This window comes from Chiloscyllium plagiosum, unplaced genomic scaffold (genome assembly GCF_037043375.1).
Source record: "Chiloscyllium plagiosum isolate Xiang-an unplaced genomic scaffold, Cpla_swu_hap1 HiC_scaffold_7, whole genome shotgun sequence".
NCBI classification, from domain to species: Eukaryota; Metazoa; Chordata; class Chondrichthyes; order Orectolobiformes; family Hemiscylliidae; genus Chiloscyllium; species Chiloscyllium plagiosum.
The window spans coordinates 74,331,639-74,403,727 of record NW_028270145.1 but is presented as its reverse complement, the minus strand read 5'-3'; positions in this window follow the sequence as shown (position 1 = coordinate 74,403,727).

The following is a 72,089-nucleotide window of genomic DNA, read 5'->3' as shown; positions in this document are numbered from 1 at the left end:
ATAGACTGTCTTGTCTTGTAATGTGAAAAAAGAGGGAAATAAGTGAGGGTGTAGTGGGTGACACTGATGTCAGTGCTGTTGGATGTGAGGGAAATGTGGTGAGGTATAACTGACAGACTGAGGTGACAGCACGGGGTGTGGGAAGTTGTTGGGAGGAGTAAATGAGGGAGAGCAGTGAGGGATATTGTTTCATGCAATCGTGAGAGTGGCAGAGCATGAGCCTTGGTGAGAGTTGAGACCGTACCTTCTTTCTGCATTGCTGAAAACTTCTTCACAACCTGGAGAAGTTTTCAACCCTCCAAAGCGGCAACCTCAGACCTCTCTTTCTCCAACATATTCAGACTTTGTCCCTGACTGGGCAAGACTACTTCAGAATGCTTGTGCAGGCCTGTGTCGCTAAAGATGCCACAGGCACAGGGCTGCTGGTGTTTCAACAAATATCTACTGAGCTACAGATAGCGGATTCAATTTTAATGGGAATAGATAAGTGTTTCTGAAGCTGCAAATGAAAGTCCAGGATGGTGTTTTGCGTCCCTGGTGCAAGGGTTAAGGATGTCTCCGAAGGGCTGCAGGGCATCAGGGTGTTAGAAGTTAAACTAAGAAGTAGGACCTCAAAAGTAATAATCTCCAGAAGATGATTAGTCTGAGTAGGAATTGCAGGATAGCTAAGATGAATATATGGCTTAAAGGATGGTGCAAGGAGGGATTCAAATTTCTGGGACATTGAACATTGAACATAGAACAGTACAGTACAATAGAGGCCTTTCATCCCTTGATGTTGTGCCAACCTTTTATTCTACTATAAGATTAAACTAACCTACATCTCCTTCATTTCACTATCATCCATGTGCTTATCAAAGAGTCGCTTAAGTGTCCCTAAAGTATCTGACACTACTACCACAGTTGGCATTGCATTCCACACACGCACCACTCTCTGTATAAAGAACCAACCTCTGATATCTCCTTTAAGCCTTCGTCCAATCACCTTAAAATTTTGCCCCATTTTAATAACCACTTCCGCCTGGGAAAAAGTCTCTGAATATACACTCTATCCATGCCTCTCATCATCTTGTACAGCTCTGTCAAGTCACCTCTCACCCTGCTTCGCACCGATGAGACATTCCCTCCAGTCTAGGCAGCATCCTGTTAAATCTCCTCTACACCCTCTCTAAAGCTTTCACAGCCTTCCTATAATGAGGCAACCAGAGCTGAACACAATATTCTAAATGTGGTCTAACTAGGACTCTATAGGGCTGCTGCATAATCTCGCGGCTCTTAAATTCAATCCCCCGTTAATAAAAGCCAACACACTATACGCCTTCTTAACAACCTGATCAGCTTAGGTGGCAACTTTGAAGGATCTATGGACATGACCCCAAGATCCCTCTGTTCCTTCACATTGCCAAGAATCCTGCCTTTAACCCTGTATTCTACATTCAAATTCCAAAATGAATCACTTTACACTTTTTCAGGTTGAACTCCATCTGTTACTTATCAGCCCAGTTCTGCATCCTACCAATGTCCTGTCACAACCTACAACAGCCCTCCACACTATTCACACTCTTCCAATCTTTGTGTCATTCGCTAACTTACTAACCACCTTTCCACTTCCTCATCCAAGTCATTTGAAAAACGCAGAGCAGAAGTCCCAGATCCCTTTGGAACACCACTGGTCACTGAGCTCCAGGCTGAATGCTTTCCATCTAGTTCCACCTTCTGTCTGCTCATGGGCTACCCAATTCTGTGCCCAGAGAGCCAGATTTCCCTGTATTTCAAGCCTCCTTACTTTCTGACCTGCATGTTCTTGGCCTCCTCCATTGCCACTCCTTTACCACCCGACGCCTGGAGGAAGAACACCTCAGCTTCTGCCTCGGGACCCTCCAACTCCAGGGCATCAATGTAGATATCACCAGTTTCCTCATTTCCCCTCATCCCACCTTATCCCACTTCCAAACTTCCAGCTCAGCACCATCCTCATGACTGTCCCACCTGTCAATCTTCCTGCCTACCTATCTGCTCCACCATCTTCTCTGACCTAACACCTTCACCCCACCTCCATCCACCTATTGTACTCTCAGCTACCTTCCCCCCAGCCCCACCCCCTCCTATTTATCTCTCCACTCCCGAGGCTCCCAGCCTCATTCTTGATGAAGGGCTTTGGCCCGAAACATCACTTTTCCTGCTCCGAACTTGCAGTGCTTAGATGATGCCTAACTTGCTGTGCTTTTCCAGCACCACACTCTTTACTTTAGTCTCCAGCATCTGCAGTACTCACTTTCGCCCTGATTACATACTGTGTCAGGAAACCCTCCTGCACACAATGAACAAAAAAATGACCCACCTGAAGAACTTGAACTATAGTATTCCCAGTCTATACTTGGAAAATGAAAGACCCCCCATAACAACTATCCTGTCACTCTCGCTCCGATCAAGGATCATCTTTGCTATCCTATCATCCACATCTCTGGAACTATTTAGAGGCCTATCGAAAACTCCCAACAGGGTGACCTCAGTAGACGAGTCCTCAAACATTATTCCTGCAACCACAATACTGTCATAGAGTCATAGAGATGTACAGCATGGAAACAGACCCTTCGGTCCAACCCGTCCATGCTGACCCAATATCCAAACCCGATCCAGTCTCACCTGCTAGCACCTGGTCCATATCCCTCCAAACCCTTCCTATTCATATACCCATCCAAATGCCTTTTAAATGTTGCAATTGTACTAGCCTCCACCACTTCCTCTGGCAGCTCATTCTATACACGTACCACCCTCTGCGTGAAAACGTTGCCCCATAGGTCTCTTTTATATTTTTCTCCTCTCACCCTAAACCTATGCCCTCTAGTTCTGGACTCCCCCACTTTGTCTATTTATCCTATCCATGCCCCTCATGATTTTATAAACCTCTATAAGGTCCCCCCTCAGCCTCCAACGCTCCAGGGAAAACAGCCTGTTCAGCCTCTCCCTGTAGCTCAAATCCTCCTACCCTGGCAACATCCTTGTAAATCTTTTCTGAACCTTTTCAAGTTTCACAACATCTTTCCGATAGGAAGGAGACCAGAATTGCACGCAATATTCCAACAGTGGCCTAACCAATGTCCTGTACATCAACAACATGACCTCCCAACTCCTGTACTCAATACTCCTTGACTAACAATGCCACACCACAGCTCCCCACCCCCCACCCTTAACATTTTCTCTGTTCTTACTGTACCATCTAAATCCTAGAACATACAATGACTTTTCCTGTCCCTGCTCTATCCATGCCTCTGAAATGGCTACATTATTGAAATCCCATGTACCAACCCATGCAGCAAGTTCACCCATCTTATTCTGATGCTCCTGGCACTTCAAAGCAACTTCGTCTGTGCCAGTGCCTTCTTGTGATCTTGAAACCTTAGCTCGCCCTCCCTACTCTCAACTTCCTGGACATTGGAAACTACAATTTTGGTTCCCCTTCCCCTGCTGAATTAGTTTAAACCCACGTGAAGAGCATTAGCAAATTTCCTCCCAGGAAATTGGTATCACTCTGGTTCAGGTGACGACCGACTCAACACGGACATCTACTACAAACCGACCGACTCCCACAACTACCTGGACTACACCTCCTCCCACCCCGCCCCCTGTAAAAACGCCATCCCATTCTCCCAATTCCTTCGTCTCCGCCGCATCTGCTCCCAGGAGGACCAGTTCAAAATACGCACAACACAGACGGCCTCCTTCTTCAAGGACCGCAATTTCCCCCCCGACGTGGTCGACGGTGCCCTCCACCGCATCTCCTCCACTTCCCGCTCCTCCGCCCTTGAGCCCCGCCCCTCCAACCGCCACCAGGACAGAACCCCACTGGTCCTCACCTACCACCCCACCAATCTCCATGTACAGCGCATCATCCGCCGTCACTTCCGCCACCTCCAAACGGACCCCACCACCAAGGATATATTTCCCTCCCCTCCTCTATCAGCTTTCCATAGAGACCACTCGCTCCGCGACTCCCTTGTCAGATCCATACCCCCCACCAACCCAACCTCCACTCCCGGCACCTTCCCTTGCAACCGCAGGAGGTGCAACACTTGCGCCCGCACCTCCCCCCTCACTTCTCTCCAAGGCCCCAAAGGAAACTTCCATATCCGCCACAGATTCACCTGCACCTCCACCCACATTATCTACTGCATCCGCTGCAGCCGGTGTGGCCTCCTCTATATTGGGGAGACAGGCCGCCTACTTGCGGAGCGATTCAGAGAGCACCTCTGGGCCACCCGGACGAACCAACCCAATCACCCTGTAGCACAGCATTTCAACTCCCCCTCCCACTCCACCGAGGATATGCAGGTCATTGGACTCATCCACCGCCAAACCACAACAACCCGACGGTCGGAGGAGGAGCGTCTTATCTTCCGACTGGGAACCCTCCAACCACAGGGGATGAACTTGGACTTCACCAGTTTCTTCATCCCCCCTCCCCCCACCTTGTCTCAGCCGAATCCCTCCAGCCCGGCACCGCCTTCCTGACCTGCAGTCTTCTTCTTGACCTCTCCGCCTCCACCCTACTCCGACCTATCACCCTCACCTTGACCTCTTTCCACCTATCACATTTCCAACGCCCCTCCTCCAAGTCCCTCCTCCCTACCTTTTATCTTCTCCTGCTGAACACTCTCTGCTCATTCCTGAAGAAGGGCATGTGCCCCAAACGTCGAATCTTCTGTTCCCTAGATGCTGCCTGACCTGCTGTGCTGTTCCAGCAATAAAGTTTCAGCTTTGATCTCCAGCGTCTGCAGACCTCACTTTCTCCTTCAGGTGACGACCATCCTGTTTGTAGAGGATATCCCACCTACCCCAGTAAGACCCCCGATTTCCAGGAATTCACCACCTCTGTCCTGCACATCCCTGTAGCTACGTGTTCAACTCCTCTCTTTCCCTATTCCCCACCTTGCTAGAATGCAGCACAGGCAACAAACCAGCAATCACAACTCTATTTGTTCTAGCTCTAAGCTTCCACCTTAGCTCCCTGAATTTCTGCCTTAAATCCACATCTTTCTTCCTACCTATGTTGTTGCTGCCTATGTGGACCATGACTTGGGGTTGCTCCCCCTCCCCCTTAAGGATCCTGAGAACACGATCATAGACATTGTGATCCCTGTCACCTGGCAGGCAATAGACCAATCTCTCTGGATCAGTGGTGCTGGAAGAGCACAGCAATTCAGGCAGCATCCGAGGACAGGCAAAATCGACGTTTCGGGCAAAAGCCCTTCATCAGGAATAAAGGCAGAGAGCCTGAAGCATGGAGAGATAAGCTAGAGGAGGGTGGGGGTGGGAGAGAGTGGCATAGAGTACAATAGGTCAGTGGGGAAGGAGATGAAGGTGATAGGTCAGGGAGGAGAGGGTGGAGTGGATAGGTGGAAAAGGAGCTGGGCAGGTCGGACAAGTCCGGACAGGTCAGGGGATCGAGTTTCTGGAGGTTAGAAGCTAGGATGAGGTGGGGGAAGGGGAAATGAGGAAACTGTTAAAATCCACATTGATGCCCTGGGGTTGAAGTGTTCCGAGGCGGAAGATGAGGCGTTCTTCCTCCAGGCGTCTGGTGGTGAGGGAGCGGCGGTGGAGGAGGCCCAGCACCTCCATATCCTCGGCAGAGTGGGAGGGGGAGTTGAAATGTTGAGCCACTGGGCGATGTGGTTGATTGGTGCGGGTGTCTCGGAGATGTTCCCTTAAGCGCTCTGCTAGGAGGCGTCCAGTCTCCCCAATGTAGAGGAGACCGCATCGGGAGCAACGGATACAATAGATGATATTAGTGGATGTGCAGGTAAAACTTTGATGGATGTGGAAAGCTCCTTTGGGGCCTTGGATGGAGGTGAGGGAGGAGGTGTGGGCGCAGGTTTTACAGTTCCTGCGGTGGCAGGGGAAAGTGCCAGGATGGGAGGGTGGGTCGTAGGGGGGCGTGGACCTGACCAGGTAGTCACGGAGGGAACGGTCTTTGCGGAAGGCGGAGAGGGGTGGGGAGGGAAATATATCCCTGGTGGTGGGGTCTGTTTGGAGGTGGCGGAAATGTCGGCGGATGATTTGGTTTATGCGAAGGTTGGTAGGGTGGAAGGTGAGCACCAGGGGCGTTCTGTCCTTGTTGCGGTTGGAGGGGTTGGGTCTGAGGGCGGAGGTGCGGGATGTGGATGAGATGCGTTGGAGGGCATCTTTAACCACGTGGGAAGGGAAATTGCGGTCTCTAAAGAAGGAGGCCATCTGGTGTGTTCTATGGTGGAACCGCTCCTCCTGGGAGCAGATACGGCGGAGGCGGAGGAATTGGGAATACGGGATGGCATTTTTGCAAGAGGTAGGGTGGGAAGAGGTGTAATCCAGGTAGCTGTGGGAGTCAGTGGGTTTGTAGAAGATGTCAGTGTCAAGTCGGTCGTCACTGATGGAGATGGAGAGGTCCAGGAAGGGGAGGGAGGTGTCAGAGATGGTCCAGGTAAATTTAAGGTCAGGGTGGAATGTGTTGGTGAAGTTGATGAATTGCTCAACCTCCTCGCGGGAGCACGAGGTGGCGCCAATGCAGTCATCAATGTAGCGGAGGAAGAGGTGGGGAGTGGTGCCGGTGTAATTACGGAAGATCAACTGCTCTACGTAGCCAACAAAGAGACAGGCATAGCTGGGGCCCATACGTGTGCCCATGGCTACCCCTTTGGTCTGGAGGAAGTGGGAGGATTCAAAGGAGAAATTGTTAAGGGTGAGGACCAGTTCTGCCAAACGAATGAGAGTGTCGGTGGAGGGGTACTGTTGGGAACGTCTGGAGAGGAAAAAACGGAGGGCTTGGAGGCCCTGGTCATGGCGGATGGAGGTGTAGAGGGATTGGATATCCATGGTGAAGATGAGGTGTTGGGGGCCAGGGAAACGGAAGTCTTGGAGGAGGTGGAGGGCGTGGGTGGTGTCTCAAACGTATCCATGGGAGACCAATCTCTCTCGTTCCCACAGAACCTCCTATCTGTCCTTCTAACTCTGGAGCCCCAGTGGCTAATGCTCTGCTCCTCTTCCTCCTTCCCCTCTGTGCCAGAGAACTGTGTCCCATTGATTACCCCTAGTAAGTTGTCCCCCTCCCCATCAATATCCAAAACTGTATACTTGTTATTGAGGGAAACAACCACTGGGGATCTCTGCACTGCCTGCCAATTCTCTTTCCATCCCCGATAGTAACCCATCTACTTTCTTCTTTTACCTGAAGTGTGACTACCTCTCTCTAATTCCTCTCAATAAACCCCTCTGCCTCCCGAATGATCCAAAGTTCATCCAGCTCCAGCTCCAGTTCCCTAACGCAATTTTTGAGGAGATGGAGTAAGGAGCACTTCCCACAGATGCAGTCAGCAGGGACACTAGTAGTAACCCTTACCTCCCACATTCTGTCAGAGGAACATTCAACTGCCCTAACCTCCATTCTCACTATTCTAAATTCCCAACAAGACTCCTGAAAAATTTTTAAAAATAAAGAAACTAGTCACCTTACCAATTCGGCGCACAGAAATGTTTTCTTTGGTTAGAGGAGGAGGATGGGGTACCAGAGTAAGGATGTCTTGCTGCAGTTATACAGGGCCTTGATGAGGCCACACCTTGAGTATTGTGTGTAATTCTGGTCTCCTAGTCGGAGGAAAGACATTCTTGGTATTGAGGGATTCCAGCAAAGGTTCACCAGACTGATTCCTGGGATGGCAGAACTAATGTATGATAAAAGACTGGATCAGTTGAGCTTGAACTGGATCAACTGGAATCTAGAACAATGATGGGGGATCTTATAAAACATGTTTGGGTCCTGTTGGGTCAAGATAGACTAGATGTGGGAAGAATGCTCCCAATGTTGGGAAACTCCAGAACTAGGGTCACAGTCTAAGAATAAGGGATAAGCCATTCAGGACTGAGATAAGGAAGAATTTTTTTTTCACTCAGAGAGTTATGAACCTGTGGAATTCTCTCCCACAGGAAGCTGTTTCTGCCAGTCATTAGATATATTCAGGAGGAAACTGGATATGGCCCTTGTGGCTAAAGGGATCAAGGGGTATGGAGAGAAAGCGGGTGTGGGACTCTGAAGTTGCATGATCAGCCATGATCATATTGAATGGTGGTGCAGGCTTGAAGGATGAAAAGGCTTACTCTTGCATTTATTTTCTATGTTTCCATGAGTGGTGAATTGATCAGGAAATGACGCATGGCGAAATGAAGCAGAAATTGGACATGACAGATACCATAAGAGAATGATAGATAATTAATGAGGTGAACTTGGTAAGATAGGACAAGAAATCGCATTAGGCCTTGGCAGAAAGCCCTCCAAAAAAATCAACACAACTTGCATATGGCCAAAAATAATAAGATTCAAACTTTTCATTCTGTCATGTATTTTGTCAAAGCATTCACATAGATAAGTTGCTCCCCAGAACTTACATTATGACACAAATTTAACAGTAAAATATTATTCCCTTTAGTATTATCATTGACTGTCAAGTTCATCATGTACCATGTTTGTTAATGTTGTGTAATTGTTAGTGGCATATTATATTATGTAAATATGGTATACACTGAGATATCTGCATGCACATTAGCCTGTAATCACCTTTTTTAAAGTTTTGTTAATGAAACTCCGCAGTGCACATGCCACCACAGTTAGGTTTAACTGACAATTTAGGAGGTGTTAACAGTTCCTCTGCTGTGTAATGATTGCCATTATGTCCCCCACAGTTTACATTTCCTGCTGCATTAATCAGTCATATTGCATGTAAAATGCAGCTGTCACAAAAATCATTCCAAAATGCCAAGTGCTGGACAAAAAGGGCTGTGCAACATGGATTCTGTCCCTAAATTATGGACTAATTATTTTTGGCTGATTCAATACATTTCTCAATATAGTAATAAGCAGAGGTCATATATCCAGAGCAAAGAATTTGAAATTCATTTGGCATTTCAATGAATTGTGTTTGTGCCAGTGAAGGTCGCCACAACACTCACTGCCTATGCAACAGTCTTTTCATATTCCTGCCAGTGCCTCTAACACCTGTTCTTTCTGAAAGAGAAAGCATTTCCGATTGTGAATGTATAGGTGTGATGTGCTGTCAGGAAACTGATTCTCAACTTATATGCCAGGGTCTTCAGATGCAGCCAAATTGTTTCATTGCTTAGGGATATATTAGAAGTTTGAAAATGCAGAGCTGTTTGGTGGATTGTTGCTTGGTAACTGTTCTCTCTACCACGTATGCATTGTGTCTACTGTGTTTGCTTCAAACCATTATTGTATTCACAGGTGACAAAAGCTACAGCTAGAACCACTGACTTAAATGTTGCAATTCAAACAAAAGGGCAATTTGTAAAATAAACATCTTTGATATCAATAAATATTTTAATCCACAAGTTTTATTTTCAAATTCTACCTTTCAATAACAGTATAATTCTGAAGACTATCATTCCTTTAAGAACCACTCCAGTTTGCAAATTCTATACCACTTATGAAATTGTAATTGAGGGAAACAGTAACCCTTCCTGAAGCCCTTCCTGAAGAAGGGCTTATGCCCGAAACGTCGATTCTCCTGCTCCTTTGATGCTGCCTGACCTGCTGTGCTTTTCCAGCAACACATTTTTAAACAGTAACATATGTTCAGCAAAAGACTCATCAAGGGCCCAGAAACTGACTACTTGACTTTGTAAAGCATAGATAGGTTTATCATGCATTGTCAATTATAAATTTCACAGTAGGTGTTAAGATTCAAAATATTGTGCACATTATGCAAATAAATAAACTGTTGTTACTCACAGTAGATCTTTTTGTGTATGTATCACTGTGCTTTCATTTTCATGAAAAATATTTTACTGTGGCATTCTGACAGCACCTTGGCTTATATCAGAGGGAAAAAAAGTCCAAGTATTATAGCGAATGAATTGAACAGCAAACATATGAGTCAGGTTTGCTTGGATGGAATGAGCCAACACAATAGGATGAGAGGAATGCAAAATACAGGAAAAGGTTTAATTATAGATTAAATAATGTGGCAAGGACTATCATATTTGTTATAAATTAAATAAATGTTTCCAACACATGAATAAAGGAACCAGTGAGTCTGATTTACTATTAATCAAACTCAGACAATAGAAAAACCAAATGCATAAAATGAAATCAGAAAATATGAACTTTGTTTTGTTATATGTTTAGGGTCAAACGTTGTTTAGTCTCCCAAAATAATACAGCTGGAGTCCAAGGAACCTTCTGCAAAACTCTTTATTGACCATTTTATGTTTACACATATACTCTTCACATTAGGTTAAAGCTTCTTCAAGCATCCAGTTTGCTCTCAGCATAATCAGGAGACACTGACAACATTAATGTATCATTGCCATTATATTAGTCCCGTCATTTTATATCTTCTTCCAAGTATTCAACACCACTATATTTATATTTTTAACATCTACACCCAAAGTCTCAGTCTCCATAACATTAGTCTCTGAGAGCTTTGACCATTCTTCCTGACCAGGCTGTCATCTCATTTTATTGTCTAGGGTGTTCTACACTCTTCATTAAGTCAGTCTGAGTGTTCCTCTCCTGCATGACTGTGCAGTGTTTGCCCTCTTCTTTTGAAAAATGGTTCAAAGTTTTTTTTATTGGTTTCATTTGGAATAAAATCACCACTTTATGATTTCTCTACATAATCCCATTATCCATCTCAACTATATAAGATCTTTCTTGTCATGTTTTTGCTACGATCATCCTTTTCTTTGTTAAGTTCTTACAAGACCATGGAGTGCAGGTTCATAGCTCCTTGAAAGTGAAGTCACAGGTAGATAGAATAGTGAAGAAGGCCTTTGGTATGCTTTCCTTTATTGGTCAGAGTATTAAGTACAGGAGTTGGGAGGTCATGTTACGGCTATACAGGACATTGATTAGGCCACTGTTGGAATATTGCATGCAATTCTGGTCTCCTTCCTATCGGAAAGATGTGAAACTTGAAAGGGTTCAGAAAAGATTTACAAAGATGCTGCCAGGGTTGGACAATGTGAGCTACAGGGAGAGGCTGAACAGGCTGGGGCTGTTTTCCCTTGAGCATCAGACGTTTGGGGTGACCTTATAGAGGTTTACAAAATTATGAGGGCATGGATAGGATGAATAGACAAAGTATTTTCCCTGGGGTCGGGGAATCCAGAACTAGAGGGTATAGGTTTAGGGTGAGAGGGGAAAGATATAAAAGAGACCTAAGGGGCAATCTTTTCACGCAGAGGGTTGTACATGTATGAAATGAGCTGCCAGAGGATGTGGTGGAGGCTGGTACAATTGCAAAATTTAAGACGCATTTGGATGGGTATATGAATAGGAAGGGTTTGGAGGGATATGGGCCGGGTGCTGGCAGGTGGGACTAGATTGGGTTGGGATATCTGGTCAGCATGGACTGGTTGGACCGAAGGGTCTGTTTCCATGCTGTACATCTCTATGACATACTGTCACTCCAGGCTACAATTCTGATAACTCTACTAATTATAGTCAGTAGATGCACATCATAATATACTAGGATTTCTGAATCAATCAACAATTGCTTGATTTGATCAAATGCTTTTTCAAAGAGTTGGATAATTTTTCCAGCACTAATGTTGGCCATCTCAAAGAATCATTAACCCACAAGGGTGGCACAGTGGCACAGCAGCTAGCACTGCAGCTTCACAGCACCAGGGACTGGGTTCAAATCCAGCCTTGGGTGACTGTCTGCGTGGAGTTTGCACATTCTCCCCATGTCTGCGTTGGTTTCCTCCCACAGTCCAAAGATGTGCAGGTTAGGTAAATTGCCCATAGTGTTAGATGCATTAGTCAGGGGTAAATGTAGGGGAATGGGTCTGGGTGGGTTACTCCTTGATTTATGATCTCAAGAAATATTTGAAGATCTGTGATTTTGGTTCTGTTGTACCTGAGCTTCAATATGAGTTGGTCTTTTACTTTTAATGAGTTCCTTGAAGACTTCATGCAGAATGCTTATAATTTAATTTGTTTAAATCATTAGGTTGACCCAACAATACAAAAATACTACTCCAGTGTTGAAGTTTGAACTCTGCGAAGTATCTATTTATTTTCAGTTTGACACTCCAGTTATTGCTTACAGAATCACCTACATTTCTCCAAAAAAGGTTTTTTTTTCCTGGTCTTGTGACTTTTTGGCACCTTGAATCTGCCATTGCTTAAGAATGTGCGTTTTGTTTCCAGTTGTTTATATGTTAAACTGACTAACTGCTCTAAAATGATTTTTTTACAGTTGGAATGTGATGCTTCTTCCTGCTGAGCATTCTTGCTAATTGTGTGCCTCATTCCTGCCAAATTGAAAACACTTCAAAACGATAGTCGATGAGTTCTTTTTCTATTTTGGTGGAATGTAGTTTTTGAACACTTTCACCATCACAGCCAATAAAACTGAATTACTTCACTCAATTTTTTTTCCATGGCATGCCAGTTTATATGAAATCAAACACTGTTCTGTTTCCAATGTTCCATTTGCTTAATGGTCTGTACCACTTTCACAAACATTCATTCTTCTCTAGCTTGTAAAAATACTGCCACACTAATTGTTAATCCAATTGCAAAACAATCCTGCCTTCAACCCTTCAAAACGTTATTCTCTTCCAATTTATGAAGATAATTAAGAAACAAATCCATGCTTTCTCCTGGCCTCTATTTCTTTCTATTCAACTTCCTGTATTCAATAACAATATTTTGACGGACATTAAAATAAGCTTTTAATGCCGATTATACCTATTCAAATTATGCTACATTCTCATCAATGTCTTGTCTTGCTAATATGTCATCAACAAAGTTTCCACAGCATAAAGTTATGTATTGACCTAGTCCTTCTGAACTCACTTATCTAGTCTCTACTTGGTGCAATCTTTTCTTTCAATATTCCTATTTCTGAGCCACATACAGTCCCTTGGTTGCCTGGAATACTTATGGGTAGGAGGTTGGCTTCCACACTTCTTCTGAGCTTTAGAGATTTTACTGCATCTGTTGCATCTCTGTTTTACAATTCAGTCCTTCAGGTGATGGATTACTGCTGTTCAATCTTCATGTCTATTTTCCAGACTTTTTCTGCACCCATAATGTTCCCAACATCCTGGCGAAACTTCAGAAAATATTTTCTCTCCTTCTTGACCATGAGGTTCACTTCAGTTGCTGACTTTAATACTTTTTAGTTTTCTTTTCCATCATGTTTTGTTGACGATAATGTCAAGAATTTAAGCCATGTGCTCTGAATTCACTGCCTTATCTGACTCTTCACATTTTCCATTTCCTATATAGCCCTCTATAAAACCAATCTGTTTAGAGAAAAGTTTTGGCCACCTGTCCAAACTTTTTCTTCTTTGGCTTGATGTCATTTTATTTCTGAGTACATTCCAGTTCAAAACGCTGCTAAAATAATGTAAGTGCTATATGTCTATAATAACTCTGTATTGCAAGAGGCTGCAAGCAAATATAAGGTGACTTTCCATAAAAGTTCTCCCATTTGCCTGTTATAACTTCAACAGAGGAGCCATGGTGGCAGACAGATTTCTGAGTCATTCTGAGATATGAGTCAGCAACAATTTTGAAATATAGAAACTTCCGTTAGTGAGAAAATGTTTATTGTTTTTAATATTTTTCTTGACCTTAAAGGGAAACCGTATCCAAAAGTCTTTGACTGGAGTGGGAATAACAATCAAATCTGCAAGATAAGGATTATTTCACTGTTAGTCTGCAGTGTATGGCCTGCTTCCAGAGTTTTTTTGTTTAGTAGAGAATTCCAACAGAGAATTGAGTCACCCACTGCTGAATCAAAATGACTATTTTGTTAATTTCCAGCCAGCATGTGACCACTGGCACAAAACACAAAATCATAGAAAATTAATTCAAGTTTCCTAATAAATTACATGGTATTTTATCCTTAGATGATGTCTCATTGCATTATGTTTGAATAAGGATGCAAATATAAGGGTTGTCTAGCAATAGATGCTTAGTTCTGCAATGCTGTTATGGATTCGAATACCATGATAATGGAACTTGGATCAAATAAGCTAACCATTAAGAATAATTTTGAAATTCTGCAAACAACATACTGATGCCTGGATATTTCATACAGATATTTTTACTTACTAATTTTGGAGATGTGAGCATCATTAGCAAAACAACTGTTTATTTTCCATCATCAATTGCCGTTGAGATGGTGGTGGTGAATTGCCTTCTTAAATTGATTTCCAACTTGAGTGAGCTGACCTGTTAACTATTTTTCTCCCAGATGTTGCCAGATCTGTTGAATATTTCTTGCATTTTTCTGTTTGTATTTTAATATTGCATAGAATACATAATGGGATATATATAAAAAAACATGATTCTTATTCTATCCATGGACCCCAAGTGATTTGTTAAGAATTTAATTGAACCAAACTAAAAAATATTGAGAAAAAAACTGCAGTATGTAGTTCAGAATAAGGTTGGCAGGGAACACTGTGATCAATTAACTAAATCAAAGATTCATTCATGCATACTATACATAGAAGATTGATGAACAGGTGTTTTGTTTTGCCTGTTTACAAAGGATTGGTTAATGTTTCAACCAATTACAACTTAATTAGCATTTAAGACAAATCCCCTTTATACTGACAAACATATAAATCAGACAACCTGGCCTGTCTCTAAAGAGAATTGGGCTCTGTCTCTATTTTGAAATTTGCTCAGGGATTTTTTTTAAAAAAATTTGGTTATATTTAAAACATACTTACCCTGTCTATCTGCAGACTTACAAAAAAAGGCCACAATCCAGAAATTCCCCTGTTTTGCCAAAGTTCTAATTAAATGGAAGCATATCTTTTTATTCATGAAATAAAGCAGTCAGACATTTAAATGAATAAAATTCTAGTGAAGAAAGAGCCAACAAATTGTCCTTACACTGTATAATTGAATCATAAAGCACGAAAATAGACCCTTTGGTCCAACTAATCTATGCTGACAATGTTCCCAAACTAAAACTAGTCCCACTTGCCTGCATTTGGCCCATATCCCTCCAACCCTTTCCTATTTATGTACTTATCCAAATATCCTTTAAATGTTGTAACTGTAGCTGCATCCATCACTTCCTCTAGCAGTTCATTTCCAGACATGAATCACTCTCTATGTAAGAAAATTACCCCTCATGAGCTTTTTAAATCTTTCTCCACTCATTTTAAAAATATGCCCCTTAGTTTTGAACCTCCCCACCCAAGGAAAAAGACCCTTGCTTTTCATCTTGTCTATGATCCTCATGATTTTATAAACCTCTATGAGGACACCCCTCAACCTTCTACACTCCAGTGAAAAAACATCCAGCCTAATTTTATTGCTCAAACCCTCCATTTCTGGCATTTTTTTTTAATGCTCTTCAATTTAATAATATTCTTCCTACAGCAGGGTGACCAGAACTGGACACAATACTCCAGAAGAGGCCTCACCAATGTCCTGTGCAAAATGAGCTCCTATACTCCAATAATTGTTTTTCTTAATTTTGTATTTAAAGAAGTCTTATCCAAGTTAGTTTTTCCTTTTTATTTTATCGTCTTTTCATATTTCCGTCTCCATTGAACAATAGTGTAAGGTTTCAGTTGTTTATTTATGTATCCATGTGTACTTTATTTCATTGACATCTTTAAAAATCTTTTAGTCATAAGTATATCCAGTCAAACTATTTAGGCCAGAAAATCAATATGAGGAGATGTTGCTAAACAAAGAAACATGCTCTGCAGATATTGGGAGAACTTAATGTTTGCAGGTAAAATTCATTTAAGTCCCCTGGAGGAATTAAAGAAGAAAATTAGTGATACTCCACTTGATATTTTTCAGAGCTTCATAAGTGCTGGAGTATTGGAGTGAAAAGTAACTAATCCAGTATCAAAATATTCAAGACAGGAATGTCAGGAATAGGATTACCTGATAATTACAGGCTTAACATGTTTAGTAGGCAAACGCTCAAGGAAATATTATAAGAATGCTAATAGTGAATGTTGAAACTTCACAGGCATGACAAGTAGTCATTACAATCACACACTACAAATCTGTTGATATTTTCTAAAAACTAATCTAGTGACTAGAATAATTGTATAAACATTGTTTATTTTGACTTTAAACAAGTTTCTGACAATATTTTTCAAGTGAAACAAATTTTGAAATTTATGGTTTATTAAATAATTGTTAAGTTGGTTACAAACGTGTCTTTACAAGAGCAGACAGGTAGGCCTAGACCTACCACACCAGCACATTGGGAGACATTTTTTTGGAGTGATAAAGGGAATGGGAAGTTAAAATTATTGATATTACAGAGAGGTGCCCTTTAACCTGGGTAACACAATGTCCAGATTGCAGAAAGCGACCCTCATTTCTTCAAATTGTAGGTCCTCATCTTTGGCCTGAGCTAGACTATGCTTTTTCAGTGATGGCATGGGCCCTGATGCAAATGACCATCAAGATCCCTTTCACTATCAGGAGAATGGTGGTCACCCATTTCAAACAACGTTAGATCTTCATATGGCTTTTCTCACAGTACATGGAGCTATCATATTGCTGCTTGATCACTTTCATATCAAGCTTTACTTTTACATATGGTCAGTGATTTCAGAGCAAGATGCTGCAGCTGCAACTCTACATTTATCCAGGTTAAATATAGGCACGGATAAGTGCTTGCATCCCTGCAACAAAGGCTGGATTCTCTCATAGCCAGGAAATTCAAGAATGAAATTTGACCAGCAGCCTTCCTGCTCAGAAGCAGGACAACGACTCACTCACTGAGTCCTACTCCATCAATAATCAGCCACTGCAACCAATATTAAAAACTGAAAAACTTGTATCCCTCTTTAGTGAGAATTGTCAAGTGGATAGTCTATTTCAGCCTTCTCTTGAGGTCACCAGCATCATCGACACGAGTCTTCAGTGAATTCAATTCACTCCACATGACATCAAGAAATGGCTGACTGTGCTGGATACTGCAAAAACTATAGTTCCTGACAATTCCAGCAATAATACTGAAGACTCCTGCTCTGAAAATTGCTGCACTCCTAGGCAAACTGTTCTAGTAAATGACAATGCAGAAAATTGCTCAGGTATGTCTTACTCATTATAAGTGGTCATATCCCGCACAGCCAGTTGAGAAAATAGCATAGTATCATTACTGGTGAAATAGTAAGCCAACCAACCAGTGAATGCTCTTGGGAACAAGGTTCAATACAAATAGTGAAGTTAGAATTCATCAGAATTTGGAATTAATAGAATCAGGCCATTCAGCCCATTTAGACCACACTGACCTTCGGAAGAGCATCCCACCCAGAACCAGTCCATTATCCCTGTAGCACTTCATTTCTCATGACTAATCCATCTAATCACCACAATCCTGGTTAATATGGACAATTTAGCTTGCCCAATCCACTTAATCTACACACCTTTACACTGAGGGAGGAAACCGGAACACCTGGATGAAACCAGTGCAGAAACAGGGAGGATATACAAATGCCATACAGACAGTTGACTGAGGATGGAATTGAACCAATAATAGTCATGAAACTATTGTTGATTCTGATTAAAATGTGCCTGGTTCACTAATGTCATTTAGGGAAGGAAAGCTGATGTTTTGACCTACAGTTGGTTCCAGGCCCACAGCAATATGTAACACTCCTAACTACCCTCAATAATGTACTTAAGCCATACTTCGAAAAAAAATGAAACTGGACAGGCTCCCTCTCATTGCCCTAAGCAATGGAAACAACAAAGACAAATTTAACCCTGATGACTCTGCAAAATCCTCCTTACCAACATCTGAGGATTGGGTCCAAAACTGGGAGAGCTGTCTCACAAATTTATCGAGCAACAACTTGGCATTGTCATACTCATAGACACTATCATAAATTTCAATGAATATCTCCAGGCCCAGTGACAATACAGACCTGCAAAACTGGTAGCCGTACAGTGGCACAGTCGGGAAGGATTTGTCTTGGGAATATTCAACTTTGACTCTATGCACTCCATCAAGTATCATGGCATCAAGTCAAACATGATTAAGGAAACCTCTTATTCATTACCAAGCTCTCCCTTAGCTGATGACTCAGTACTGCTCTATGTTGGAGAAAGCACTGAAAGTGACAAGGGTGCAGAATGAACTCTGGATGGGGAATTTCAAAGTGCATCACCAAGAGTGGCTTAACAGCACAACTACTGTCTAATCTGGTGGAGCTGTCAAGCACATAGCTGCTAGAGTGACACTACAGCAAGTGGTGAGGGATCCAACAAGAGCAATAAACTTACTTGACCTCATCTTCACCAATCTGCCTGGCACAAATGCATTTGTCCATGACAGTACTGGTTCAAGTGACCACTTCACAATTCCTGTGGAGACAATGTCCTATATTTGCACTGAGGGTATTCTGCACTGTGTTCTGCCATAGTACAACTGCACTTAATGGGATAGACTTTGATTAGGTCTTCCAACTCAAGACTGAGTATCCATGGTGGTGCTGTAAGATATTGTCAGCAATGCAATTGTGCTGAAACACAATCTGCATCCTCCATGGACCAACATACTCTCTCACTCTACCATGACCATCAAGCCTAGCAATCAACATAGTTGAATGAAGTGTGCAGAAGGTTTGCCATGTGTAACATTAGGCATTGCAAAAAATGAGCATTAAACTTGGAGAAAATACAACGCATACCTGTGTGGCAAATAGAATGAGCAGTAAGTGATAGACAGAGTCAAATGATCCCATGACCATAACCTACCATGTCAAAGAAACTTGGGTGAGACGACAAGTGAGCGAGGTGTGGAGGTTTTCAAAATTTAGCTTTGAAGGAACCTCAGCAGTGCACTTGTCTAATCAACATGAGTTTCTTGCTCCCAGAGTAGACAAGGATACAATCTGCAGGAAGGAGGAGCAATCTGACCACAATTCCATTGTCCAGATCGCCATTCAAGAGAAAGAAGGAAAGAAAAATATAATAGTAATAAAGGGTAATATAATTAAAGGAATGGATATTGTTTTCTGCAGCAAAAGCAGGGCGTCCTGAAAGCTATGTTACCTACCTAATTAAAAAAAATAACTGCAGATGCTGGAAAGCCCTTCATCAGGAATACAGGCAGAGAGCCTGAAGGGTGGAGAGATAAGTGAGGGGGGTGGGGGGAGGGCGGGGGAGGGAGAAAGTAGCATAGAGTACAATAGGTGAGTGGGGGAGGGGATGAAGGTGATAGATCGGGGGGGTAGGGGTGAGTGGATAGGTGGAAAAGAAGATAGGCAGGTATGACAAGTCATGGGGACAGTGCTGAGCTGGAAGTTTGGAACTGGGGTGAGGTGGGGGAAGGGGAAATGAGGAAACTGCTGAAGTCCACATTGATGCCCTGGGATTGAAGTGTTCCGAGGCGGTCAAGGGTCAGGACATCTGTTCTGGGATGGAAAACAGCTTGTAGTTGAAAGGAAGGGATCCATTTGTTGTTGTCATGTAGGTAGCAACGATATAGGTAGGAGTAGGAAAGAGGTTCTGATAAGCAGCTCAGGGCTAAATTAAGAAAGCAGAACCACAAAAGTGATCATTTCCAGGTTGCTATCTCAACTGTGTACAAATTGGCATAGCCTAAATAAGAGTAGAGAAATAAATGAGTGGCTCAAATATTAATGTGGGAGAAATGGGGCAAAGAAAGAATTGCTCCATGTGGACAGATTTTGTTTGAACCTTGCCAGTGTCCTGGCAAGTCATGTAAATAGAATTATTGATAGAGTTTAAAACTAATTAGTGAGAAAGGGAGAGTTCAATTGAGGAGAAGTTTAAAATAGCAAAAATTAATGAGAGAACAGATGTGTAGCATTTTGAAGAGTGAATGATTAAGTGCAACAGGAGGGGGTAAAATATACAAACAGAATATTGCAGCAGAAATTAGAACCGGGGCAAGTTAAAAGATCAAATTTTATGGCTCTTTATTTGAATGAATGCAACATTTGTAACAAGATCGATGGGTTGATGTCACATGGGTTGATGTGACAAATTGAAGTAACTGAACGTCTGCTACTGAGACTTGGTTGCACAGTGACCAAGACGAGGAACTCAACATTCAAGGATATTCGGTGTTCTGGAAGAACAGGCAAAAGGAAAAGAAAATGGGTAGTTTTTTTAATAAAGGAAGCTATCACTGTGATGGTGCACAGTGATGTAGGTGCAATAGATTGAGATATGGAAACAGCTTAGATAGAAAAAAGGAATAGTAGGAAAGAATTTGTGGGAGGGAATCAAGTATAACCCACAAAGAGAAGCATCACTGTTGGGCAAATTATAAATTGATAGAAAATTGCGAGATGTCAGAAGAGCATTACAATTGTTATAGGCAATCTTAATCTGTATATTTACTAGACAAGTCAGGTGAGAAAGGTTAAATGGAACAATAATTTGTAGATAGCATCAGGCATTGTTTCTTCGAGCAACACATTACAAAACCTACCTGCGAATGAATTATTTTGGACTTAGTAATGTGTAATAACATAGGATATAACTAAAGATAATCTAGACAGTAAAGATCACTGTTTAAGGGAGATAAACTCTTGTTTCAAACCAATGCCTTTAAATAAGGGCAATTACAAAGGTATGAAGAAAACATTTTAAAATGCTGAGCAAAATTTATTCCCAGTCAAAAAGATGCTTAGTTTATAAAGGCAGTCATGAGAGTATCGAATCAAAATCGAAGGCATAAAAAGCAATGAAAACTAATGGTAGATTTGAGCATTAGGAATGTTTTGGGCTCCAGCTAAAATTAAAAAGCTATAAAAGTGATTCTGAAAGTGAACTGGCAAGAAATATAGAACCAAACAGCAAGAGTTTTTATGATATATAAAAAGAATTGCAAATATAACTGTGGGATCCTTAGAGGAACTGGGGAATTAATAATGAGGAATAGGGAAATGACAGATAATTTAAACTAATATTTTGCTTTGGTCTTCATGTAGAAGGTAGACTGATTATTAATGTTAGATCACATGGGACTCAGAAGGAGCTAGTCAACTCGACACAAAATTGGCTTGAAGGTAGGAGACAGAAAGCAGTGGTAGGAGGTTGGTTTTCAGGCTGGAGCCTGTGACCAGTGGTGTGCCACAAGGATCAGTACTAAGTCCACTGTTTTTCATCATATTTTATAAATGATTTTGATGTGAATATCGGAGGCATGGTTTGTAGGTTTGCATGACACCAGAATAGGTAGTGCAGTGGACAGTGAAGAAGATTATCTCAGAATACCTTGATTAGATGGGCTAATGTGCTAAGGAGAAGCAGATGGAGTTTAATTTAGATAAATGTGAGGTATTGCATTTTGGTAAGGGAAAACAGATTAGAACTTAAACAGTTAATGTCGGGCCCTGGGAAGTGTTGCTGAACAAAGAGACCGAGGTGTGGAGATGCATAGCACCTTGGAAATGGAGTTGCAAGTACACACAGAGTGTGAAGAAGGCAATTGGCATGCTTGCCTTCAGTGGTCAGAACATTGAGTATATGAAATGGGATGTCATATTGCAATTGTACAGGACATTGGTGAGCCCACTTTCAGAATACTGCATATAATCCTTCATATAATTGTCTACAGGAAAAATTTGTTAACCTTGAGAGGGTGCAAAAAAGATTTACAAGAACACTGCCAAGACTGGGAGGTTTGATTTTCAGGGAGAGGCTGAATAGACTTGGGCTTTCTCCCTGGAACATCAGGGACTGAGGGGTGACCTTATAGACGTTTATAAAATCATAAAGAACATGAATAGGATGAATAGCCAAGGTGGGAGAGTCAAAAATTAGAGGGCATGGGTTTAGGGTGAGAGGGGAACGATTTAAGAATAACCTGAGGTGTAACATTTTTATGCAGAGGGTGGTGATAACATTAAGGCATCTGGGTGGGTATATGAGTAAAAAGATTTAAAGAGATATAGGCTAAATGATGGCAAATGGGACAAGGTCAGATTGGGATATCTGGTCAGCATGGATTAGTTGGACTGAATGAGCTATTTCCATGTTGTATGACTCTATAACTTTATTTTAGCAGATAGGAACACCACTCACTGCAAGTTCTTTTCCAGGCCACTCATCATCCTAAATTGGAAATAATCACTATTCCTTTAGTGTTGCTGGGTCAAAATCAGACAAATCCCTCTCTTCCAGCATTGTGGGTGTACCCACAACAACTGACAATAGCTCTTCAATAATGCAGCTCGCCATCATTTTTTTCATAGACAGTTATAAATGAGCAATAAATGCTGGCACAACCACCAAAGCCTATGTCCCATGAATGAAGAAATAAAGTGATGAAAGATGTTGCAGGCAGTGCATGCGTAACAACATTTGCTTAACAGCAGCTTCTTCACTGATATTTATTTTAGGTTTTGCAAGGGCCTCCAGTCTCCTGACCCCTTGAAGCCTTGGTCCAAACATGGACAAAAGAGCCAAGCTCCAGATGTGAGGTAAGAGTGACTGTCCTCAACATCAAGGCATCATTCGACCAAGTGTAGCTTCAAGGAACTTCAAGCAAAAGTGGAATTGTTGGGAATTGATGGAAATCTCTCTCCTAGTTGGACCCTGCCGAACAAAAAAGGAAGATGGCTGCCATTGTTAGAGGGCAATCATCTCAATCCCAGGTCATCATGGTTGGTGTTTTTTCAAGATAAATATTTTTCTAACCAATTTGTTCAGAGATGATACTACACACCTTTGGAGCAGCTAGTACTTGAGCCCGGACCTCTGGTTTAAAGGTCAAGGCACCACTAATGTCCCATAAGTATCCTTGTTTCTTAGGAAGGATTTTTTCTAATTAACCTGTTTGGAGATGTTATTAAACAATTTTGGAGCAGGTGAGTCTTGAACCCAGACCTCCTTGCATAGAGATAGGCACACTACCACTGCACCAGAATAGCCTTTGCTTCTCAGGGAATTGTTCTAACCTGAAAATCTTCATCTGCTCTTTTATCACCTTTCTTCCAACATGAGATCAAAAATGGGAATGTTTGCCAATAATTATACAAATATAACTATACAGCAGTATTTTTGACTCCTCAGATATTGAATCAGTCAACATTATTATGCAGCAAGACTTGGACAACATCTAGATTTCAGCACAAAACGTCATGTAACATGTCACATAAGAGCCAAGTGATGAGAACCTCAAATAGCAGAGAATCCAATTCTTTGACATTCAATCACACAACCATTGCTGAGTTCACCAGTTTCAACAGGTTGAAAATTACTATTGATCAGAAATCAAACTGGACCAGTCATTTCAAGTTATGAGTAGGGCAGCCACTAGGAACTCTGTGAAAAGTAAGTCAACTCCTGTCTCTCCAATATTTGCTTACCATCCACAAGGCACAAGTCACTGATGTAATTGAAACCATTCCACCTCCCTGAATGGGTGCAGCTTCAACAAACCACAAATCTCGACGCCATTGAGTGTACGTGATTAGCACCCCATTCACTGCCTTCAAATTTCACTCATTTAGTCATTGCTATATAGCAGCATACTGTATACTAGCTACAAGATACACTGCCACAATTCACTGAGGCTCCTTAACAGCACCTTTCAAATTTACAACCTCTACCATCCAGGACAGCAGGTGAAATGGAACACCACGACCTGCAAGTTCACATCCCGCCTGCCCCCCCCCTTCCCTCCCTCTCTCGTTCTCTCCCTCTCTCTCTCTCTCTAATTTGCTTCCTTGTTGCTGGGTTAATATCTTGGAACTCCATTGCTAACAGCACTATGATGCACCTTTACCTCAAGAACTGCACCAACTCAAGAAAGCAGATCATGCCCACCTTTGTAAAGGTAATTTAGTGTAGTCAACAGGCTAGCCAGTGTCACCTACAGAGCCTTTATCAAATGAAAACAAAATTACTGCTATGGTAAAGTAAATCCAAGGATAGACTCTATCACTTTGCATTTCATTTACATATGTCCATTCCTTTTGTTACCAAACACATATGCTGGCAAGTTGAAGTATTCAGTAGAGTTAATCTGCACACCTCAAGTTCCACCTCAAATTTGTCAATAAATCAGTGAAGGATGGGGACAGCAGAAAGTCTAGCTCATAACATATCCTGGCTCACTGTTAAACATTTGAAAACTCTATTGCAGAGAAAGGTCTCCTGCACGAGAAAAGTAATTCAAGATTTTACACAAGGCTCTGTTCTTAGAAATCGGTTGCCGATATTAATTCTGAAATATACTGGACAATACAATTATAGTAGCAATACTATACTTGATGATGCCACAAAATGATAAAGGCAAGATATTAAATCGAAAAGGAATACATTGTCTTGGCAGTATTACATTATTAAATGTATTGTCTCAGATATTAAAACCTGATACATTCATTATGCATAAACATAAGTTACTGTATACAGGAACAGGTAGTACAGGAGTAAACACATCGATCCTATTTTAGCAGGTGAGTGGAAATTGTGGTATTGAAATAAATTTAACTTTCAATGAGATTAAAAGCAAGTGGGTACTTCCTAAGTGACAGGAGTACTTAAATCATAGGTTGACTGGCCAACTTGATATAAAATGAAATAATGCTTAAAATGTAACTAAAACAGCAAATTAGAAGCCACAAGAAAAATAAACCACCTTTTTCGTCTACAAGTCACGCGACACAATCAATGATTCACAGGTACAATGCCTCTCTTGACAGAAGCTGAAAAAGATGAAAGACTTTGGAAATGACCAATGACCAAATTTAAAAGAATCTGGTTAGTATGAGGAATTTACTGGGATACATCTGGTGAGCATTGGATTACATATCAGATAACTTATACTGACATTGTACAGGTCATTGGTGGTTTTAGTTCTGTATGCTATGCAGTTTTGGATGCTCTGCCTCAAAAGATGCATTGGAAAAGGTTCAGAGAAAAGTGACCATGATGATTTGAACTGTATGGAACTCATTTATGAAGGCTGAAATGACTGAATTTATTTTTGCCAGAAAAATTAATTGAAGAAAGATTTAGTATTGGCCCTTAAAAATAACAACGTAAGTATAGATAAGGTTGATATAAACAACCTATTCAAATAGACATTGCATTGAAGAAATTCTCAAAAGCTTCAAGTTAAGTTAAAGAATAAAGCACTCAAAATGACAAACATCTGGAAAGATTAGAATTTCAAAAAGAGAAAGAAACCACATTTATAATTAATAGTGCATCTTTAACTTCTTCAGGTTATCAGAATCTGTTTTTCAATAAACTAGCTGTTTGTTTCGAAATGCAGTTGCTGTTATTTGAAAGGAAAATATTGCAAGTAACTTCCAAATAGCAAAGTCAGTAAAGTATCAATCAGATAAAACACCAATACATCCATTTTTGCTGTGTCTTTTCTTGATTTTGAGACAGTTCACCTTTAAGGACTCCAAGTGCTGTGCAATATACAATGCTATGATTCTGCCTGGCAGTCTTCTGTGTTTGTAAGCTGCACACACAGAAATCAGCTGCTCTGCTCTAAGGTCTGCTTCATAACTTATAACATTTTACTGTTTTACATGAACTAACCCACAGAGTCAATCAATCATGACAAGCAATTGACCATGAGACTATCAACATGATAAGTTGAACAGTGGTGGAAGAGATAGTGAGTTAGTGAGGGCTATTGTGCATGATCAACCAACAAGCAAGTTAACATTCAGGTGAAACACTTGACCTGCTGTTTTAAATTGTGGCCAAGTGCATAAGACCGTCTGTAATGTCTTTTTCATCATTCAGTCACAGAATACTGACTACACGGCTTACTGCAAGAAAATAAATCCTTATTGACAGCCCAATTTAACTCACTTATGAAAGGTGAGTGATTCGGACTGTGCCAGGAAGAAAGAAAAGGTCGAAGCATGTTGTCAGATTATTCACAAAATTTCCCAGTTTAAATTGGACATAGCAGACCTCTTAATACAATTCAATAGTTTAAACATCCTTCAGAGCTTTGAATTTCCAGATTTGCGTGTGTCCGATTCAGAAAACCAATCCATTAAGATTTCCTTAGCAATTGAGAACAATGTACATACTGATCCAACATGTCTGCCTTAACAGTCAAAAAGCTAATAGATCCACAAAGAAAATGCACAAAATTGGATGGCCAATTCAGTGGCAGTCCAAATTTATGGACTAAAATTCACATCATTTAGGCAGAAGCCTGTGCAGTTTCACGAACATTTGGAGAATAAAGGTCTCTTTATGTAGTTTTTCAGATGGAGCTAGAAAACAGAATTGTCAAGTTTATAATCATAACTATCCCCTGGAAGCTTTCTAGAGATGTCAGAAAACCAAAGATTTACTATATTGAAAAGCTGCTGAAAGTTTAATCTAATTATGAAGCAAGCCTCTTAAGTTGACAAAGCTTACAGGTTATAAGTACAAATTCATTAGTTGATACAATCACTGCTCCACCTGAATGTAGCAAGATATTTGGAAAATGGGCCACTCCTTTAAGGACTCTGTTGTATTGACCCCTCAGTGTCTGCCATTCGCTTCTCTATTTTTACTTAGTCCTAACATTTATGACCCTTGGCATCCAGTCTTGATCGAATCCTTTGGCTTCATAGGAATATACTTACCATCTGTTTTTGATATTTCCTCCTTAAATACCTCTCACTCTTCTGTTTTAATTTTACCAAAAAGTAACTGCTGCTTCTAGTTTACTTCAGCCAAATCATATTTACCTTCATAAAGTTACTTGTTTAAAAATTGCTTAAAATGTTTATTTCCACCCCGTCCTTATCCTTTTCCATGAACATTCTAAATCTAATTGAATTATTGTAACTATTTCAAAAATGTTCCCCTTTCTGTAATCTTTCCACTTGCCCAGGTTAGTTTAGGAATATTAAGTCAAGAGTGCCATTTCCATTGTTGGGTTTTCTATGTGCTGGCTATAAAAAATAGGCAATCACCAAGACATCCAGAAATAGTCATCACCGCATAATGGCAAATAACCTGTAGCTTGTAGATACTCATAAGCTAATTTGTTATTGTAAAGGATTAAATTTTCTTTTGCAAATGAAGGAAATGTTAGATGACTACTTTGCTTTTCATAGAGTTCACATTTAAGGACTACACGTGCTGTGCGTATACAATGTTGTGACTTTATCTGGCATTGAATATTCTGTGTGCGCAAGCTACACAGATATCAGTTGGTTCACTGTATTATTTGCTTAATAACTTATTATGTTTTTGACAGTTTTAGATAAATTAATAAATAAATTAAAACCTGTGACACTTTTGAACCCTGATGAGGAATTGATCATTAGACTAATTTCGATAACAAGACAACTCAAGGAATAAGTGTTGGCTAGATACTCAGACAATTTACCTGAGTTTCTCCAAAACATTTAACAAAATCTTTTCATCTCCTATATTTTGACATTTCATTCGAAAAGTACAATATTGCTTGATTTTTGTTATGAATTGTTAACTTAGAATATGGTTTGATTCTGTTTCTTCCAAACTACAGGTGAGAATACTGCCTACTTAACAGCCAAAAAAATCTTTAAAATAGAATTGACTCAGCATCATTTGAATAAAATAATCAAGGGTTATAAGGTTATTAACAACATGATTTTATTCAGTGGATACAAAGGGGGGAATGTAGTGGCATGGAGTGAAGCACAGAATAATCAAACAGGAAAACAGAATCAACTGAGCTTGTTGGGTTGAATGCTGCATATTGCTGCACATTTCCTCACCCTATTGAAAGTGGCAGGCTTGTCAGCTGTAAGCAGCTGATGGACACAAGTAAATGTATTTGTGGCAGACTAGTTAGTTGTAAGTTCATCCATTTGAATGTGTGAGCTGCCAGCAGGAGTCAGATCAGGTCAGAGCTACCAGCAGGAATCAGGTCAGGTCGGGACTGCCATCAGAGTCCAGGTCAGGGCTCCATTCATTTCAATCAAGATAGCTAATAGGACCCCCATATTCAGGGCTGTAAAATGGGCTTTAGTAATTCTCTTTTGATGAATTTGATAAATCCTTGTGTACTCCATTTTATCAAATGAAGATTTCTCTATTTTGGCTGGTTATGAATTGAATTAACAGCTAGTAAAATGTGTGAAGTGAGCATTATTACTCAATGTTTTAATTATATTACAAATTTACTTGTAAAAATATGTTGTACAAATACATTCATTCTGACTAGTGACACTTAAATTTATCCAAAAAGTATAGTAATTAATTATTTTTATCAGAAGAAGAAAATATAGCACTTAACTATTTACCAAAACAAATGACTGGGTTAACATTCCAATAAAATAACTTCTTTTCAGTTTGCAGACTTCACGAAGGCCACAGTTCATTTCAGATCAAGTTTCAGAAAAAAAGGCATTAAAGCATCTGATTGGAGCTGATATTAATATGGATAATATATTTATATTGCTAGCATTTCAATTTTCAGACGTACTCTATTTCAATCACAAAATGCACAGGCATCTTTATCCAAATCTTCAAGAATAATGATGTTCTTTATTATTGCAAAATGGCAATTTGAAAACACCACAACGAGTCATAACATGTCTAGGGGTCACTAGAAGGTGAAATAATGAATGTGTTGAGGACAACACGAGAAGATTATCATGAAGTTGAGGGAAGATCATAGAAAATAGAAAACAGAGTATAAGGTAAAAAGAAATAGCTAATGTGAGATAGATATATCAGGAAAATACAATTTGAAAATTACTGTTGTTCACTTACCTCATTGAAGATGTTTCTAGCTTTGTTCTTTTACAAAGACTATATCAGATTTATTAAAATGTTGAAATTGATGAATCACATGGAAATATGATAATAACACACAAATTACCAGACAGTGATTTCCAAAGAAACAACAAGAAAAGGACTCCAACTTCAAAACAGATATGAACAAGAATGAAAATAACTAATCATACTTTGAATATTTTGAAACTTGCATTGCCTGGACTAAAACCCCCAACATCCCAGTATGGAACACTTACATGTAACACCACTTTTCAAGAAAGGAAGAAAAAATAAAGTGTCTCAGACCAGGCTGTTTGAATCAGTCATGTGGAAAATGTTTGATTCTATTAACATTTTACTTGAAAAATCACAGTTTAATCAGTTACAGTCAACATAGTTTCATGTAAGGGAAATCATATTTATAAGAGCTTTTTGAAAATGTAACTACTAGAATAGACAAAAGGAAATGGTAGTTTTAGCGTACTTGGATTTCTAAAAGGTTTTTAGATAAGGTACCACACAAAGTTTACTATGAATGATAAGGGTTCATGAAAGTAGAGATAATATATTAGTATGGATGAAGAATTAATTAATGGTTAGGATGCAGAGAGTAATGATAATTAGTAAATTTTGAAGTTGGAAGGCTGTAGCTAGTAGAAAACTGGAAGTGTCAGTCATGGGTTGTGAACTATTTATTATCAATAATAATGGCTTAGATGACAACTTTGAGTGTAAAGCGTTTAAGTTTGCTGATGATATAAGGTTGGGTGAGAATGTCATTTGTGAATCTGGCACAAACAATCAAATTAACTGAATGAGTACAAGGTGGCAGATAGAGTATAAAGTAATGTAAGATTATGCATTTTGGAAGCAAAAATAAAAAAGTAGATTTTTTTAAAAAGGCAAGAAAAGTTTAAGTGTTAAGGTTCAGAGACTTCAATGTTAATATGTAAGGAGCACAGAAAATTAACAATAGGTGCAGAAAGTATTAAGGAAGGGTAATGGCAGGCTTTTATTGCAAGGAGATTGGTGTAGAAGAATAAGCAAGGCATGCTATCATTGTCAAAGGCATAGAGGAGATCATACCTGGAGTACTGTACGCAATTTTGATTCCCATATCAAAGGATAACTATGCTTGCCTTAGAGACAGAAAAACATAGGTTAATTTGAGTGGCTTCTCAGATCAGATGATTGTCCTGTGATGAAAGGCTGAGTGAATTAGGTTTCTGCTCTCAGTTGCTTAGAAGAATGAGGCAATCTAGTTGAAGCACAAGAGATTCTAAAATGGTTCAGGATAGACACTGAGGGGTTGGTCCCTTGGGTGGGGAACTCACAGCATGAGGCACAGCCTCAAGATAAGGAAGCGATCATGTAAGACTAAAGTGAGGAGAAATCTGCTCTATCAGATGAGAGTTGTGGATGCTCTATCATTGGGTATATTCTATGCTGGAAAGATAGATTTTTGATTTTACAAATGTTCAGGGGATATTGAAAATGGGTAGAAAAGTGGAGATTAGGCAATGTATGCAATTCTTATTATATTAAACAGTGGAGCATGCTGGAGGGGTTACATTATTTACTTCAACTCTATAAGTTTTTTAAATGTCCTTATCCAATGGAAGCAGTGTGGGGTGATTGGTAAATGAAATTAGCATCAAGGCTTTGTTCACAATTACAGTAAGAGTCTGCCTTAACTAGATTGGAAGAAGCTAAGGAGAAATGTACATTTAATTTCCTGCATGCATATTCTTCTCATGAGGCTTCATTATTGAGAACAACAATCATATTAAGAATCATATTAAAAATATTGAAACAAAATATTCCTGTTCAAAATAATTCTGATAAGGTGGAATCTGTAATTGCATGTTCTTTTATGTTTAGCAGATAAATGTGCCGCGACGGAAAATGTGAACGACAAGAATTTAGCCAACCCATTAATAGCTTTCAGTGTAGTATCTACAACATCTGTTCATCAGTCTCGTGTTCTTGTTGAAAAGTACTACTTAGAATGATAATAACAACATACAAATTGGCAGAATTCTGCTTATACAACACTTCATATTACAATGAGGCTGTATGACATGATTTAACCTTTTAGGAGAACTGAACAAAAAGTTATCACAGTTTTGAAAAGAAGCTCATGTAGTTCTTAACAGCATTTAGAAAGGTACAGCAAATAGTTAACAGTCAATATATGCAAATAACAAAAGAGGATAACAACTGGCAAGAGCTCTAATACTAATTGTAGAGAAATAAACTGAAAGACTGAAATCGATGACTTTAAATTAATAAAGGCTTATAAATCAACAATGCAGATATAGTCATAGAGTCATACAGCATGGAAACAGATATTTTGGTCCAACCAGACCATGCCGACTATAATGCCAAACTAAATTAGTCCCACCTAACTGCACTTGGCCCATATCCCTCCAAACATTTTTTATTCATATACTTACCTAAATATCTTTTAAAAGTGGTAACTGTACCCACATGCACAACTTCCTCTAGAAGTTCATTCCATACACAAACCACTCTCTATGTAAAAAAGAGTACCCTCTTTTTCTTAAATCTTTCTCCTACCATTTTAAAAATATGCGCCCTGGTCTTGAAATCCCCCATCCCTGGGAAAATACACCTACCAACCACCTCACCTATACCCCTCATTATTTTATATATAAATTCTATAAGGTCACTTCTCAACCTCCTGTGCTCCAGTGAAAAAAGTCCCAGCCTAGACCACCTGTCCTAATGACTCAAACCCTCCATTCCTGGCAACATCCTGATAAATCTCTTCTGAACTCTCTCCAACTTTATAGTATCCTTGTGTTAGCAAATTAGAATTAGAATTAGAATTAGAATTAGAATTAGAATTAGAATTAGAATTAGAATTAGAATTAGAATTAGAATTAGAATTAGAATCCCTACAGTGTGGAAACAGGCCCTTCGACCCAACAAGTCCACACACACCCTCTGAAGAGTAACCCACCTCCATATCCTATGGGCAATTTAGCATGGCCAATTCACCTAACCTGTACATCTTTGGATATACTTACATACTTATATTTTCTCAAATAACATTTTCTTTAATTTCTTTTTAGTCCAGGAAATATAAAATCAGACCAGATGAAATTTCCCTACAAACTGCTAAGCAATAATGTATATGTTTGTTGTGGATTATTTTGGCATCAGATTATATGTGGAAAAGAACTTTTTATATTTAGTAGAAATCATGTGCGGGAAACTAATATGTTGTAGCACACTAGTTGGACCAAAACCCAGAGGGAGATTGATGTAAAAATGCCATGGTTTGAGAAAAGCCTGGAGCTTTTAAAAGACTACCTGAAGAATGAAAGTGAGATGGTTTAAAGTTTTTCTTGTAAGTATCACTTTTCCTGGTAGGCAGGAGAAATGGTGCATGTTCCTTATTTTAACTGCAGTTTCACTGACAGTGTGTAATCTGGAAAATAACCTCCATAAATCTTGCCTATCAGTAGAGACAGCTACCGTGAATGTCCACTGGAAGACATCAATGGCGACTTGAAGCTGTTGCTTCACTTGTCTGCGTCAGCACCTCCTCTGCACAAACATCTGCAGGTCATCTTACTCATTTAAAGGAAATATTTTTTTCATCCATCTCACTCTTTCTGTTCTAGCTGATGTTGCTCATTGCAGTTAAGAGCCATCTGTCCCAAATAAAATTCAGAATATTTGTAAAATGTGCACCAGCAAATCCTATTAGCTTCCTGCTTGTTTTAACTAGCAGACATTTAGCTTTGTCAGTCATGACTTTAATGGCTAACAATAAGTGAGTATTTCTCATCAGAGACTGGAATTATCAGTTAGTATGTATGCGTATTACATAACAAATAACTATTAAGGATCTAGTGTTTGAAATTTCTTTAACTGTGTAAAATTTTTCCCTTTTGACCAAAATGTTTTGAAAAACCATAAAACGACCATGAAAAATAATATTTCCATCTGTGTCTGCCTCATCTGATGAACATAGTACACACAGATGTGTGCAAGGGCACGAGTATAAATGCAGATTCCTTAATAAAACCCAGCTTTACTTAATGTTCCAGGCAAAGCTTTGCAAATTTTATACTATGTACATAATAATTTTCATGTAAATGAGTTTTAAAGATATTTGATGTATGTAATAGCTTCTAGGTGCCACAGGGTGGTAGGAGATGTGCATTTTGCTCGATGTGTTTCTAGTTATCCACTACACAACTCACTTGTGTTGGCTGAATTGTGAATCAGATTGCTCATTGCTATAAAGATTCACATGAACTTATTCAATGGTTGTAGAATGAACATGTTGCGTCTAAAAACTGTACACTTAATTCTGACCAGAAACCCTTTTTGTTTTGTACCTTATCATGCAGCATGCAAAGTTGACATGCTGTTATTCATTTACATATAAGGCTTATCGTTAACGTATTAAATGTTTTTGCCCACTTTAATACTACTGAGTAATTTTAAATTTTGAGAATATAGTCACTTAAAATAAGTTTACCTGCAGGATTGAAAATGTGCCTAAAATGCTCAAGCATTGTCCCAAAACACATGAGAAGCAATCTCATGAACTTTTAACATATTGTAATCATTGTTAATACTGCTTTGCTAGAGTTCTTCTTTGACATTGCTATATCATAAAATAGTTATGTGCATTATATATCTATGATTTGAATATAAATGTCTGTTATTGATGCATATCATTTGTAAATTTAAACAACTTATATCACACTTGAAAACAATTTTAGAAAACTTATTTTAGAATCATCTGGTAATATGGCCAGTATATTTTGCATTCATTTTTAAAGCATATATAAGCCATTGTGTTAACAAAAAAATGCACAAAAAATGAGAAACCAATGTTAAATTCCTGTGAAACTATCAATCAATTTACAACTGTAATGGAATGTAGACTAAAAATTAAATTGAAACTTTTGTCACACATTAATCCTGAAAGTGCTAGATTATTTTTCCTAAAGAACAGTACTTTATGGAAATTGCTTTATTTAAACCTCTTTATTCATAATAACTTTTAACAAGCAATAAACAGCACTGCTACCTTTTATTTTGAAATGTTGCTGTTCAATTACAGACAAACTCAAAGTTTGCCAGCAGTTTTAAATGTTAGAGAAGCAAAACATTATCTTTGGTACACACAACATTTATAATGCATGCAATATTTTTTCTGCCTTGTACATTCAACATCAGAATGAAGCATAATAATAAGTTCTCATAGCACTTATCCTTTCAAGTAATTGGTGCTTGTAACATGTTATCATCTGATATCAGTACTAAATCAATTGAAATGTGGACCAAAGACAATTCTAACAGTATCCAGGCAATTCTAACAGTATCTAACAGTATCCAGGCAATGCTTTCCCAACAACTTTAAAATAGACTACCCTAATGTATGACATGAATATATGCTCTGAATATGGACGAGACTGACATTATATCACCTAGTTGTCCTAAAATCTTTTATTATGAAAAATAGTAGGCTTGACAAAAAAACTGTGTTATTTATAATACACCTTTATGTATTACACCTTTATAATACAGCTTTATGTTTTCACTCCAGTTCTGTGCTCAGAAATTTATCATCACTTAAATAGTAATGATATTTCCAAAGTTGAAAATGAGCTACCTTAATGGCTGTCCTTTTTCTAATGATAGAAACTTCAAATATTTCCTCACTAACAAGCTATAAGCTTTCAAACTTTAAAATTGATGTCCTATATGGTCACAATTATATTCACAATTCCTTTATTACCGAAACCCCTTCACCAGGATGCTATTTGTATGGTAAAGCTGTGTTATTCCATGATTAAATTGCAAGTCCATAGGAAGCAGTTACAAAATTCTGCTCAGATATTCACATTTTTCAATATGGAGAATAACCTTTTCTCAATCTTATTACGAAATAGCATGAACTTAGAACTGCAAACTATATATTATGTGAGATTTTATTAACTGTACTTTTTATTTTAAATTGCAAATATGTCCACATAGCCAGTGAACATCTTGAATATTATGGCACACGTGCAGAGGTGTAAAGATTATTGTAACATGTTTCAAAGCCAAATGGTGAATGTCGGCAGGTGACAGCAGGTCTCAGCAGTGACTGGTTTTGAAAACTGGATTGCTGTGAAGTTACAGGACTTATTAATTTTAATATTGCATAATCACAGCTTGTCAGTGCAAGAGTGAGAAAAATACAAGAGTGATATAAATCAGCAATCAGAAATGCAAGGAGAGGTACAAGAATGATAGGGAAAAGAACAAAGAGCTACAAGACAAGGGAGTAAACGAGCTGGACTAAGATGACAGATAGAAGCTGAGGAGGCAACAATAGGAAAATAGCAATGGAGAAAATGGCACCAAGGAAGCCACAAAAATGGAATGTTACAGAGGAAACAAAAATACTTAAAGTGACACAGCAAACAATAAGATGAATAGATATATCAATTTCGGACAAAAGATTGAATTCCAAATGGTAATACAGGCAGTTCTGATATAACGCAATTGTTCCATTCTAATAATCCCAGTCTTTATGAAAATTGCACAATAGCCATGCAATTTAAACCAATGGGGCTGGTCACATTATAAACAATACAGGTAAGGAAATATTGTGTTCTGCAAATTATGGTCTAAATCCTTCAATCGCGTTAAAGCTAATTTGTGTTGAAGCAACATGCGTTATAGCAGAAATAACTATACTTCAAAACTCTATATAAAATTTTAGTTTGCTCAATTTGGTGTATTAAGTCCAATTTTAAAGCTTCGGAAATGGTGCCGAAAAATCAGAATGGCTTCTTTAATAAGAGAATAATGAAGTGAGTAGACTGAATAATTCAATAAAAACATTCCAGTACATTGTAGACAAAAGGAGGATGCAGATAGTATAAATAGGTTGAGTGATTGGGGATAAAATCTGGCTGTAGGGATATAATAAGGAAAACTGTGAAGCTGCTCACTTTAGCTGGAAGGATGGAAAAGCAAATTATTACTTTAATGGCAATTTCACCTCTGGAAATCTGAGGTGGAGAGGGATTTAGATTTTCGAGTATATGAATCACAAAAAACTAGTATGCAGGCAGAGCTGGTAATTATGAAGGCTATTTGTAGGCTATCATTTAGTATGAGAGGAATTTCACATAAAAACGAGGGTGTTAGGTTTTAGTTTTATGGAGTGTGGTAGGACCACAGGTTGAATTTTACTAAAGGTCAGTCAAGCATCAACTTTGACAAGTTTCATGGAGAGTATGTTTGCATCTCATGCTATTGTGTTTTCTCATGCTATTTTCCACAATTCACCTATTAGCTAGGCATCATGTTTCTATGCCACCCCTCTTTGACACCGCTCAGTAATGGTAGAACTACTGCTAGTCCAGGTGCTGTTGCCATTTTTGAAGCTCAGCTATGCATCAGCTCAAATGCTGTCAGTCAAGAGTTGCCTTTCACAGTGCACCTAGTGGGAAGAGAGCCAGAAAGAAATACCTCTGAGAGTACACAGGTAGAGTGGCTGATACTTCATTGCAAATACAAAACTACAATCATGAATGTATTGCTACTTAAGAAACAAGCCACATAATGTGACTGCAACTTCATCCCATCTTATAACCATGTCTAAGGGTGTGTTACTATTTCCCCAGTGCTCCTCTACTTCGGGAAGACAGGACACCAACTTGCAAATCGTTTCAGAGAACATTTCTTGGACACCCACACCAACTAACTTCACCGCGTTGTGGCTGAACACTTCAACTCCCCCTCCCACTCTACAAAGTTCATGTAGGTCCTGGGCCTCCTAGGTTGCCAAACCCTAATCACCCAATGCCAGGAGGAAGAACACTTCATCTTCTGCCTCAAAACCCTGCAACTACTCTGAATTAATGTGGCTTTCACCAGTTTCCTCATTTCCCCTTCCTCCACCTTATCCCAGTCCAAAGCTTCCAACTCTGCACCACCCTCTTGACCTTTCCAACGTCTTTCCCATCTATCCGCTTCACCCTCCTCTCCGACCTATCACTTTCTCCCCCACTTTCATCTTCCTATTGCATTCCCAACCACCTACTCCCACCCCCACCCCCGTCCCATTTATCTCTCAGCCCCCGGCCAACAAGCCTCGTTCCTGGTGAAGGGCTTATGCCCGAAACATTGATTCTCTTGCTCCTCGGATGCTGTCTGACCTGCTGTGCTTTTCCAGCACCCCACTCTCGACAGTGTTCCATGTAGCCCAAATCATTTCATTGTTCAATATCAGACCATCACATATAGGCAAGTTTTCAAATGGTTAAAAATAGAGTCGTGGACTCATAGAGTCATACAGCATGGAAACAGACCCTTCAGTCCAACCAGTCCATTCCAAACATAATCCCAAACTAAACTAGTCCCACCTGCCTGCTTCTGGCCCATGTCCTCCAAACCTTTTCTATTCATGTATCTATCCATATGTCGTATTAACATTGTAATTGTAGCTGCATCCACCACTTCCTCAGGACATTCATTCCACACACAAACTACCTTCTGTGTAAAAAAAATTATCTCTTATGTCTTTTTAAAATCTCTCTCCTCTCACCTTAAAAATGTGCCCCTAATCTTGAAATTCTCCCATCCTAGGGAAAAGACAACTACCATTAACTCTATCTCTACCTCTCATTATTTTACAAATTTCTGTCAGATCACCTATGCTCCAGTTAATAAGCCCCAGCCTATGTCTTGTACAACCTCAACATGATTTCCCAACTCTTGTACTCAAAGCACTGAGCAATGAAGGCATGTGTGCCAAATGCCTTTTTAACCATCCTGTCTATATGTGACACAAACTTCAAAGAATTATCTACCTAAACCCCTAGGTCCCTCTGTTTTGCAACACTACACAAGGCCCTACCATTAATTGTATAAGCTGTACCCTTACTTATTGTACAAAAATGCAATACCTCGCATTTATCCAGATTGAAAGTCTGCCATTTTTCAGCCCATTTACCAATTTGATCAAGATCCCTTTGTAATCTTAGAATACCTTCTTCAATGTCTACTATGCCACCAATTTTGATGTTATCTGCAAATGTACTAACTTTATTCTCATCCAAATCATTTATATAATTGACCAACAAAAGCAACCCTTCATCATCACTTGCTGTCTCCTGCCATTAAGCCAATTATGTATCCAACTGGCAAGCTCACCCTGAATTCCATATGACCTAACATTATTAATTAGTCTACCATGCAGAACCATGTCAAAGGCTTTACTGAAGTCCAAGTAAACTACGTCTGCTGCTCTACCATCATCAACCTTTTTGGTAACTTCCTTAAAAAACTCTGTCAAGTTTGTAAGACACAATTTTCCTCAAACAAAACCATGCTGACTATCCTTACTTAATGCTTGCCTCTCTAAATGTCCATAAACCCTAACTTTATTACCTCCAACAATTTACCCAGAACCAAAGTCAAACTCACGGGTCTACAGTTCTCCGGTTTATACTTACAACCTTTCATAAACAAAGGTACAACATTACTCACTCTCCAGTCATCAGGCACCTGGCCTGCAGTTATAGATGACACAAATATTTCTGCAAAGGGTCTTGTTATTTCCTCTCTTATTTCCCACAATGTTCTGGAATAAATTAGATCAGGTCCCAGAGAATTATCCAACTTATATTCTCTAAGACCTCCTGAACTTTCTCTTCTGTAATGTGAACTGTTTTTAAAACATCAAAGTTTATTTTTCTGCATTCTCTAGACTCCACTTCTTTCTCCATGGTAAAAACTGATGTGAAATATTCAATTAGCATCTCTCCCATCTCCTGGGGTTCAACACAAAGATGACTTCCTTGATCTTTAAGAGGTCCTACTATCTCTCTAGTTACCCACTTGCTCTTAATGTATTTGTAGAATCTCTTTGGATTATCCTTAACCTTGTCTTCCAATGCTATATCATATTCTCTCTTTGTCTCCCTGATTTCTCTCTTAAAAATGCCTCTGTACATTTTATATTGAATAAAAGATTCAATTAAACCAAGTTGTCCATATCGAAAATAAGATTCTCTTTTATTCTTGACCACAACCTCAATATCTTTCTTCATCCATTGTTCCTTAATCTTACCAGCCTTACACTTCACTCTAACAGTAACTAAATGCCTCTGAACTCTCATCGTCACACTCTTGAATTCCTTCCACTTGACAGACATCTTTTCGTTCGCTTTTATTTGCCATGAGCAAAGGCAAAAAAAAAAGCTAACAAACAGAAGTTGCCTTTGTTTTGGGGAACAGACTGGGACTGCTTGCCTTTGAAGCAGCAACAAATTTACAGACTATAAATGAACTCTGCACCCAGCTTATATCTATTGGAATGTGAGAGTTCACAAGGGTTTAGGCATAAGAACAGCACCTAGGGCACCTGGCACAGACTTCTAAGACATGATACCAATGATCACAGAGATTTGGCACATTGATGGAATATAACTCTTTTCTGTTGATGAGGTCAGCGACATTATGATACGCTGCTTCAACAAAATGGTGTATAGTCTATAGCACTGTCCCCCTTGGGGGAAGCCAGCTACATTGGCAAAGCCTCTTTCCTGGATTGCGGCACTGATCTTGTCACAAGGAAATGAGATGAAATGGTGTGATCTGGCTCAAATATTATAGAAATCATCTTCATGCATTTGTGGATCAAAGATAGTAAAATCCCACATAGGTGCTCAATGGTTCCATGGAAGCAGATAATTACATAAATGTTTAGTACCTTGATGGGTACTACATTAGGATAGCCACCCACTTCGTCAAGTTGTAGATCCTGCTCCAGCAGTTGGCATAGTTCTGTGACACCACCCACGCCCTCCACCTCCTCCATGATTTTCGCTTCCCTGGTCCCCAACGCCTTATCTTCACCATGGACATCCAGTCCCTGTAACACCACCCACACCCTCCACCTCCTCCATGATTTTCGCTTCCCTGGTCCCCAATGCTTTATCTTCACCATGGACATCCATTCCTTGTACACCTCCATCCCCCATCATGAAGGACTCAAAGCCTTCTGCTTCTTCCTTTCCCGCCGTACCAACCAGTACCCTTCAACTGACACCCTCCTTCGACTGACTGAACTGGTCCTCACTCTGAACAACTTCTCTTGCCAATCCTCCCACTTCCTCCAAACCAAAGGAGTAGCCATGGGTACCCGCATGGGCCCCAGCTATGCCTGCCTCTTCGTAGGATACGTGGAACAGTCCATCTTCCGCAGCTACACTGGCATCAACCCCCACCTTTTCCTCCGCTACATCGATGACTGTATCGGCGCTGCCTTGTGCTCCCACGAGGAGGTTGAACAGTTCATCCACTTTACCAACACCTTCCACCCCGACCTCAAATTTACCTGGACTGTCTCAGACTCCTCCCTCCCCTTCCTATACCTCTCCATTTCTCTCTCGGGCGACCGAATCAACACGGACATTTACTATAAACCGACCGACTCCCACAGCTACCTAGACTAAACCTACTCCCACCCTGCCCCCTGTAAAAACGCCATCCCATATTCCTAATTGCTTCATCTCCGCCGCATCTGCTCCCAGGAGGACCAGTTCCAATACCGAACAACCCAGATGGCCTCCTTCTTCAAAGACCACAATTTCCCCCCAGACGTGGTCGACGATGCTCTCCACCACATCTTCTCCACTTCCCGCTCCTCCACCCTTGAGTCCCACCCCTCCAATCGCCACCAGGACAGAACCCCACTGGTCCTCACCTACCACCCCACCAACCTCCATATACATCGTATCATCCGTCATCATTTCCGCCACCTCCAAATGGACTCCACCACCAGGGATATATTTCCCTCCCCTCCCCTATCATCGTTCTGAAAAGACCACTCCCTCCGTGACTCCCTCGTCAGGTCCACACCCCCCACCAACCCAACCTCCACCTCCAGCACCTTCCCCTGCAACCGCAAGAAATGCAAAACTTGCGCTCACACCTCCCCCCTTACTTTCCTCCAAGGCCCGAAGGGATTCTTCCATATCCGCCACAAATTCACCTGCACCTCCACACACATCATTTACTGCATCCGCTGCACCCGATGTGGCCTCCTCTATATTGGGGAGATAGGCCGCCTACTTGCGGAATGTTTCAGAGAACACCTCTGGGACACCCGCACCAACCAACCCAACCACCCCGTGGCTCAACATTTCAACTCCCCCTCCCACTCCACCAAGGACATGCAGGTCCTTGGACTCCTCCATCGCCAGACCATAGCAACACGACGGTTGGAGAAAGAGCACCTCATCTTCCGCCTAGGAACCCTCCAACCACAAGGGATGAACTCAGATTTCTCCAGTTTCCTCATTTCCCCTCCCCCCACCTTGTCTCAGTCCCAACCCTCGAACTCAGCACCACCTTCCTAACCTGCAATCTTCTTCCTGACCTCTCCACCCCCATCCCCACTCCGGCCTATCACCCTCACCTTATCACCCTCACGTTAACCTAATTCCACCTATCGCATTTCCAACGCCCTTCCCCCAAGTCCTTCCTCCCTACCTTTTATCTTAGCCTGCTTGGCACACTTTCCTCATTCCTGAAGAAGGGCTCAGGCCCGAAACGTCGATTCTCCTGCTCCTTGGATACTGCCTGACCTGCTGCACTTTTCCAGCAACACATTTTCAGCTCTGTGAAAGTATCCCAAGACATCCTCCATCCTCCATTTGTGGTGATACTATACCTCACTCAGCTGGAAGAAAAAGCATAGTCTGCATCCTGAGGAGATATTCAGCTTTGACTTTTTCTTGTGGGGGATGTTCAGCAACCACTGGAGATCCTGGGAAAGCTGGTACATCTCTTCCTCCTCAATTTCTCTGCATGTCTATTGTGTTGCATCAGAGGGACAAAAAGCCCTGTTGTGGCTGGATTTATCAGTCATGCTTCCCATGAACCTGTAATTCCAGAAACAGATCAAGTCCATGGTAATGTGAGCAGTCAGTATTCTCATTGCTTATGAATGACAGTTTAGCATAATCCTCCATACAGTGGGATGTGGACAAAGAAAGCCATGGAATTTGTTTTCCTTCTTTATTCATTCATGGGATTAGGGCATCGCTGGCTCGGCAGCAGTTTTACCCGTCCTAATTTCCCAGAGTGTATTTAAGAGTCAACCGTATTGCTGTGGATCTGGAGACACATGTAGGCCAGACCAGGTAAGGATGGCAGCTTCCTTCCCTGAAGGACATTATTGATACAGATGTGTTTTTCACCAACAAACGACAATGCAATCATGATCATCATTAGTCACGTAATTGCAGATTTTTGTTGAATTTAAATTCCACCATCTGCCGGGTTGGCAGGATTCAAACCCAGATCCCCTAAACATTGCCTGGGTTTCTGGATTAACAGTCCAGCAATAATACCGCTAGGCCATTACCTCCCCATCGCCTCCTACATAGCTGGACACTGCACGTATTTTACATGCCAGGTGCTATGATTACAAATGATTGCAACCTGTCCTATGAAAGTGCCTGTTTAATGTAATTACCCCCTAATGGTTCACAAGTTGTTCTTTACTGTAGCCCAAGTGACAGAAAACAAAACACTATCAATGCCCAATCTGGGTGTCATCACAGCCATTTTCATCTCTAGCATGTATTTACGAGTCACATGAGTATGGAACACAACACAAATCATCGTTGGCAAAGTGCAGGCTCAGCCTGGTAATCAAGTACACCACCTCCCTCAGATTTTCATGCTCCTGTCTTCCTGGCAATCCTTCTTAAGGCCATTAGTACTGAGCTTCAACATCTTCCCTCATGCCTCCTTGGATTACAATGTCATCTCCTATGCCGAACATTGTGCTGCATTGTTCCCCCACAGATGCCAAGCTGGTTGTCACCATTGATGACCTCCCCTCCCAATGGACCCATTGTCACACTGTACACTATTATCTCTTCCCCCCTGTACTTACATGTTCAGTTTACCTCTTCACAACTACTGTATTGTCCTTTCTGCATCCCAGTAAGCTGCCTTCAGTCCTGAAAAGGGATTGGATATTCACAAAATGCAGGCCATTTTAGGGTTTGACATCTAGAAGTACCATTTAACAACGAGCAAGCCATGAGAAGAATGCCTGCATTAAAAATGAAAATACTTGCTTTAAAACATTTGCTGTTGCATTGTCAAGCACATACACCGTATACGCTATGTACAATGTAAATTACAGTTTCATACATGATATTATTGTCATGTCCTTAATTACTGCTAATTCATGTAATGTTTCCTTGCAGCACTGGATGTAGATTCTTTTTAAAATAAGCATCTGATTAAATCTGATACGGTTTGTCATATTGCTGTTTTATTTTTAAAATGCTGCACTTTAAATAATAAATGTGGGTCATTTAAGAAATAAAGTAACTAAGTCAATGATCTATTGGGAGTACTGACATACATTAGCAAAAAATTATCATTCAAACTTTAAATTTTACCTTTAGTTCACTAATCTGTATATGAAATGGCCTCTATTAATTACATATTGTCTCAGCTTGGCTTTTAATTGTGCAGTTTGAAGTAAGGAGACCAGTGAATCATCTTGTTGTTGAACCTGTCATTAGGTAATGAATCATTACAATGGAAAACAAAAAATGCACATGTTTGCGTTGATTTTTTTTAAATGGAAGGTATTTGACATTGAAATGTATTCATTAAATTTCAGTTTCGCTGAACTACTCAAAGATTGTGGGTGTTGACTTCAAATTCAACAACAGCCAAGTTAATAGGAATGTTTTCAATCCTTTTATTGACTTCCACAAAAATGTTACAACAGCCAATCAATATGGCATCTGTACAACTCCTGTGCTAAAGTTGATAGGTCCAAGTTATACTTACCAAACCCATATTAATTTTTTAATGTAGTGAACAGCAAAAATAATACCACAGTAAAATCACAATAACCTGTTTATATTTGCATAAAATAATAGCTATGGATTAATTCCTGATAAAATAGCCATTTGGGATGAAATATTTATGATTATATTTAGTGCTAGCTTTGGTTCACGTAAGTTGTATTCCTCTGGCTATGTTGTCAATGGCATTATCCAAAAATAGTAAAACATTTTTATCCCATGATAAGTGTCATCCAAGCTGCGCAGTTCACATGAAAATCTCGAGTCACATATTAGGGAACAGTAACTGATGTAGTTTCCATAAGACCATAAGACCATAAGACATAGGAGCGGAAGTAAGGCCATTCGGCCCATCGAGTCCACTCCGCCATTCAATCATGGCTGATGGGTATTTCAACTCCACTTACCCGCATTCTCCCCGTAGCCCTTAATTCCTTGTGACATCAAGAATTTATCAATTTCTGCCTTGAAGACATTTAGCGTCCCAGCCTCCACTGCACTCTGCAGCAATTCCATTGCCTCATGCTTTATACATTTGAAGTACCATCTCTTAGACTTGCGGCTGCGTTTAAAGGTAGAAATCCTCTCTGACTGGATTGGGGTGGCAGAACGATAGCTACCAATAGAAGTCAGGCATAACAACTGCAATTAGATATCAATCCTGTTTTCAGAACCCACTTGCCAGACTCCAGTTACTGGATCGATCTGAACTCATACAGTTATAGAGTTTCACAGCACTGAATGAGGCCATTCACCCATCATTTTCATAGAGGCATACAGCATGGAAACAGACCCTATGGTTCGACCAATCCATGCAAACATAATCCCAAATTAAACTAGTCCAACCTGTCTGCTCCTGGCCAATATCCCTCCAAACCCCTCCTATTCATGTAGTTATTTAACTGTCTTTTAAATGTTGTAACTGTGCCCACAACCACCACTTCCTCAGGAAGTTCATTCCACACACAAACTAACCTGTGTTAAAAAAAAAGCCTCTCATGTCTTTTTGAAATCTCTTTCCTCTCACCTTGAAAATGTGCACCCTAGTCTTGAAATCCCCGACTTAGGGAAAAGGCACCTACCATTAACCTATGCCCCTCAACCTACTATGCTGCAGTGAAAAATGTCCCAGTCTATCCAGCCTTTCTTTACAACTCAAACTTTCCATACCCAGCAGCATCCTGTTAGATATCTTCTAAACCTTCTCCAGTTTGATAATATCCTTCCTATAACTGAACAACAAGAACTGGACACAGTGTTCCAAAAGAGGCCTCCCCCATGTCCTGTCCCACAACATGACTTCCCAACTCCTATATTCAAAGGACTGAGTAATGAAGGCTTTTTAACCACCCTGTATATATGTGATGCAAACTTAAAAGAATTATGTACCTAAACCCCAGGTCCCGCTGTTCTACAATACTGCACAAGGCCCTACCATTAATTGCATAAGCTGTACCCTTGTTTGTTGTACCAAAATGCAGTACCTCACACTTATTGAACTCAATCTGCCATTTCTCAGCCCATTGACCTATTTGAACAAGATCCCTTTGTAATCATAGAAAACCTTCTTCACTGTCTACTATGCCACCAATTTTGGTGTCATCTGCAAACTTACTAACCATGCCTTCTACAATCTCATCCAAACCACTTATGTAATTGACAAACAAAAGAGGACCCAGCACCAATCCCTGTGGAACACGACTGGTGGCAAGCTTCGAGTCCAAAAAGCAACCCTTCATTATCACCCTCTGTCTCCTGCCATTAAGCCAATTACGTAGCCAATTGGCAAGTTCACCCTGAATCCCATATGACCTAACTTTACTAATAAGTCTACCTTGCAGAGCCTTGTCAAAACCATTATTCAAGTCCAAGTAAATAACACCTACTGCTCTGCCCTCATCAATATTTTTGGTAACTTCATGCAGACTAGTGATCAAGCACCTATCCAATCTATTTTTTTAATATACATTCACAGAATGTAAGCATAACTGGATGGGCTAGAATTTATTGCCCATTCTTTATTTCCCAGAGGGCAGTTAAGATTCAACCACATTGCTGTGGATCTGAAGTCACATGTAAACTAGATGGTAAAAGATAAGGTTGACAAATTTCCTTCCTTAAAGAATGTCAGTGAGCCAGATATATTTTACAACAGTTGAGAACAGTTTCACGGTCACTGTTAGACTTTTAATTCAAAATTTTTTATTGAATTCAAATTTAACCATGTGCCTTGGTAGGATTCCAACCTGTCACCATAACATAACCTGAGTTTCTGGATTAATAGTCGAGCAATAATACCACTAAGCCATTGCCTCCCATTTTCTATCACTTCGCCTAGTAAACTATGACATTTGGAGTGTTCGTCTAAATATTTCTTAAATGTTGTGAGGCCTCCTGCTACTTCCATTCATGTCTAGTTCATTAGTGTTCACTACAAATAGTGAGGGACCCAACATTAAACTCTCCATAATGCCACTAGGCACAGTCTTCCAGTCCCAAAAGCATCCTTTGACCATTATTCTGCCACTATGCCAATATTTGATCCAATTTTCCAAAATGCCCTGAATCTCATAAGTTGCTAGCTTCCTAACAAATTTGCCATGCAAAACCTTGTCAAAAGTCTTCGCAAACTCCATTTTGACGACATCAACTGCAATACCATTACCTATACACTCAGTCAACTCTCCAAAAACTTCAATCAAATTTGTTTGACATGATCCCACCTTTAGAAAGCCATGTTGATGACTTTGGATTAATTCTATCCCTCAAAATGCTTTCAAATAGCATTCCTACCATAGACGTTAGCCTGACTGACCTGCAGCTTTCTGCTTTATCTATAGCATACTGTGGCCAGAGAGGTTTTGAAAATTAATATAGTCATTTCCATTGCCGCCAAAAGCAGCCTGGGACACATCTCTTCTGTGCCTGGGGATTTATTTACTTTCAAGCCCATTAGTACTGCCATTACTTTCTTCCTCTCTATACTATTTGCTGCAGTATTATACAGTGTCCCTCCTGATTTCTACATCTACATTGCCATTTTCAGGGTCATGTAGTGTAGGGATAATGTCCTTCTCTCTGGTCAGAAGGCTTGGGTTCAAGTCCAGCCTGCTCCAAAGATATGTTGTAACACATCTGAACAGGCTGATTAAAATATCTCTGATGTCCTTTTCTATTGTAAATACAAATGCAAAGTGTTCATTCAAGACATTAGCTGTCTTTCATACAGTTTGCCACTTTAGTCCCTAATGGTACTACTCTTCCCCTGGTTATCCTCTTGCCCTAATATCCCAAAAGATTGATTAGATTCTTCTTTATTTTAACCACCAGTGTTTTTTTCAGACCTTTTGTTCTTCTAATTTTTTAAAATAACTCCTTACATTTTCTATACGCCTCTGAGGCTGCCACTATTTTGAGCACTTGATATCTGCCATAAGCAATCTTTGTTTACCCCTATTCAAACCTGTACAACCCTTCTCATCTCGTATTCTTTGAAATTGTTGGCATCGCCATTCACATTTATGGGAATTTGTTGGCCCTGCCCTCTCACTCATTCTTTTTTGAATGACTCCTACTACTCGGATGTAGAATTTCCCACATTTAGTTCCTCCAAGTCCACTTTGGTCAGAGTCTGTCTTATCTTATTAAAACAGTACTTCCTCCAATTCAGAATCTTTACTCTGGTCCATTTTTACACCTTTCTAAGATTACTTTTTATTTTACTGAATTATGATAACTATCACCAAAATGATCCCCCGCTGAACTGAAGTTCAAATTCAATGATTCAATTATTCTGATTCAAAATTAATTTTCCTGAGGCAGAAAAGTTATTACAAAATCAAGGCTCCCCATAACAGAATAAGGAGAAAGAAATACAGAATACTGTAATTCATACAGTAATTTGTGTCCATGGGAGAATCTGAACTGTTTTGATGATGTGTGGGTTTTGCCCAATCTTATTGATGGAGCTCCTGAAACATAACATTATAGTAGTACTGTTCCTCCAATCATGGTGATTTTCTTTTCCTAAATACATTTAAGATTTTGCACATTTATGCACATAGTTTGCAATGTCCTTATAAGAAGTGCAGGTAAATCATTCTCCAAACAAATTTCAAAATATACAATGCAAAAGTGTTAAAATTAGAAGAAAAATGTTCTGTTTTCTAACAGTTTGTTACAACTTCAGCAACGGTACTTCATATTGATATAACGTTTACAATGTTGGGTGCAATTCTGGTCCCCATCCTATCAGAAAGATGTTGTGAAACTTGAAAGAGTTCAGAAAAGATGTACAAGGATATTGCCAGGGTTGGAGGATTTGAGCTATCGGGAGAGATTGAGTAAGCTGGGGCTGTTTTCCCTGGAGCGTCAGAGGCTGAGAAGAGACCTTATAGAGATTTACAAAATCATGAGGGGCATGGATAGGATAAATAGACAAAATCTTTTCCCTGGAGTGGGGGAGTCTAGAACTAGAGGACATAGGTTTAGGATGAGAGGGGAATGATATAAAAGGGACCTAAGGGGCAATGTTTTCACGCATAGGGTGGCACATGTATGGAATGAGCTGCCAGAGGAAGTGGTGGAGGCCAGTACAATTGCAACATTTAAAAGGCATTTGGATGGGTATATGAATAGGAAGAGTTTAGAGGGATATGGGCCAGGTGCTGGCAGGTGGGACTAGATTGGGTTGGAATATCTGGTCGGCATGGACAAGTTGCACCTAAAGGTCTGTTTCCATGCTGTACATCTCTATGACTCTATGTTGCAAATATATCAAGACATTTCTTGGCAACATTATCTGAAATAACTCCACAGAGGCTGGCACCCCATCATCGAGTCACCCATTATTTAAAGGTGTTTAGTACTTGACGCTGCTCTGGCTTCCTTGGAGCTAGCTCTCAGAATGAACAGAACCTCTGACATTCTTGTTTATGTCTGTCAGCCAGGGCTCCTTGATTGGACCAGAATAAAATCTGACACAGTACACATAGGAAGATATGATGATAGATCTTTAAAAGGCTGGTCAAAGAGGTAAGTATTAAGATTCATTTAAAAGGGGCAATGGGGAAGGGAGGTAGGGATTTGAAATAAAATGCTGAGGTGGAGATTTGGAATAAATGTTTGGAATGAAATATTGACAATAGTTATTGATGCCATTTATCACCCCAAAATTCTTACTCTTGGACGTTTCACACATTGGTTGTCCATTGAGATTAATTAATATCATCCAGACAGAATGCCATTTATTTACTTGAGTTACTATAACTGTGGCTGTCTTTAGTTTTTACTACAGATAAAACAGTGTCTTTGGAGGCAATATATTCTGGACAAAACCATGCTTTAATCTTTTTTTAATGTTGCCCAATATGAATATGGCGCATTTGAAATCATAAGTGGCTGAGTTGATAGCATACATGCCTGAAAGTCAGGTGGCTCAAACTCCACTAAAGGGTTTGATCATCATTGAAAATAACAGAAAATGTGCTTTACAATGAAAACAGGCAAGTGGATGCATGGCCTTGGTGAATTGGAAGGCCAATTAATGAATTGGTTGAAATGAAGAAGTTTGAGTAGATCTTTGCAGAGTCAGGGAAAGTTGGACACTTGATAAACTTCCAGATAAGAGACTGCCAACCAAGATTAAAACTGTAGAATTGCAGGCAAATTAAAAGAGTCAGGCTTTGGCTGAGCAGTCAAAGTTAGAGAGTAAGGATAGTGTTATATATTCAAATGTATAGAAAGCGTCTAGTGGTCTCCCAGGAGAATCTGTGCTGGGACCATATAACACAACAGAGAAGTATTCGAGTATTCCAATAACAAAAAGATATGTGGTATAGTTAGTAAAGTAGATGGCAACGGGCAGTTACAAAGAGACAACAGGAAGTTAAACACATGGACAAGAATGTGACAGATGAATTTCAACAGTGATGAGTGTGAGCTCATGCCACAGAATGAATTGCAACAAAATGGTCTAACAGTTAAATCTAGGTCAGGATTTAAGGGGATGGTGCAATTAATATGTGACTGGCCCAGGAGACAATGCAGAAATGAAGTAAACAGTCAGGGTGATAAATAGGTTGCGGGACTCAAAATTTAGTTCAGATGAACATCACAGCCAGAATTTGCACAGTTTGACCAAGCCCTCTCAAATGCCCAGAAGAGGGATACTCAGTGCTAAGGGTAAAGCAATTGGCACTGAAAGTGATAACAATGATATTTTTCTCCCATACATTTACTCAAAAAAATTGTTAAGCTTCCATTCTGGAATTTTGTGCAACTTCCTTGCTTCCAAGTGTGCATATTCATCTAATTGTGCATGTGATACATATTAATTGAATATATTAAAATTGGTTTGACTTCAAAAGAAAAGGTTAAAGTAGAATTCCATGTATTGCTGAAAACAGCACTGGAGTTTGCCAAAATTCAGACATGCATTTGGTAGTATTCCAGTCCACTTTCTGTGTATAGATTACAGTAGACTACACCCATTTAGGTCAACCTGGTGTAGAAGACAACCTATTATTTTGGACCCAACATCAATATTTAGGCTTAGGCTTGGCTTATTAATATTTGATCCACTTTTTCTGATAAGAAATGTAATTCCTGCATTAGGGGTCAGCCTCGATTTTTCACATGCTTTACTCAACTTACAAGTCAGAGCATGGGATCATGCAAGCAACACAACCCATGTTGCCAAGAAGATGTGTGGGAGTTTACAGCAAATCAATACAGCACAGGCTCTGTGTGATTAACAACAACATAAATGAGTCCTCTGCCAAAAAGAGTTCAGCATGAAATCAGTTTCAAGCCAGAAGTCATAACATTTACTACTCTTTCAAATTAGTGTGCTGCTATGGGGAAACCTGGCGTTCATGGAAATGGGTGTGAAATTGAAAGAAGAAGGAATTTATCTCAAGAAGGTATCCAAGAACAAATGGGCCATGAGAACAGGTACCTGCAACTGGCCTGATCTTGGAAAGCATGTAGCAGGCTTGGAAATCAATGGAATGTTTACACTGGAATCAGAAATGTAATGCATATAAACCCACTTAAGTGGGTCAAATCAAAGCCTGGGTCCAACAAAAGAATTCAGTGCAAAAGCGAATGGGATAGCTGCTTTTTGAAACATAAAATTCAGGTGTTGCAGCAGAAGACGAAGATTGTTCAGAAATGTTCCAGAGACTTGATATGAAGGTGACTGTGTTGGACTGGGGTGGATAAAGTTAAAAATCACACAACACCAGGGTACAGTGCAACAGGTTTATTTGGAAGTACAAACTTTCGGAGCGCTGCTTCTTTGTCAGGTAGCTAGTGGGTAGGATCATAGGATGCAGAATTCATAGTAAAAGATCAAAGTGTCATACAACTGATGTGATGTATTGAATAAACCGAGGTTGCTGTTAAGTCTTTAATCACTTGGAATGGGGATGCAAGTTTCGATTGATTAATATGTAAATCCCATAACTTCTTTCAAGTCACAGACCCAAGATTAATTTAAGATTTTATCAGTATAGAAAAAAGAGACATCACAGCTTAGACGATGTATTAAAATTCTGTCTGAGTCCCAACTTTGAGTCAGACTAGTTCTGTTTTCAAAGTAAGAGTTTATAAAATGTCACATGGACTGACTGACTACAGATGGTGTGCTTTTTGAACAAAATAGAACATATCTGCAGATTTTATTCACATTAAACACTTAACAGCAATCTAGGTTTGTTCAATACATTGCATCAGTTGTATGACACTTTGATCTTTTACTCTAAATTCTGTGTCCTATGATCCTGCTGCACTGATGAAGGAGCAGCACTTAGAAAACTTATACTACCAAATAAATCTGGTGTTGTGTGATTTTTAACTTAATCCAGGGACTGCACTTCCAAAATTACCAGTTTCCAGTAATTCAACATCAGGTACCAGCAAAAACATAAGTACCCATTATGTCACATTGGTAACTTACATGAAAAGGCCATGAATTTTGATATCCCAGCATAAACAATTCCAGTCAAAGCCAAAGGAAAGAAGAATATTAGATTCAAATGGCCAATGGTCTGTATGGCCAATGGAACAAAATCTAAGCGTATGATCATTTTCAAACCAAAAGCCAAATTTGCTGCAGTTTTTATACGTATGCCCATGACACCAGTTCGTTGGATGAGGATGGAGTGAAGTTATGGATTAATAACATGTGGAGTAGCTGTCCTGTGGCCTGTATAAAAAAAACAGTTTATTAGGAAGAAACATGTTCAGATTTGATACAACTAATGAGTTCAAGAGGAACCTGCAGAGGAGTTACACCCAAATTGTTGTTACACTAAAGTTGACAGTTGAACAGTTGGATGTATGCTTTAAAAAGCCATTCATGAATCATGTTCACATCAAATGGAATAAGTGGATAGTCCATGAAGAAATATCTTTTACAAAGAGTGAAAGTATGAGAGTTGACCTTTTTATGGTTTGTGTGGTTTCATCTTCAAGTCATTGGATGCTATTAAGGCATAAACATTTCAGATTTTCAAAGTTTAATATCTTTTAAAATATGTGGATGGAAAGGATAATGACTTGTCAAATGGAGATATTTCTAAAACAAGAGCACAAAATCTGACCACAGGGTGAGACCTTTACAATGATGCCATCAACAAGTGACTCAGAATGGATTTAATGAACATTTTGCATTGAATGCTGAAAACAATGTGCTTCAGGGTTTTTATGACATTTTAATTTTAGTTAGTTATCCTTGTAGAGCTAATTAATTCAATAAAACATGTTACATTTACTTAATTTGAAATAACACTGCTTTTGTTTTGTATTTCACCATCAGGATCAACTGCACCAATATTGGTGGCTCACATTTCACAGAATCACAGAACTGTCATGGCACAAAAGGAGGCCATTCAGCCCATTGTACCTCTACCAGTTCTACTACCTTGCACTAATTCCTTGCCCCTTACCTATATCCATTCACACCATTTCCATCTAAATTCTCAAATCACCATTGCTTCATTTGCTCATTATTTTCAATTATTTTGTCTTTCTTTTATGAATGTGAACAGCTTCTCCCCATCTACTCTATCTAGCTTGCTCCTGATTTTGTAAAGCTCTATCAAATATCCTCTCAGACTTTCAATCTCCAAAAAGAATGGTCTCAATTCCATCAATCTATCTTGATAACTGAAGTTTCCTATTCCTGGAATCATTCTTGTAAGTTGCTTTTGCATTCTCTCCAGTGCATTTATATCTTTCCTATAATGTAATACCCATATCTGTACACAATACTCAAGCTGAGATCTAACAAGAGTCAATACCATCTCCCTGCTCTTGTCCCCTTTGTCCCTATTACTAAAACTATGGGCGGTATAAACTTTATTTCTTGCTCTTGACATGATACATAAACTGACCGCATTTTTTGAGTCTTCATAAGTTTAGTAACGCACTACAATCTACAGTATATGGCATGTATCATATTTCAAGTTAAACGGTTATTTCAATAAAAACACAAATGAGAACATTTGGAAACATCTTTTCAACAATACATTTTTCTCCAACGTTTATCAGAAATGCATTTTAAATCCAAAGATGGTATTTGAATCAATATGGGGTTGTCATGTATTTATGTTTTATATTGCACATCACTATTTATAGAACTTGTCATTATTTGGCACACTGATCTGTTTAATGTCTATTGTGTAAAGTGCATAAATTTGTGCATAAACTGCAACAAATCCAATGTCCAGATTGACAGTAAATAGGGTAATTTAAATCATCGTTTCTTGTAAATCAGCAAGGGCAGACAAGAAAAATATTTTTATTTTCCTTCAAAACAGATAGTAAAGTTTGGCAATTATATAATGCTGCACAGATCTTATAGCTATAATTGCTTCTACTATATGCACGTTCTGCCTGCCATTTTGACACAAACATTAGAAGAGGTATCAAAGGGCTTTATAAAGGGTCTAACATCAGTTCTATGTCCCCTTTATCAAATTGCTTGCCCTGAATTCCGTTGGCACCATGTCTAACATTAGATATATGAGTGGTCTAATCATTAGCGCTGCTGCTGACCACCACCTAAAGGTAAACTTTAGATATGTAAATATAGAGATGGGATGAGCTTAATATCCAAGTATACTGTAGCACCATTGATCATTGCTAGCACCAGTAAAGTACCTCTGAATTCTGCCTAATCATGCACGTCCTTTTCAGAATGACTTCTCCCTTCCTTTCATCCAAACCTACCTAAAACCTTCCCAGGTCTATCTTCCTTCAATGCAGCAGCCCAAAATTGCAGTTCTTTTCACCATTAAATACCTTTGTGTAAAGATTTGTAGCTCAGGTGCCGTTTGCAGTTGTTGAGGGTATGGTTGCCGAGCTGGGAGGTTGGTTTGCAGATGTTTTGTCCCCTTTCTAGGTGACATTGTCAGTGGTGTAGAGCCTCCTGTGAAGCGCTGCTGTACAATGTCAGTCAGAATTTATTTGGTTTCGTACCTGCTGCTTCTGATTGCCGGTTCCGGTTGTTCGTTGCAATGGTCAGTATAAGACCATAAGACATAGGAGCGGAAGTTAGGCCATTCGTCCCATTGAGTCCACTCTGCCATTCAATCATGGCTGATGGGCATTTCATCCCCACTTACCCGCATTCTCCCTGTAGCCCTTAATTCCTTGTGACATCAAGAATTTATCAATCTCTGCCTTGAAGACATTTAGCGTCCTGGCCTCCACTGCACTCTATGGCAATGAATTCCACAGGCCCACCACTCTCTGGCTGAAGAAATGTCTCCGCATTTCTGCTCTGAATTTACCGCCTCTAATTCTAAGGCTGTGTCCACGGGTCCTAGTCTCCTCGCCTAACGGAAACAATTTCCTAGCATCCACCCTTTCCAAGCCATGTATTATCTTGTAAGTTTCTATTAGATCTCCCCTTAATCTTCTAAACTCCAGTGAATACAATCCCAGGATCCTCAGCCGTTCCTCGTATGTTAGACCTACCATTCCAGGGATCATATGTGTGAATCTCCGCTGGTCATGCTCCAGTGCTAGTATGTCCTTCCTGAGGTGTGGGGACCAAAACTGGACACAGTACTCCAAATGGGGCCTTACCAGAGCTTTATAAAGTCTCAGTAGCACAACGGTGCTTTTATATTCCAACCCTCTTGAGATAAATGACAACATTGCATTCGCTTTCTTAATCACAGACTCAACCTGCATTTTTACCTTTAGAGAATCCTCGACTGGCACTTCCAGATCCCTTTATACTTTGGCTTTATGAACAACCAGAACCAGCAAATGGAAGCAGCGAGAACAAAACAAAATAAATTCTGACTGACACAGTACAGCAGCACTTCACAGGAGACTCTACGTCACTGAGGATATCACCTAGAAAGGGGGCAAAACGTCTGCAAACCAACCTCCCAGCTCAGCGAACACACCCACGACAACGACAGTTTGAGTTTGCTCATTAAATATCAGTAGAAGCACATGTCACATAAATGAGACCTGAGGCATAAGATGAAGGGGTCTTGAGCCAAACTGTTTTGTTGTAAGGATTGCTCCATGTACCCAGCTCATGCTGCTCACTTTCTTTTCTGTATCTTTGGGAGGCAGGTGGCAATTCCTGATGGCAGAAATCAGGAGCAATGTTTGTATGAAGGACAAGAGATGGAATGGGAAGAATTGTCACACCATCAGCAGATTATTCATCAAACCAGTGAACAAGATAGAAATTGAGCTGGGAATTGAAAAGGGTGATAAAGCACGACCGTACTGTCATGCTTAAACTTCTCAAGTGATGCTGGATGCCATAAGCTGGCCTAAGATATGAAGAAACATCTCTGTAAGGCTCATGATCCTTGTACCTTTATGCACCTTTCTACTGCATGCAACTTGCCCTGTAAGAGACAGGAAGAATACCAATGCCCTGTGTCTCAGTAATATGACTGCTGTACCTAAAAGCATGTGGAATGAGTGAGAAGTAGATACAAGAACTGGCAGCATTGGTGGCTGTATAAGACAGAAGTGAAGTATCTCAGTCTTAAGTGTGGAATCTGAGTGTCAGGGAATGCTGTTGAATCAATGATGAGCAGTGTGAGAGGCTCCAGTTGTGAAGAGAGGGAGGGGAGAGTGGAAAATGTCATATGAAAGTGCATTAATTGAAGGTGACCATCCATATGAGACAATCAGACATCTTTGATATTGTCAGGTGCCGTGAAAATAATTGGTATTTATTATTGTTCAGAAGCTGATAGGAGCCTAACCACAAGTGGAGAAGAGTTAAATGTTGGATTGGTTAATGGGAATGGAGTTTGCTAGGTAAAGCAAAATCAGCATATGGATAGTGTTTAACATGTTATGCAGGAATTTAAATTTAGTGGGTCAGTCTTCAACTGCTGGTTAGGATAGAAAGTACACAATATGGAGGAAAACCACAATGATGGATGATAATCTGAGCATGCAGAAGACTTCAATGCCCTGACGAATGTTAATAGGTCTACACATAAGTTCTGGAGAATAGTTATCTACACAGCACCCCAGTCCATCATTTGGCATTTAGCAATATTAGGAAAAGATGCAATGGAAACCTTGTGATTTTAGACATAAGTACAGTAGACATATGTATTATGAGTATTTTAAGCACAAATTTTGACCCACAACATTTCTTCATGGCTTGCTTAAAGAAAGATTACATCATAGAATCATAGAGTAATAGAGATATACAACACAAGTAGAAAGTGAGGACTGCAGATGCTGGAGATCTGAGCTTAAAAATATGTTGTTGGAAGAGCGCAGCAGGTCAGGCAGCATCAAAGGAGCAGGAGAATCGACGTTTCGGGCATAAGCCCTTCTTCAGGAATGAGGAGAATGTGCCAAGCAGGCTAAGATAAAAGGTAGGGAGGAGGGACTTGGGGGAGGGGCGTTGGAATACGATAGGTGGAAGGAGGTTAAGGTGAGGGTGATAGGCTGGAGAGGGGGTGGGGGCGGAGAGGTCGGGAAGAAGATTGCAGGTCAAGAAGGCAGTGCTGAGTCTGAGGGTTGGGACTGAGAAAAGGTGGGGGAAGGGGAAATGAAAAAGCTGGAGAAATCTGCATTCATTCCTTGTGGTTGGAGGGTTCCTAGGCGGAAGATGAGGCGCTCTTCCTCCAGGCGTCGTGTTGCTATGGTCTGGCGATGGAGGAGGCCAAGGACTGGCATGTCCTTGGCGGAGTGGGAGGGGAGTTAAAGTGTTCAGCCACGGGGCGGTTGGGTTGGTTGGTGCGGGTGTCCCAGAGGTGTTCCCTGAAACGTTCCGCAAGTAGGCGGCATGCAACGACCACGCAACATGCATCCCCGCCCCCACGCCTAACCCTGCCCCCACACTTAACCCCGCCCCCACACCGATCCCTGCCCCCATGCAAATCCCCGCCCCATGCCGATCCCCGCCCCCACTCCCAACTCCAGTGCCACACCAGGTCCCAGGTCCTAGCTCCCAGCCCTGCCGTATTTTCACCATCCCTCCAGACCTCCCCCTCTCTGAGGATGAAAGATCAGTCCTCAGCAGAGGCCTCACCTTCATCCCCCTACACTCCCGGATTAACAAATTCAACACGCGGCGAGACATTGAGCATTTCTTCCGCCGCCTTCGCCTCCGTGCCTACTTCTTCAACCAGGGCTCCCGCCCACCCTCTGACGAACCCTTCTCCCGCCTCCAACACACCCCATCCACCTGGACACCCCGTGCTGGCCTCTTACCCGCCCTCGATCTCTTCATAGCCAACTGCTGCCACGATATTGACCGCCTCAACCTGTCCACCCTTCTCACCCACTCCAACCTCTCACTCTTGCAACATGCAGCCCTCCACTCCCTCCGCTCCAACCCCAACCTCACCATCAAACCGGCAGACAAGGGAGGCGCAGTGGTAGTTTGGCGCACCGATCTTTATATTGCTGGGGCTAAACGCCAGCACGCGGACACCTCCTCCTACTGCCCCCTTGACCATGACCCCACCTCCCACCACCAAACCATCATCTGCCAGACCATCCATAACCTCATCACCTCAGGGAATCTCCCATCCACCGCCTCCAACCTCATAGTCCCACAACCCCGCACCGCCCGTTTCTACCTTCTGCCCAAAATCCACAAACCTGATTGCCCCGGCTGACCCATTGTCTCAGCCTGCTCCTGCCCTACCAAACTCATTTCTGCATACCTTGACACAGTCCTGTCCCCCTTAGTCCAAGAACTCCCCACCTACGTTCGGGACACCACCCAAGCCCTCCACCTCCTCCATGATTTTCGCTTCCCCGGTCCCCAACGCCTTATCTTCACCATGGACATCCAGTCCCTATACACCTCCATTCCCCCATCATGAAGGCCTCAAAGCCCTCTGCTTCTTCCTTTCCCACCGTATCAACCAGTACCCTTCCACTGACACCCTCCATCAACTGACTGAACTGGTCCTCACTCTGAACAACTTCTCTTTCCAATCCTCCCACTTCCTCCAAACCAAAGGAGTAGTCATGGGCACCCGCATGGGCCCCAACTATGCCTGCCTGCCTCTTCGTTGGATATGTGGAACAGTCCATCTTCCACAGCTACACTGGCACCACCCCCACCTTTTCCTCCGCTACATCGATGACTGTATCAGCGCTACCTCGTGCTCCCACGAGGAGGTTGAACAGTTCATCCACTTTACCAACACCTTCCACCCCGACCTCAAATTTACATGGACTGTCTCAGACTCCTCCCTCCCCTTCCTAGACCTCTCCATTTCTATCTCGGACGACCGACTCAACACGGACGTTTACTATAAACTGACTGACTCCCACAGCTACCTAGATTACACCTCCTCCCACCCTGCCCCCTGTAAAAACGCCATCCCATATTCCCAATTCCTTTGCCTTCGCTGCATCTGCTCCCAGGAGGACCAATTCCAATACCGAACAACCCAGGTGGCCTCCTTCTTCAAAGATCGCAATTTCCCCTCAGACATGGTTGACGATGCTCTCCACCGCATCTCCTCCACTTCCCGCTCCTCCGCCCCCTTGAACCCCGCCCCTCCAATCGCCACCAGGACAGAACCCCACTGGTCCTCACCTACCACCCCACCAACCTCCAGATATATCGTATCATCCTTCGTCATTTCCGCCACTTCCAAACAGACCCCACCACCAGGGATATATTTCCCTCCCCTCCCCTATCAGCATTTCGGAAAGACCACTCCCTCCGCGACTCCCTCGTCAGATCCACACATCCCAATAACCCAATCTCCACTCCCAGCACCTTCCCCTGCAACCGCAAGAAATGCAAAACTTGTGCCCACACCTCCCCCCTCACTTCCCTCCAAGGTTCCAAGGGATCCTTCCATATCCGTCAGAAATTCACCTGCACCTCCACACACATCATTTACTGCATCCGCTGCACCCGATGTAGCCTCCTATACATTGGGGAGACAGGCCACCTACTTGAGGAATGTTTCAGAGAACACATCTAGGACACCCGCACCAACCAACCCAACCGCCCCATGGCTGAACACTTTAACTCCCCCTCCCAGTCCGCCAAGGACATGCAGGTCCTTGGCCTCCTCCATCGCCAAACCATAGCAACACGACGCCTGGAGGAAGAGCGCCTCATCTTCCGCCTAGGCACCCTCCAACCACAAGGGATGAATGCAGATTTCTCCAGCTTTCTCATTTCCCCTCCCCCCACCTTTTCTCAGTCCCAACCCTCAGACTCAGCACCGCCCTCTTGACCTGCAATCTTCTTCCCGACCTCTCCGCCCCCACCCCCTCTCCAGCCTATCACCCTCACCTTAACCTCCTTCCACCTATCGTATTCCCAACGCCCCTCCCCCAAACCCCTCCTCCCTACCTTTTATCTTAGCCTGCTTGGCACATGCTCCTCATTCCTGAAGAAGGGCTTATGCCTGAGACGTCGATTCTCCTGCTCCTTTGATGCTGCCTGACCTGCTGCACTTTTCCAGCAACACATTTTTAAGCTCAGATATACAACACAGAAATGTACCCTTTAGTCTAACTCATCCATGTCAACCAGATACCTTAACCTAATCTAGTCCCATTTGCCAGCACTTGGCCCATATCCCTCCAAACCCTTCCTATTCATATACCCATCCAGACGCCTTTTAAATGCTGTAATTGTACTAGCCTCCATCACTTCTTCTGGCAACTCATTCCATACACACACCATCCTCTGCGTGAAACAGTTACCCCTTAGTTCCCTTTTAAATATTTCCTCTCTCACCCTAAAGCTATGCCCTCTAGTTCTGGACTCCCCCATCCGAGGGAAAAGACCTTGTATATTTATCCTATCCATGCCCCTCATGATTTTATAAACCACTAAAAGGTCACCACTCAGCCTTTGACGCTCCAGGGAAACTAGCCCCAGACTATTCAGTTTCTTCCTTAGCTCAAATCCACCAAATCTGGCAACATCCTTGTACATCTTTTTGAATCCTTTCAAGTTTCACAACATGCTTCCAATAGGTGGGAGACTAGAATTGTGCACAATATTCCAAAAGCAGCCTAACTAATGTCCTGTGCAGCTGCAACATGACCTCCCAACTCTTATATTCGATGCTCTGACCAATAAAGGAAACCATATTAAACATCTTCTTCACTATCCCATCTACCTGTAAATCCAATTTCAAGAAACTATGAACCTGCATTCCAAAGTCTGTTTGTTCAGCAACAGTCTCCAGGATCCTACCATTGAGTGCATAAGTCTTGTTCTTATTTGCCTTTCCAAAATACAGCACCTCACACTTATCTAAATTAAACTCCATGTGCCACTTCTCGGCTCATTGGCCCATGTGTCCATAAGGACAGCATTTTATAGAATACAGAACATAGAACATTACAGTGCAGTGTAGGCCCTTCAGCCCTCGATGTTGCACTGATGTGTGAAACCAATCTGAAGCCCATCTAATCTACATTATTCCATTTTTGTCCATATGTCTATCCAATGACAATTTAAATGCCTTAAAGTTGGAAGTCTACTACTGTTGCAGGCAGTGCATTCCAAGCCCCTATTACTCTCTGAGTAAAGAAACTACCTCTGACATCTGTCCTGTATCTATCACCCCTCAATTTAAGGCTATGCCCCATCATGCTAGCTATCACCATCCAAGTAAAAAGGCTGTCACTGCCCACCCTATCTAACCCTCTGATTATCTTTTATATCTCACTTAAGCCGCCTCTCAACCTTCTTTTCTCCAACGAAAACAGCCTCAAGTCCCTCAGCCTTTCCTTGTAAGGCCTTCCCTCCATACAAGGCAACATCCAAGTAAATCTCCTCTGAACTCTTTTGAAAGCTTCCACATTCTTCCTATAATGCAGTGACCAAAACTGTACACAATACTCCAAGTGCAGCAGCACCAGAGCTTTTCAGCTGCAGCAAAATCAACCTTAGCTGCACCTAAATCAACCAATTCATGATTTATAGATGCCCACAGTTCTGTGTTCACAGATCATTAGGAATTCTGAAGAAATAACTCCAAAAATGTATGGCATACAGTATCACAGGATTAGTCAATTGATATGTAGAAACATAGGAACAGGGTAGGCATCAGAATTCCTCAAGCTTGTTCTTCCATTCAATTAGATAATGCTGCATTAAGCCATTTTAAATAAATTTCCAGTATTTGATCTCCAATCATGTTTCACTAAGCTACTGATTTAGAAAATAAATGTTCTGAATTAAAGTTTCTCTTTCTTCAGTAAAGCACTTCATTTATTGTCAAGTTGCTTTACATCATTTTGAGCTCAATTACACTTTCAGCAGTGGAGCAACTATTAATTTCATGCACTGTGTTAAATTCTCCCATTGTGAAGCCTTTTATGTGACATGTATTTCAAATATGCTTAACACATGCACATTTGATCCAAATTAGACAACAAATATGAGCATTAAAATACCAGACATGCACATTTATGTACAGATAACTCTTTTCTTTACATAATACTGTTTAATATAAACATCTAAAGTGGATTTTGATGGTTTCTGTCTGTGACAAGTCTGAACAAAATGCCTCATCTTAACAGTTGTCTTTTACAATGCTTATAAAATATGATTGAGTGCGCTTCCAGTTTCAACCTGTCTCTCAAACAAAAACTAAAGGAGTAGTCTAACATTAATAATCCTCTGTATTTCTGTGAAAATCAATGTTTGTTTCAAATGTATTTGATTAGGATTAACTAGAATTTCCAGAGAACTAAGATATTATCATTACTAGCAGTCAACAGCTATCATGGTACCAAATGCTTTTAGTGTTGCCTGTATAAGCAATTCATTGAGTTTCTGTAAAAAATATCTTGAAAAATTAAGCCCATACTGTTAACCTTTAAATTATAATTTGATTGAAATTATTTTAATGATAAATATTTAAACTAATTTAAACTATTTAAATGTCATTTCTTATCTATGCAAACATGAAAGTTTACTTTGATTTAATAAAAGGTATCTGACTAATTATTTTGTCTCAACTTCTTGTGATCAGGTTTTAATTGATTGTCTGTATTATCACAGGAAGATTCACTAATATTGTAGTAAACAAAAGGTTAGTGAAACCAATATTCTAACATTGACTGCAAGTGAAAGCTATCATCAACTATGAAGCTTATTATATCTAAAGTTGTATCCAGCATTTTTTATGTACTATCAAAATAAATTATTTAAACATTTCACAAGTCTTAGATGTGTACTTTGTGACATAAAAATCTTATAATACATAGAGTACATCATCTTTTTGGGAGTGGTTACAGAATTACAGTACAATTTTAATTCAACTAAGCTACCAAATGTAAATCAACCTAAACTCAAATTTTAAAATGCACTTATATTGACCATGAAATTGGCCTCCATATTACCACTGGTTCCAACAATGCAGAAGTCCCAAAGTCACAAAATGACACATGCAACACTTCCAAATACTTTTGGTGTGGCCTGTGCAATCTTCCATGCTGAGAAGAGCACTAGTGCAGGTGAGACATGCATATACTAGAAGCATCAAGAGTGCTCAGTTTGTAACAATCATCTATTTATTATGGTTGATTCTATGCACAGAAATGTATTAAACTGTGCTCTCTATAGCCAACCATTCAAATATGGGTGAACTGTATCTGACTTACTTCTGCCATTGGAAGATCTGCGGAAGTAGTACAGAGTGTACTGGAAGGTGCTGGAGTGAGTTGGTGCATCTTATAGAGAGGCAGAGGATTTAGACATTTATCTGCAATAGGTGTGGAATCTTTGGTTTCACTGCCACTGGACCTCCAACAGAGCAAGTAAATAGAGAAATGTTCCAAAGAGGGGAAGTCCTACATAGAAGGAGGAAGATGAGAAGGTGGAGACAGGTTCTATGTTGAAGACTGTATCCATTAAGATTGTAAGTAATTACTTTTCTCAAACTCATTCAGGGCAGTACCTGAGACAAGTCAGATTAAACAATGTAGACACACACTAGTGGCCATTGGATCTGCCATTACTTTAAATTAGTTTGTGACTGATCAACCAGGAAGGAGAAGTACTGTCTTCTAAAATACCATCCTTCATTACGTTGAAGGGTTGATGATGATCCTCCATGCAAGGAGATGCAATTTCTTTGTCTTCTCTCTGAATGAGGGAAGCAGAAATGAACAAGCATATGGTTTTCTGAGGATAACAAAGTTCCCAATGGTGTGACACACCAACGACTGCACATGCATGTCTCTGTAAATTTCACCTGTCAGCAGGAGAAATACATGATCTGCAATGGCTACAGCTTAATTAATGTGCAGACAGTGTGTGAATGTGGATGAGTTATTATGACTGCCATCCTTACAACAGCCATGACGCCTTCTTCTTGTGTCATTCCTGTCATTCCCACCACTTTCAGGCCAGGAAGAACCAGAGATAAGGCACAACACATCCACATCCATCTGATAATTTCCCAAAATCTGCCATATCACCACTTAAGATAATAACTGTCATGCTGCCACCAGGTATATTAAGAAGCAAAACACTAACAATCATAAGCAATGGTTACAATGTCTGGACCACTCATGTATGTGAGGAGAGCTAGTGCCTGATGAATTTGGTGAAGCCCTACAATCCTCTTCAGAGCATGTCTTCAAATTCAAATTATCATGAGGTGTAGCCATTGCTACCAGTCATCTTGAGACCATGTGGGAAGGCGTTGAAAGGAGACAATAGGGAACTTATTGATGCCCAAGACTGACTACTCAGACTCCACTCCCTTCAGGAGATCATTCTTTCAACATAAAGGCTGCATTATTCATTAACTTGCAAACCATCTGTCACACATTTTCACACTATCATTTTGGCCAAGATCCTGTGGAAAATGACTACTCCCCAGGCAGAACCAGTGCAATCCCCATTACCTTTTGGAAGATAGTTTGTTGTGAGAATCTGTGCACATTTTTGAGCACTGAACTCAGCAGGAGTCTGAGCCACGGCAGCAAGAATGGATCTCCATCATAGTTTCCAAAACAGCACTGAGACTTTGAATGGAATCTACCTGTGCTTCAAAAGTAGCAGTGACAAGAAAATAAGATATCACAAATACTTCTGCAAATGTCATTGTGGAATTCACCATTTCTTCCTTTTCAGAAAGGAATTCTGTCTGAAGCCATGCTGGAGCAGGATTCCTCGATGCTTTAGACTGCAGCAAGAGGCCGCTGGCATGCTTGACAAAACAAGAAGCATTACAATTCATCAGTGTGCCCTGTATGTCAGCCAACCAAGGTATTCATCTGAGTCCACTGAAGCAGAAGTCCAGTTTTTGCATAATCACACTCTATGAACCTTACTAATGTTGACAAAATGTCAGTAATTGAGCTGGTAGCTGTGTGTCCTTTCATCTGTAGTGTGGTATTGTTCTTGTCCTTCTCAGGAGACCACTGAAAATGGGCAAGGAATGTTCTTGAGTATTAATTGGATAAACCAAGAAGAGCGAGAATCTAATTTCCCCTTGACATTCAAAGATATTATCATAAATCATTCCCCGTCCTGATATTACCATCGACCAAAAACTGAACTGGACCAGCCACAGAAATACTATAGCAACAAGAGCTCGTCAGAGACCAGAACATTTGTAGTGAGTCACTTACAGAGGCAGTCTACCATTTACAAGACACAGTCAGAAGTGTGATGAAATACTGTCCACGGTCCTGGATGGGTGAAGTCCCAATTAAATTCAGGAAATTCAACACTACCAAGGACAAATTAGCTCACTTGATTAGCAGCACCTTCACCACCTTCACCATGCAATTTATCCACCATTGGTGCACGTTGGCCGTGAGTACAATATACAAGATGCACTACATCAATTTGAAAGGGCCATGTGTTTTTATTTTTGTATTTTTAATAACTGAAGGCTGAAATGAGACAGAACTGTGTAACTAGAGTGTTTGAAAGAATGGCTGCAGTTTGAAAGCAAATAACCTGATACCCATGATAGGCATGGTAAACGACTGTTCGAACAAACAGTAATTGAAGTTCAGATTACAAACAATCTGGAGCCAAGGCTGTTTATTGATACTGTTCTAATTAGCAACAGGAAGTTGATTGGATTATGGACAACTAACAGTTATCAATGACAGAAACATTTTGCTTGCCATCAGCTCTGTGATTGGTTCTCAGGTGTCTGATTAACTTGGAGCTGGAAACAAGTTACAGAGACACAAAGAGAGAGAGAGAGAGAGAGACCGAGAGAGAGGAAAAGCCACTCTGTACTTCTTTAAAAAAAACAGTGCTAGCATTCCAAGAATGATGTTTGTACAAGAAGGAGCCTGGCAAACCAATGAAGGATTATTTTATAATCTAAACCAGGAAGCGAGAGCTCTGAATGGTCTTTCCAGTTTTGCTACCTCCATCAATAATCTACTCTACCTATTTGTTTGTCTGTCTATACATGTGTAAGGGAGAGTTGGAATAGAATATCCCTTATTGTCACATGTACTCAAGCACAGAAGTATAGGAGTACAGTGAAAAGTTTTACAATGTCACTGCTAATGGCGCCAACTGAGGTACAAAGTACTTAGGTACAAATCTTAGATACAAAAAGAGGAATAAAAAAGAAATGTAGTTGCATTACTTTGCAGTGATTCATAGTACATATTAGAAATATAACATAGTTAAAAGGATACAAATTACAGTGAGATAAGCAAATTACAAATAAATTGGATTAGAGTTTTAGTAAGTAGTGTCATATGCCGATAGTTTTAGATGTTTCCCTATACATATAGTCCAATTACAAATAATAAATAATAATTCTTGCTCAGTAAAGCAACTTGGTCCATGATTTCTGTCAAATTTGATCTGGAAGTCAGATGAATTGTGATATGTGTAAGCGTACAAAAAACTTTAACATTTGGTACAATTCCAGGAATAGTAGAGCTCAATCTATGGTGTACTACCCCAGTAGGTTGTCATAAACTTTTCTTAAAAGGTTTGTGCAAATCCAAGAACTCTGTCATCTAAAAAAGATTCGAGCAACAGAAACACTAATTGCACAACCAGCTAGCCATCATTCCATGCTAAATCCTGACTTAGAACTGTATCATTCCTTCACCTACACTGGATCAAAATGAGGGAATAGTCTTCATAACAACATTGTGGATGTATCCACCCCACATTAATTACATTAGTTCAAGATGGCAGTTCACCACCACTATCTCAAAGGCAATTATGAATTGGTTTCATCAATGGTAGCCATATCTGTGAATTATGTTTTTTAAAAAAGCTCAGATGTGAGGTAAATGATTGTGGAAAGCGAGAGATCCATGGTTACATTATTAACAATCTGAATTGTATTAGATAACAGGATGAGGGTGATGTTTAGGTGTGAGCTGAAAAGGGGCATAAAACAGAAACATCCTCAGTGTTCCTTTGATACCAAATGTAATGCAGAACACCTTCTCCACGTTAACAATTCTGTGATGTAGGAATGTCTGCCTCAAATGGTTCTATGCTTGTCTTTTGATTGTGTGTCACCCTGTCCTGCAAGATCAAGAGAGGACTGTCAAAACTTTTGGTTGCCGTTCTTGTTGTTCAAACTTTATATGAGCTCTGCTGTCAAGTCCTTGAGACCAGATTCTAGGATTGACTTCCATGGTAACCTGCTTCCATTCTCTTTAAGTGATGTTCCCTGATGGCCTGTTAGCCTCCATGAAAAAAATAGTTCATCATTACTAAAGCTTTCTTCATTACATTTGTTACCCTATGTGTCTTCTCTCCTAAAAAATGAATGAACTGCGGATGCTGTAAGTCAGAGACAAAAATAAAAATTACTGGAAAAGCTCCGAAGGTCTATCACCTTCTGTGAAATCAGACCTTTCTGTAAGAAATCAGAGTTAATGTTTTGGGTCGAGTGACCCCTTCCTCAGTTTTCTTTCTTACCAGGGCCTTCATTATGTTTACTTCCACTTGCAGTCAATACTACATTAGTAAGCAGTAGCTTCTTTGTAATGGGTGCAACTGCCTTTAAGACACACAGGCTAGTTTTATGTGTTAGAGACTCACTGCAACAAATGCAAATTGTGTATGTTGCTAGGCTTCCTTGTTGAGCATTCAGCCAGTTGGCAGCATGGGTCATATTTGGCTGTGGGCATACAAATAAAGATGCAGTGCAAAGTTTGCACAGTCAGTATTTGAAGGGACTAACCATGGGCAAATCTCTTCAAAACAGGAGCTGACAATATTTCAGCTTCAGATTCTAGGGGACAGAAGCAGGTCACTCAACTGAACTCCTCAATGGCATTGTGTCTTCCACAGAAAACTTTTCATCTGACCCTATCAGTCTCTCTCTATTCCTTTCTCATCCAAATGCTTATGTGGCTTTCCCCTAAAATGTATTTAGGTTATTCTTTGTATCTAAACAAATTTTGAGATTCAGTGTAGCTCTCTTGCCTTTGAGCCAAAACATAGGTTGTAGATTCAAGCCTGACTCCAGAAATTTGCACACAAAACTCTTGATTGACAATCCAGTGAAGTACTGAAGGCATCCTGCACTGCTGGATGTTTTGCTGCTTGCATGAGGTATTAAACTGAGGCAGTGCCTTCTTTCTCAGATGATATAAAACAACTCGTGGCATTATTTTTAAAAAAGATCGGGGAACTTATCCCCACCCTCATGATCAATATATATCTCAATCAACACCACAAAAATAGATTACCTGATCAAGATCATATTTCTGTTTTAGCAAACTTAATGTTCAATATTTTTAAAGAAAAAACTACTTCTTGTGGTAAAGTTTTCCACATCCTTAGCATTCTTTTGTAGAGAGGTTTCTCCTGAAATCCCTCTTGGATTTATTAGTGGATGACCTATACTTTTGATCTCACCATAAGTAGAAGATCTTTCTTTCAAACTGCCATATCAAACTCTTTCATAAGCTTAAAGGCCTCTCTTGAGTCACCCTTCAACTTCTCTTTCCTAGAGAAAAGACCTTCAACCTGATCAACCTTTCATGATAAGTTATTCTTTTGGCATTTCTGGGTCCTTATTATTTTCTCCCTGTCCTTATTGTTATCATTTTCAGCTCTGCTTTATAAATGTGTGCTGTTTGTGGAATTTAGAGTTGTGTTACAGCTTTATAACATTACAAAGTTTAAATTTCCATAGACAACAGAGAAAGTTCTAGAACCCTCAATACAGCACCAAGGAAATTATGCCCTGCACTCTTGATAATAAAACCAATCATGTCTAAGTGGAAAAGATTATCTATGTTTATTAATTCCCAAAGCAGTAAGTGTGGTTGTTTAAACCTTAAAATTAACAGGTGTCACGTAATTACATTGTGATTTTTATTTTGTTTTGAACTTAATTAATAAAACAATATCAATTATTAATAGAGATGAGATTCTAGGTGTTTAACTTTTGAATTGTCATATGCCATTAATTACAATGGTTTACATTACAATTTAGCTCCAATAGCATATTCAAAAAGTATTTATATAAAAATAATCAGTTCATTCTGAGATCTCCATGACCTTTATTATCAATAAGATAACCAACCATGTATACAGGATTTTGGTGCTACTACTGAAATGAAAAATAGGAAGCCAATTTACAGAATAGTTATTCAGCTAAGTTCAAGATATATCTACTGCAGATGTAAACGAATCATGTATTTGGCTAACAAAGAGTGATTACAATTAGATTTCACCATCTGACCGAGAATAATGATCTTACATTCAACTCTGCTTAACAAAAGACTATTGCATATGAGGCATTGTGCTACAGTATTATATACTATGAGAGACACTCCATATTACCATGTCTTCCTTGCAGACCCTATACTTGCTGCTTCCTGGATTATCATTGGTAAAATTATACAATTACATCTTTGTACCAAAAGATTATATGGTTTGCTTATATTTCTTACCACCTTTTATCTTTAAAATAAATGTTGTACAGTCAATGTACTTGCACTAAAGTATCTGTTAAGAATTTTATTTATTATCAGTATAAAATGTGCCTGCTTTAGCATCATTTTATTTCATTGAACATTGAATTGTTGTACAACTAGTATTGATAGATAGCAAAAAATCAAATACTCAAGCTATTGAAGTGGAATAAAAAAGGAGTTGAGTATGACTCATTGAATTAGCATCCTGCCCTTTTATATCCGGGACCTCAAATCTAAACCAACACAGGCAGATGGAATAAAAAATCTTTTTTTTCCTTATTAGCAGTATGTGTGCTACATGGAGTGCTTTTGGGCATTCTCAATATAGTTTACGGTGCACATAGGCATAAATTGACACTCACTTTCAGAACTAGAATGGCTAAAGTGAGAAATGGAAAACTTCACACCCGTACAGCAGGGGTGCATTTATAAAATTGGTGCTAAGATTGATTAGTAGGATGAATAATTGGCTATAATTCATCATATGAATAGCTTGGCAGTGCTTCAATGTGATAAAGCATGATATAAATCAATTACAATTTATTTATTATTTTTGGAATTGAACCATCTGTATTTTGCATGTGAAAAAGTTATATATAATTTATGATGGCTTGATGTCAACTGTAGTTACTGAAACTGAATTTCTATTTGTAAAAGATATGACACTTCACTTTGATAAATACCAAAAGTGAGGGAAAGGTAGTAGAAATGGTAATAGCAATGAGATTGAATATATCGGTGCTTGAAAAAGCACAAATTTTATAATTTTCTATTATTTTACTTTGTTCATTATTTAATATGTTGTTATATATCACAATACGATAATTGTTTGAATAGAATATAGACAGTGAAATCTCTACAGTGTATACAATACTATACAGCTATGTATGTGTATTTTAAAGATCATTAGACTATTGCTTTTTTGTCATGGACGATGACCCACAATCTCAAGAATAGTTTATACGTTAGCAAGGTATACATCCCTGTCATGTTTCATAAATAACAAATAGACTGCTAAGAGTTCAAAATGAGAGTGTAATGTTAGAGATTATGACATCATCGAAGTCCACCACACTCCAACCCAACTGGTTCTATATGGTCAGATAAATTTTATACACGTATATATAATTCAGTATATAGCCAGATTATCCTGTGTGAAATTAATTTGTCTTAATTTAACTGAGAACATGCTTCAAATATATATGTGCTAAATTATGCATCATATTTTACTTGAAAAATCATAAGCTAGACAGTACATTTCAAATATATAATTCATGTGAAAAATCAGGTAAATTTTATTCCATCTATATTCTTCAATGATATTTAAATTAATATCAAAAGAAAAATCTTAAGAAGAATTTAATTTTCTTCAATGCAATTTAATTGAGACTGAATGTGGAAATTGTGTCATCTCAGTAAGTTATACTAGTATTCCACAACTATGTCGTATTTGATAGTACTGACTAAGGATAGTATTACAGTGTTGAAGAGAGAGAATCCAGAGTTGTCAGGATAAAATCCATATGTTCAAAGCCAGGAGCAATAGAAATGCCATCACTGAACTGGTTGTACTCTGTAGATCATCAACTGACAGGAGAATATTGAATACATTTACAAAGAAATTACAAAGAGTCGAATAAAGGAACACAGGAGTTACAATGGGGGTGTGTTATTACTATTCCAGTCTATATTAGGATAATTAATGTAAAGGATAGAGAAAAGGGAAGACATTGTAAGATAAGTTCAGGAGAATTTTCTCGATCAGTATGCTCCCAGCATACTGAGAAAGGAGGCAATCCTGGACCTGATTCAAGGGGAATGAGGTCGAATAGGTGAATCAAGTGGTAGTGAGGATATATTTAGAGTCATTGATCAGATTATGCAGATTGGATGTAGAAAAGGACGAAGATAAAAATAAATAAAATGAAATTAATTGGGGAGGGCCAATTTCAATTCAGTGCAATCAGATTGAGTACAGGAATGTAAAAATATGTTCGCTGGTAAGGCTATAAATGAACAAAAAAGAATAAAGTTCAAAAATAGTCAATCTACATTCTCATGAGAAGAAAGTAGGTGACATGAAAAAAGAGTTCCCTGGATTTTGAAAGAGATAAGAATATGAAAAAATGGAAAGTGATGTATCTGACAGTTGATAATACCAGATGTCACATGACACCAAGTTATAATCCAACAGGTTTATTTGAAAGCACAAGTTATCGGAATGCAGCTTCTTTATCAGGTGACTTCTGACCTTGTCCACCCCAACCCAAAATTGGCACCTTCACATCATCAATTGATAATACAATACAGAACTTGACTGAATATAAAATGTCTACAGGAGATGTGAGAAAAAAAAATACAAACAGCAAAGAGAGACTATGAGAAGAAAATAACTGAAAACACAAAAGAAAATTAAAACGTCTTCTAGTAAAAAGATGCTTAAAGGAGGAGAAGGTAACAAAATGGAAATTTTAGGCATGAGAATCAGAGGACATGATTGAGGTTTAAATGATGACTTTACCAAGGAGAAAGATATTATAAAAATCCTAGGGAAAGAAGACGTAGTTGAGACTCTGGACTAACGTTCATAAGGAAGACTAGAACAGCTAGCTGGCAGTGCTGAAATATGATAAGTCACCAGTATCAGATAAAAAGCACCTGAGGATGTTGTGGGTAGTAAGACATGAAAGTACAGAAACACTAATCATAATTTTCCAATCTTTCTTAGATATGTGTGGTTCTGGAGGATCAGAGATTTATTCATGTTATCCCAATACTCAAAAAAAGAGTGTAACTGTAAACCTAGCAGCTGTAAGACAGTTAGTTAAAACTTGATGGGAAATCTTTCACAAATTATAACCAGGGAGTAAACTGACAACCATTTAGACCAATATGAATGAGTTAAGGAAAACCAGAACAGATTTGTCAGAGGCAAATACTTTCATCTAATTTAATTGAATCTTGATGAGATAAAAGAGAAAGTTGATGAGCATAATGTGGTATATGTACTTCCAAAAAGTATTTGGTAAAGTGTTATATAACAGGTGTGCCAGCAAAGTTGAAGGCCATGGAAT